General features: G+C 38.7%; 4 protein-coding genes across 4 annotated transcripts; 1 reads left to right on the plus strand and 3 right to left on the minus strand.

Annotated features, from left to right (window-relative positions):
- The first annotated feature begins 18,531 nt into the window (after positions 1 to 18,531).
- LOC101649789 (olfactory receptor 2D2) lies at positions 18,532 to 19,479 on the plus strand. Its single transcript, XM_004716435.1, has one exon. The coding sequence runs from the start codon at positions 18,532 to 18,534 to the stop codon at positions 19,477 to 19,479; it is 948 nt and encodes a 315-aa protein (XP_004716492.1).
- Positions 19,480 to 22,848: 3,369 nt separating this feature from the next.
- LOC101663685 (olfactory receptor 10A4) lies at positions 22,849 to 23,802 on the minus strand. Its single transcript, XM_004716403.2, has one exon. The coding sequence runs from the start codon at positions 23,800 to 23,802 to the stop codon at positions 22,849 to 22,851; it is 954 nt and encodes a 317-aa protein (XP_004716460.1).
- A 14,489-nt stretch (positions 23,803 to 38,291) lies between these two features.
- LOC101650103 (olfactory receptor 10A2-like) lies at positions 38,292 to 39,248 on the minus strand. Its single transcript, XM_004716436.1, has one exon. It carries the CDS (start codon positions 39,246 to 39,248, stop codon positions 38,292 to 38,294), a length of 957 nt encoding a protein of 318 aa, XP_004716493.1.
- A 24,488-nt stretch (positions 39,249 to 63,736) lies between these two features.
- Positions 63,737 to 65,368, minus strand: LOC101650413 (olfactory receptor 10A2). Its single transcript, XM_004716437.2, has 2 exons — positions 65,362 to 65,368; positions 63,737 to 64,704 (listed from the first exon to the last, which is right to left on the minus strand). The coding sequence occupies exons 1-2, from the start codon at positions 65,366 to 65,368 to the stop codon at positions 63,737 to 63,739; spliced, it is 975 nt and encodes a 324-aa protein (XP_004716494.2).
- Positions 65,369 to 72,089: the final 6,721 nt, after the last annotated feature.

Raw genomic sequence — 72,089 nt, forward strand, 5'->3', positions numbered from 1 at the left:
ATTAAAAAATCAAGGTATCCTTCTATGAAAACTGTGAAGGCTCCATATATATGCACTAATCACTTATTGACATGGCCAGGTTCCAAAGGCCTGATTGTTATACAAAAATCTGTATTATGTAAAAATAGAGGATGGTCACATCAAGTCACAATATAGAGAATGATTACATCATCAGACACTGCTGAATTACCTCAACTGCCACCACTGAGAATCATGGCCTGGTGTAGTTGAAAAATTACCTTAACCATCACAGCCAACATTACTGCCAAATGTACATTATCAATGTCCAAAATAGTTGGACATTAGAAACTTTACTATTGTTATAAATATGAAATTACAGGTAACAAGACTAGGTGAGCCAGGAGTCTCATTCACTGCCATTGAGTCAATGCTGATTCATAGTGACCTTCTGCAGGTTTCAAAGACTGAAAATGTTTAGAGGTGTAAGAAAGCCAAGAGTTGCTAGCAGTTTCAAACTGTCCATGGTTCTGATCGCAGCCTAATGCATAACCGATACACCGCCAAATGGGGAGAAGGTATAGACATATGATTAGGAAATGGCTGATTAGTGTAATGAAATTACTCCTACATAAAATTATGCTATTAAATGTTCATTCTCCGAACATACCCTCTGGCCATCTGAGACTGTAAAACTGTATGGGAGCAGACACTCTCACTTGTCTCCCGTGAAGTGGCCGGTGGATTTGGAATTAGCAGCCCAAGGCCTAACTTACAGTGCCACCAGGGCTCATGTGTAATGATAGCATACGTTTGAAAAACATGTGAAATAATTTTCAGGCATTAAATTTGTTTAATATCTGGAAATTGATTTTCAGTTTTCAAAAGTATGCTCTAGTTAAATGGTGGTGTAGTGGTTATGCTTGGGATGCTAACTAACCACACAGTAGTTGGAAACCACTAACATCTCTGTGGGAGAAAGAGCACATGAGGGACAATGCTAGTAGGGAAACAGAGAGCTAAATCACGTCACTGATTTCTACTCCTGGAAAGACTTAAGTCTTGGAAACTCACAGAAGCCTACTTGCTATGAATCATCATTGACTTCAGGACAGTGGGCTTGGTTTGGGAAACGTAACTTAACCTTGGAAAGGCAAACTTTGCTGGACAATAAAGCATGTACACTAAAGACAATACTATGAGGATAAAAAAGTAAAAAAAAATTGATACTAGGGTCCCACCTCATACGTATAAGATTTTATTCCCAACAAAATAGATTTAAACACATTTCTGTAATAAGTAGATACCAGCAGAAAAATTTTGTCAATATTACACTTGTCTTAGTTTTGGTTGGTAGTCTTAAAAAAGAAAAGACACACTGACATGGGAAAAATAATTTTGAGATCTTGGCTCACATAAAAGTTTTATAACCAATTCATTCTATGAAATCATCTTTATTGGCTACAGTCTTCCTTTAGAGACTGGTCTTCCTTAAGAGAGCATACTCTTTTCTGAAGCCTTTATTATAGAATCATTTATTATAGAATCATTTATTATAGAATCATTTATTATAGAATATTATCCAATCATCAAATTTGTGAAGAAATTTCTCTGACATTGGAGATGTGTTTTAGATCATTTTAATAGAAAAGCGAAGGTTTCAAAGTTGTATGTATCGTGTCCTCTCAAATAGGTGTAACTGGAACAGTGAGAAGGGACACAAGCACGGTATCAATGACCTTTTGGCAAAATATCTATTCCTCCAGCTGTCATTAGGTTTACCAAAACTAGGGAAATATTTATCCTAAAGAATCATTTCCTCTCTCATCGGACTTCTAATTATAGGAATAACTCACCTGTTTTAGGACTAGAGCCGCAAAGTGATGTCTCGCATTTTCTTTCCTCTTCTCTGGTTGTGTCCGTGCTATCTCAGCACTACTGATGCCTCTGGATCCTGTAGCTAATGATTGTTATTATTAAAAGAGTGAAAGTTATCTCCCACTGGTACCTTTCAAAGAGATTTTGCCAGTGCCTTGGGGATCAATGTTAATGCTTTCAAAATGTACCAAAGAAGCCTGGAGAAAAATGGTCTAAGATTTTTGGAGCTATTGACTCTGAATATTGGAGTTCTGGTTTTTCCATTACTGCAATTTTGGAAATTTAAAGTTATTTTTCCTGTAAAAGGCCACATAATGCCAATACAATTATATATAAAAAAGGGAAAATCACTTCACTCTTTTTACTTTTAGCCTTCATAATGGAACTGGAATCATACTAAGACTCTTGCTGAAAACAAATATAAAACATAAGTAGCAATGGCTTTCAGACATAACAGGAGCTCAGGAGCTAATCCTACATAAGAAGGAAACAAGGTGAGTTTCCTGGTCAAAGTGGTCGGAGCCTGAGCAGAAGACAGTAGCTTTGATGAGCTGAGGAAACAGAGATCAAGCAGTGGTACTGACAAAGCACGTGAAAATGGTGGAAGAGAACACCAGCTATCAGAGCTGCACAAAGAAGGGGCTCCAGGAATATACCAAGGTGGGTGAATATTAAACTGTGCGCACACACAGCAAACCTGCACAGCCCAACATAGAACAATGACTGGGGAGTTTCTGTAAGGTTGAGAAATTTTGGAATTCGAACAGGCCAGACAGGACAACCTTCAATGAACACCCTCTCACTAAGATGATATGCTAAAGAGGACAGGCCTTAAGTGTAAAGCTATGGTGCGTTAAAGATACGTATTGTAATTCTCAATGTAACTGCAAACATAGAAAACAAAGAATTGCAGGTAAAATAAAAAGTATAACATTGAACAATTTTCAAAATAATTGACTAATTCAAAAGAATGAAGAAAAACGAGAATATAAAAAGGATAAAAAGAACAGATAGAAAAATAGGGTGGGGGAAGCAGATGGTAGGTTCAACTCCTATAATACCTATAATTACATTAAAATAATCTGACCTGCTACACATTTTGCAATGTGGATGAAGCTGGAAGACATTATGCTGAGCAAAGTAAGTAAATCACAAAAACAAAACAAACGATGGTATGTTCTCATTTTTGTGAAATGACATGAACACAGTAAGTAATGTACAGTATTGGGGCTGTGGAGAAAGAGGGAAGTTCTCTTTCTAGATGGTGGTTGTCAGGTGCCACCGAGTGGGTTCCGACTCAGGGCAGCCCTACATCCCACAGAAACACTGCCCACTGCTGCACCATCTGCACAACTGTTCTGCCCATTGTTGGAACCCCAGTGTCAATCCATCTTGTCGAGGGGCTTCCTCCCTTTTATTGCCCCTCTTCATGATCAAACATGATGTCCTTTTCCAGGGACTGGTCTCTCTTGACAATAGGTCCATTTTTGCCTCTTAGTAGCATTCTGACGATGTCTCTTCCAAGACAGCTTTGTTTGGGGTTTTTTGGGGCACTCTACAGTATCTTTAATATTCTTCACAGCACCACAATTCAAAAGCACCAATTCGTTTGTCTTCCTTATTCAGTGTCCAACTTTTACATGCCTATGAAGTTATTGAAAATACCATGGCCGTCTGGGGTCTTGAAGGTAGACAAGCGGCCATCTAGCTCAGAAGCAGCAGGGCCCGCATGGAGGAGGTGCGCCAGCCTGTGTGATCGCGAGGTGCCAAAGGGATCAGGTATCAGGCATCAAAGAACAGAAAATTCATATCATTGAGAATGAGGGGAATGTGCCCATCTGTGGGCAACTGGACATCCCTTTATGGAAGGGTGATGGGGAGGAGACAAGCCAGTCAGGGTGCAGTGTAGCAACAATGAAACATGCAACTTTCCTCTAGTTCCTAAATGCTTCCTCCCTCCCACTATCATGATCCTAATTCTACCTTACAAATTCAGCTTGACCAGAGGATGTACACTGCTACAGACAGGAACAAGAAACAGGGAATCCAGGACAAATGATCCCTTCAGGATCAGTGGTGAGAGTGGTGATACCAGGAGGGTTGAGGGAGGGTGGGTTGGAAAGGGGGAACTGATTACAGGGATCTACATATAACCTCCTCCCTGGGGGACAGACAACAGACAAGTGGGTGAAGGGAGACGTCAGACAGTGTAAGATATGACAAAATAATAATTTATAAATTATCAAGGGTTCATGAGGGATGGGGGAGCGGGGAGGGGGGAGGGAAATGAGGAGCTGATGCCAGGGGCATAAGTGGAGAGCAAATGTTTTGAGAATGATGAGGGCAATGAATGTACAAATATACTTTACACAATTGATGTATGTATGGATTGTGATAAGGGTTGTATGATCCCCCAATAAAATTATTTAAAAGAAGAAGAAAGAAAGAAAATACCATGGCTTGGGTCAGGCACACCTTAGTCCTCAAAGTAACATCCTTGCTTTTCAATACTCTAAAGAGGTTTTGTGCAGCAGATTTACCCAATGTAATGCATCGTCTGTAATGCATTGACTGCTGATTGTGAATTCAAGCGAGACAAAAACTTTGACAGCAGCAATCTTTTCCCCATTTATCATGATGTTACCTGTTGATTCAGTTGTGAGGATTTGGGTTTTCTTTACATTGAGTTGTCATCCATACTGAAGGCTGCAATCCTTGATCTTCATTAGCAAGTGCTTCAAGTCCTCCTCACTTTCAGCAAGCAAGGTTGTGTCATATGCTTCTAGATGGTAGACACTTGTTATTCTTGGTGATGGGAAAGATAACACCAAATTTTGGTGAAGTAAGCACAGCTTGATGAAGGCAAATGATATTATTAAAATGTACTCAAGAAAAAAAACATTTTAGTAATTGCTGTGGCATATAACAGCAACAACCACCAAAAATATGAGTGCAGGTATATATATGTATATTTATATATACATGCATACATACACATATATGAATTTATGTGTATTATTATGTATGTGTAACTATATAGGTGTGTCTGTATAGTTATCATTCTATGTATATGCATGTGTGTACATATAGTTATATATAATAAAACACATATAGGAAACAGTTGTAGATACTTCTTAGTATAAACAAGCACTTCTAGAGACTGATTTCATGAAGGCTAAGTAGCCCTGGTGGCACAGTGGTAATGAGTTGGGATGCTAACCCCGGTGTCAACAGTTTGAAAGTGCCATCTGCATCATGGAAGAAAATGAGACTTTCTATTTTTGCAAAGAATTATAGTCTCAGAAACCCACAGGGGCAGTTCTACCTTGTCCTAGCTTCGCTATATGAGTTGGAATCAACTCAATATCAGTGAGTTTGGTTTTGGTTTTAGGATAATAGCCTTGTGGGACAACTCTGCCATTTGGCATAATATAATCCATAAATATATAAGATATATGTTCTATATCTTAGCTTGGTAAGTAGTTTCTGGGTACTTAAAAGCTTACGAGTTGTCATCTGAGATACAACTGTTGTTCTTTATTCATCTAAAGTAAAAGAGAAAGAAGGAAATCAAAGACCTAATAAAGAAATTAGTCTACAGGACCAGAAATGTACATGAAGTGTGACCTCATCTGTCCTAAGACAAGGAGAAGTAGTTGGTGGGCAGGTACCACTACTGACCATTCTGATCAGGATCACAATATAGAATGAGACAAAAATTCAGAGTGGGCCTCAAATTCTTGATTCCAGACTTACCAGACTGCTTCAGACTGTGTGTCCACTTGAGAATATTGTCCTGAGATACTCTTCAAAACGTGAATAGAAATTAGCCCTTTAAGGTCACCTTTTAGCTAACTAACAGGTTGGCTCACAAAATAAAGTTAATCACTCCTGAATGCTCCACTACAAAAAAATCTGCATGAGACCAAATGGTCAACTTTACTTTAAAAACAAAGATGAAAAAGTTAGAGAACAGGGAAACTAGATTAATGCAAACAAAACAACCAGAACAGAAATACTGAGAAGGTGACACATTACGAAGAATGTGTCCTAGATAGCGAAGTTATTTGTGTAGAAATTGTTGAATGGGAGCTTAGACTGCTGTATAAACCTCAATTAAAAGCACAATAAATTATTTTTAACAAGTAATGCCTTACATATTCTAGTTAAAAGACAAAGATAATCACAATGTAGAAATAAAACTTGACCTAATAGTTGTCTTTCTAACATGTTAGCTATATAGGCACAGTTTGTATACATAAACACAGTTGTGTAAGTAAACGAATAGAAAAAATAAATATCATAGAAGCTCTAGACATAATAAGCCTGGAATGCAAAGCTATCATTATATAAAGAGTATTATCAGAAACCAAAAGGGATATTTAATAATGGTTAAAATGTCCATCAAAAAACCCCAAACAATACTATATATGCATGCACTTAAAATGAAATTTCAAATCACATAAAGAGAAATTGATAGAACTAAAAAGATAAAAAGACAAATCCACAGATACTATTGGAAATTTCAGGGCCCCTCTTTTGGAAGAACAAATAGAAAGAAAACCAGTAAGTATATAGAAAGTTTGAACAATATTAACAACTAATTTGGCCTCATTGACATCTATAAAACACTCCACCCAACAAGCGCATATATATAAAATATATTCCCTTCGTACGCAAAGGGAACATTCACCAAAGATAGATCACATTCCAGGCAATAAACCTCAATACTACAGGACTGAAATTATATCAAATATATGCTCTTACCACAACAATAACAAAACCAATAATAAATTAACAAAAAGCCAATAACAAAAATACATTTGGAAAATCCTCAATTGTTTGGAAGTTAAATAAAAAACTTCTAAAAACCCATGGCCAGGGAAGAATTCTAAAATATTTTGAGCCAAATGATAGCAAAAATATCAATGTATCAGCAAGTATAATTATTAATATATCATCATCAACAACAACAGCAACAAAAACAAAAAGAAAAATTTCAAAAACGTTCAAAGAAATTACTTTTGGAACACTGACCTGATGCAGAGTGTAGAAGAAAAAGGAGAATTCAATTCATTTTATGACATTAGCATAAGACAAATACCATGAATATGCATGCAAACTCTATAAAATGCACCAGAGAGAGTGCAACAGTATTCCAAAAGAATAAAGCATCCCCTTAAAGGGAGTTTATTCCACAAATGTTCCCCTGGTGGGCTGATATAGAAGTCTGTTCATACGGTTCATACAATAATTTACATACATTGTTTTAGTTCAGAAAAATAAACAGCTCAAGGGATTAAAACAGATGAATAAGAATCAAACCCAAGTATAGAAATGAATGAATGATAAAGGAATGGCCTGAATAAAGGGGGAAAGAAATATTATTTTAAAACTGTGTTAGGACATTTGACTACCTTTTAAGACCAATACATTCTCACATCAATCCTTATTTCTCCCCTGCTTAGGTTAGGCTTTCTAAAGGAGTGCACCCATTGAAGACTATTAGAAAAACAAAACAAACGAACAAAAAACCTCACGGCCATTGAGTCAATGCTGACTCAAAGTGACCCGGTCTCCAAGATCGTAACTGTTGACAGAAGTAGAAAGTCCAGTCCTTCTCCAGTGGAGCTGCTGATGGTTTTGAACTGCCAACCCTGAGGATGAATCTCAGCCTAACACATAATCAGTGCATCACCAAGGCTTCATATAGATGAAAATTTGTATGGAGAGATTTATAAGGATTTCAAGGAAATGGCTCACACAGTTGTGGGAGCTGTCAAGTCCCATATCCTTGGGTTAAATATCATGCTGGAGACTTCTGATTCCCCTGGATGCCAGGGCTGAGCAAGCCCAAATCAGCAGCTCTTCTCAAGGGAAGGCCCACATCAGGACCTTGGACGCTACAGACTGGCCAGCAGCGAGGGAGAGGACTTGCACTGGTTCCAACTCCCTCTTTGGCTGCGTCTGCAAGGCCCAGCACTCTGCAAATGCCCTGTTCCTTACATTCTTGTTTCCTGCCTTGTCTGTTTCACAAGGGATTGCCATCTAGAGAACACTGAGCTAGAAGATGACAGATTTATAGATCTACTTTGTCCTTAATAGAACTCTGTCTAGTTAAATGAATGTTTCAGTAATTGTTACTGGATATTTTATAGGGATTGGTTCAGAATTATGTTTTATTGGTAAGTCAGACTTCTGTACATTATATTATATCGCAAAGGAACAATCAGTTCGAGTCTGCTAAACTGCTGAGAATCATAGTTTAGGCAAGTTGACACTTAATATTATCACACCCTTCAAAAAATTCAGATGGGCTAATATTTCAATGTAAAATAGACGAAAGGAAAATTTATTTACCTCCTTTATTTCTCAGTTTCCTAGTTTGCAAAATGACATTACCACAATATGATGGAATGTGCAGGAAGACTAGGTTGGGAACTTGATGTAATGTAGTTTGCACAATGTCTGACAATTCCAGTTAAAAACAAAACAAAACATCAGTTGCTATAATGATATTATGGTGCTGATGCTCTGATATATTAAAAAAGTAGATCTATATTTTCCTAGAAAGATATATGAAACTCTCTTGAGTTAAAAACAACATTTTTGATGTGTGTGTGTAGAAAGTGATATCTATGATTTCATTAAATAATATCCTTACTCCATTGATACATTTTCAATAAACAAGAGAGACTATATTTAAGGTAGAGACTATATTCAGATAGAGACTATATTCAGATAGAGACTTATCTCTCTAAATCTCAAGGGTAGTACTGTGCTTTTGCATGCACATGTGAGTATGCACTGTGTGTGTAAACTGGGGGAAATGTGGTTGATTTCAAAACAGAAAAGGAGAGTAATAATTAAGGCAACCAAGTTCAGCAGGGCTTTGAACAGGTTCTTTACAGTTCACTTATGACCAATGAAGCAAAACTAGTAGCGACCCGAGTTTGTAAAATATGGGCATATCTACATGAGGAACATAGCAGGGATATTTCAGAGGGAAACTTAATCTTCCGGAGAGAAAACAAGAGCAGTGTGTGCTGCATAGTAACCAAATGATCAGAGTTGGGAGCAGCAGTACCCCATTCGAAGGTGGTACCTGACTGCACCACTTTGAGTGTGACACTACAGTTCTGGCAATAATCCAACCTCATGCATCAGGCTCCTGAACGGGCTCACTATCCCTCTTCCGAGTCTTTAGTTCCAGGCCTTCGATGTGCAGCTTTCCCATTCTGGTTACCATTCCAGCATATCCATATTTAGAAATTGGGTTCTGTTTCAGTTTCACTATATTGGCCATGGTGACCAGTTCACCCAAGTTTGAAGCCCTGGAGTTTAGTAAAATTAAATATAGTATAATTTATATTACAAAGAAGGCCAGGATTTCATTTAATCTGGTAAACTTTTCTAATCAGTAGTAGGATCTCCTTTTCCGATATGAAGAGAAAGCAAGGGAGAATAATAATAACAATGGGGAGATAGAATAAAGCCAGTATATGTTAGAAGAAAACAGGAAGGAGAAGCTGAACAGAGAAGACAGATATAGAGAGGTAGAGAGAACGCAAAGGAAGAAGGATACAGGGAATCTGCAGGCCTGGTTGTTTCTCTAAAATGAAAGAACAGGCAATGGACCTTTTATCCTTCTAAGACTCCCCTAATATTATAATATGGCCTTTTTAGTTCTTGTTTCACACACATGCCTACATGGGGACTCTTCCTTCTTATATATACACCATTATAAGCATTTTCACATACCAATTTATTTCCAAAGTCACAAACCTAGTGCCTCATGCAAACATGCACTCACATGGTCATATAGCCATACACAATTATTTTATATACTCATGTATGCACACTCATAGCCAACAGATCTTTCTCAATAACAAAGTGTCACAGAGTAAAGTCTGAGTCAATCAGATGCCGACGAAGCTGGGTCACATTGCCTGACTTGTATTGAAAGAATTGATTGAGTATGGGGTTCAGTAAACTGGCACCAATATGGGGAGTTATAGCCCCCTATGGCTAAAAGGGTAGCAATAATTTTTTTCTATCAACTTTCCTCTGTCCATCCGAGGCCACCAAGTATTGACCTTGCCAAGTGGCAAGGTCAGCGTTCCTAGAATATATACTCTTGGAATGCTCAATATTTCTAGTTTTCTATCAGATCTTTCCCGGTCCAACTAGTGCAAATGAAAAAACAAAACAATGAAGACAAAGTACAGGCAACTAGAGGACAGGAGAATTAGACTGAGTTGTTGTCAACAGCAAGAGGAAATAAGGCAAAAAGCTGGAGAAGAACTTTGAGCCTGAGGTTCTGGAAGGGATGTTTGGAATAGAATTACTTTTTGTGAAAAAATATAAAAATATGTGTTAGAGAGTAAATGAAAAAGTCCATCTTTCCTAGCATTCCATCCCCTCTGATGCCGGGTTAAACATAGTATCTGAGAATCCTTCAGACTCAGGCTCCTTAGAAGCCTTTCCACTCTCACCTGAGGGCCGACACAAGGCAAATACAGGACTGTGGGGTCACTGGCAAAGGAGCCCAGGATAGAGTGCTGGACAGGACGATTTCTGTAGCCTGCAGATCTGCAGTTGGAGGACAGCATGAGTTGTGGGCTGGCTTCTGAGTAATGACTCTCAAAGGCATTGCTAGAGGCATTTTATCCATCCAATTCCATCCCAAGACTTTCTGCTTTACTTTGTATTACTAAAGGTTCAAACTCCAATTCTCCTAGGTCTAAATTCTGAGCAGAGGTTTTTCCTTCGAGAAAATATTTAAAGGTGAGGTCCTGAGAGTGATGTAAACAAGGACTTCCCTAGAGCTTAAAGAGCCCTTGACTTCATTACTCTTCCATCCTCAGAGACATTTTAGGGGATTTTGACGTATTTGAAATCAGAGACTAAAATCTCCAAACCTTATTCATTCCTCTTCAAATCCCACTCTAATATCATTCAAAATGCCATCAGCATATATATTCTCAGGGATTCACAAGTTTTCTAATTTATGATTTTGTTTACCTGGTAGTTCAAGAGGAATGCAAAGAGAAGACAGTGGTTCATCTGTATGCAAGCTTTCTAATTGAATAATACAAGTCTGTGTCAAGAATTATACTTTCTATTTTGGCATATGATTGCCATGAGATTACCTTAAGTGGCAGAGTTTAAGTTGGTTGTCCAAACATCAATGACAGGAGTTGTTCTGAATATGTGGCTAGATAAGTGTTTCATTATGAAGGAGGCCTGGTGGTGTAGTGGATTACTATACTAATGGCAAGGTAGGTAGTCCAAGGTCACCAGCCACTCCTCATGAGAAAGATGCGACTTTCTGCTCTTGTAAGGATTTATAGAAACTCCCCCAAAGGGGACATTTTACTCTGTCCTACAGGTTTGCTATGAGTCAGAATTGACTCAGTGGTGGTAAATTTGTGATCCTTTTTACTTGACAAAAAAGCAACACTTTTCTTTTATGGTGACAATTCAGTCAAATGTTATTTTATTGAAAGAAACTTTAGTCTCTTAAACTATTAAAATATTTGGCTTCATGAAAATGACACTCTTCCTATCATTCTCTAAAATTAATTGGAAAATTCCAAACAGGGATTTTTATACACCACTCTGATCAGGATCACAACAGAAGGTAATAGACAAAGTGAAAGAAAAATGTAGAATAAAGTTTAAATCATAATAGAGACCATATTTACTGGTCTGATAGAGATAGGTGTCCCTGCCCCCTTCTCTCTAAGACTAGGGTCCTTATACATCCTTCAGATTTAGAACTATCCTACTTGTGGAGATCATGTCACACCAAACAATGAATGAGACTATAAAGCCAACAACTAACAGCCATGAGGAAGGTGCTCCCCAGAATCTCAATCATGCAAGACCAAAATGGCAGCCTTTGATCATAAACAAAGTTCAGAAGGCAGGAAGGGACAGAAAGCTGGAGGAATAAAAATGCGGAGTCCAGGGAAAAGTGGGAAGAGTGACGGCACATTGAGGGGATGGTAGCAAATGTCACAAAACACAAAATGTGAAAAACCAAACCAAACCAAAATGTGTGTGAATTGTTGGGTGGGAATTGAATTTGCTTTGTTAATGTTCTATGAATATTCAATAAAACAAAACAAATTTTATATACACATGATGTAACCTTAGTAAATGAAGGTCAAACAATGCAAGAGCAAACTGATAGAAAATTGAATTTTATCAGATGATTATATAGCCAGGTGTCGTTCTAAGAACTGCTCTGAAGTTCTACAATAATATCACATCATCCATCACATTAATTAAGTGTCAATAATTTAGGGGTTTTTTTTGACTCTTGAAATGATGTTTTATTTTAATGTAACAATCATGTCCCATAAAAAAAAATGTATCTTATTTTAATTACCAGGGCAGATAGTCAAACTTTTAAATGAGAGGAATTATTTTTATTTCTTCCCTTCAAATAAAATATTTTGTGATAAGAGTTGTATGAGCCCCTAATAAAATGATTTAAAAAAAAAGAAATTCATGACTAACTTTTCTCAGTTTAAAAAAGAAAAAAAATATTTAAAGGGGACTCTTACAGCTTTTATCACAATCCATACATTGATCCATTGTGTCAAGCACATTTGCACATATGCCACCATCATTATTTTCAAAGCATTCTCTTCTCACTTGAGCACCTGATATCTGCTCCACATTTCTTCCCCATCCCTCCCTCCCCCACTCCCCCTCCATTACACACCCTTGATAATTTATAGATTATTTTTCCATATCTTACATCATCCTCTGTCACCCCTCACCCACTTTTCTTTTATTCGTCCCCATGGGAGGGGGTTATATATTGATCCTGTGATTGGTTCTGAAACTTCCTAATTTAATTTCTGATATGGGTGAGTACCTACTCCTTTTGCAATAGGGAGTTATTCATCCTCCAATTGTTTGCCCTTGTCTTCTCAATTGTCCTTTTGTTGATTTCCAGCCTTAGTGGTTGGAGAGAGAAGTTTGTATTACCTCTATTAGCTTGAATTTATAATGATTCGACTTGTGTCCCAGAATGCAGTCTATCTTCGAGTATGTGCCATGTGAGCATGAAAAGAATGTAATTTTTTTTGTTTTTGCATTTGGGTGGAGAGCTCTGAAATATCTATCAGGTCAAGTTGTTTAATTGGCTCAGGCCTGGGCAGCATTTTCTTCTCTTATACATAGACTAACTATGAGTTGAACCAGCTAGATGACACCTAGCAACAACACAAACCCTGATGATAATAACCAGAGGAATTACTTATTGAACTCTTAATATGTGTACATAGTATTCTAAGAATGTTTCTGTAGTTATTATTTTCCTGGGCACATTACAGGTACATTCTACAGATGATATGATTATTTTTTAAAATCACAGACAATATACCTCGGGTGTAACCTAGCATTTTTCATCCAGAAACCAGATGCTTAACCACAACCATGCAATACTCCCCTGAAATAAGACATGTGTTGAAAACTGGTGATGGATCCTGTAAACAAGAATTTAAATGGTAACTAAAAGTGATTTTCTGTCCTCCTTAAATCCACGAGGGAATAATCTGAGAGGAAACTGCTAATGACTCAGAAATCCTCAGGAGCACTGAACTAGAGGTCGACCCAGGTGTCTCCTCACTCACTCCATTTGAGAGGAACGATTGTTGTTCAAGGGACCTGAGGTCCATGATAAACCTTTTGTATAGAGCATAAAGGCAAGGGAGACGTGCACGTTCCCATTCCTGCTTGAATTTGGAGATTTTACTGAGCTCTCTACCTTTCTAAGAAGAGACTCTTGTCTGCACCTTGCCCCTGCTGCTGCAAATGCACCAGTAACATTTTCCTAACAGTGAGACACTCTACTGGCTTTGGGATTCTAATTTAGTTTTTTTTTCTAGCCGATGAGAACATATTTGTGAGATTATGAAGGGAGGAAAATAAGCCAGACCTGAGATACATTGTGCGTTAATTGGTTTCAATTTCTTCATAGATTTTAAATTTCAATTCCAACTAATTTTTTCCCAAGCAATCTAATTCTTAGTGTTAAATTTTATGTTAATGGTTCTCACCAAGGTTGTGTCCACGGTGGATCATCTATTCATGAAATCATGATTACAACCCTGAATTTCTTGTGAAGAAGAATCCTCGTTCTCTACTGATAGAGACATGGGCAGGACCTCCAGAAACTCCTTTCACTGGGATTCCTAATGTTGTAATGAGGCTGGATTTGGAAGACAGTAAGTGAATGTGGAGGATGGGATACGTGATTCTGAAGATAAAGAATCTTAAAAACGGAAGAGCAATGATTGCTTTCCCTGGGTTCTTATAGGTTTCCTCAGTCTCCTATTCCTAAAAGAAGTGCCAGATTAAACAGGGTTTCAGTGATCCTGCTGTGTAGTATCATGTGCTGTTTTAGAGAAATTAATGCACAAGTTGGTGTAAAACTTGGGGAAAAGGAGTATGGTGAGAAACAGTTGACAGAAAGCATGATTTTCTTACCTAAGATTCCTGACTTGGGCCAGATTTCCAGTCACCTGAGCACGATCTTCTTCTCCACATGTGCCTGGGGGAAAAGCATGCTTTTAAAAATCAAAGCAGGGAGGCTCTGGTGTCCAGCATTCTGATGCTGTAATCTCTGCATCAGCGGGAACCTCTGTCACCCGACCACGCACACTGATCTCTGCCTCACAGTCATCAGTCTCTTAGGCTTTGGCTCAGGTAAAAACAGCTGAAGAAATATGTGGTGATTACTCGTTACATGACAGGAATTTTCTTATCTTCTGTGAATAAATATGATTCAGGTGTAATCCTTGTCATTGAACATCTTGCATTCACAGAGGAATACAAATAATTGAATTTAATCTCTTAGTGCTAAGATAGAGGCAAGGGCCTGGGTGGTGTAAGTGCACATGTCTATCTATTACAGACCATCCATTTGTAAATGTGTTTGTGTGTCTGTGTCTACGTGTGTTGGGAACGGAAGTGAGGAATGAAGCAAATGTGTGGATCACTAAGGAAATTGTTCTCAGTGAGTATTTTTCCTAACTTTGAAAACCTTTGAGATATTTGAAAACCGATGCTTACGAGCGGAATGAAGAAGAGATAGGAATACTATCCATGTTCTATAGGTGTCCTTTAATTACTTTACTCCCTGGTCATAGGCATTACTTTGACCTTTGAGACAAATGTTTGGTTTTATGCTATTAACGGTTATGAAAATGAGAAACATTGTGAGGCTACCAGTAATTCCCCCTTGATTTCTGGATGTGTGATTGATGCAAATTTCTAGTCTGGGAAGGGTAAAAACTTTGGTGGAAAGAAGAGCAAGACTAAAATTGAGCTGAAACAGAACATGGAAACTCTAAGATTCAATCATATAGCACCTTACATTAAATTGATAAGAATTCAGGAAGTCCTCATTTAAAATTGCTGGTGTCAACAAAATATATTGTTTCATCGTCTATTTTGACAGTAATTTCCCTTTAGAAACAACTCTGTGTTCCACGGATTTAAGTAATTGTTAGATCATACAGACTCATTTATCAAATTAATGTGGGCTTCAAATCTGATGCTCTAGTACCCACATTAGGGTCGGAGGCTAGACCATGACCATGGCTTGCATTCCATTGTCTAGGGTTCTTTGGCTCCAAGGACTGACTCTTCATTGTGAATCTCCAGCAGGTTTCCAAATGGGTTTTAAAAATGGATTGTACCAAGTGGCACGTAGTATTTGCTCAACAAAAATGGTTGATGGAGTATTCCCAGTGCTGTGAGTACCCAAGGAGAATAACACTCTATGTAATAGGTGTGTCTCGAAATAGATCGCCTATGTCAAGTAAGAAGCAGTGAGGTACAAACAGCAGTGTGTCCCATTAACTTGAGAGGAATAAGATAGCTGGAAAGACAGTCTGAGGTCAAATAAAGGATCCATTCCATCTGTAGTCAGCATGATGCCTTAAAAGGGTACCTGGCAGAGATGCTGTTTTTATTCAGGTATTTTTTTTGTTCATTTATTGAACGTTTCTTTTTTTACAAGGTAGAAATGTCTTAATGGTTTTAGGAACTGTTTTAGTTATTGGCAGTATCTCTCAAAAATAAAGGTATGCTTAACCTTATATATAAACCTTGGATAAAGTCTGTACTTAGCAATCTAACCATTTGAATTTATTCTATACATATTATTGGCACAGGGGAACATCAGTGTAGGTATAAGAACGTTCATAAAACAGCTGTTTGTGGTAGTACACATTGAATCCAATCATAATGTACAGGAGTAGTTAACTGGATTTTGTTTATGTATGGTATGCAATGCCACATAACTAATATCAAGACTTAGGTAGAGCTATATGTACTGACTAGGGAAGGTTTTCAAGTTTTCTTGATTATTTGTTGAAAAAACACCCAGGTCACTAAGATATATGTAAACTTTATAAGTCCATCTACCCCCCCCCCCACCCCACATATGCACTTAAATGACTAAATAACACTCGGAAATATGGAAACCAAGTTATGATCTGTGGGAGGGTATGAGCTTGAGGGTATGTGAAGGGAAACTTTAACTGTATCACATATATTTTTATGTTACTTGAACTTAAAAAAAGACATCTAAATATCTGTCTCATTTTTGCACATAGTTATTTTACTAGTTTTAACAACTTTATTTAATTAGAATTCACAGACCATATAATTCATCCACTTAAATATTTTAATTCAATGGCTTTTAGTGTATTTACAAAGTTGTGCAATCCTCATCACCACGATACATTTTAGAACATTAAAAAAGAAATCCTATACTTAGCTGTCACCTCTATCCTTTGAGACCTAGCCAACACTGATGTACTTTATGCTACTATACATTTTCTTATTTTGGGCATTTCGTAAAAATGGAATCGTAATTATGTTTTATCTTGTATCAGTACATCATTTATTTTTATGGCTGAGTAATATTCCATTCAATCACATTTTACTGATATATTCATCAGGGTGCACATTTGGGGTGTTTCTACTTTCTGGCTTTTATGAATAATGCTGCTATGAATATTTGTGTACAAGCTTTGTGTGTGTAGAAATATGTTTTCCAGTCTCTTGGTAACACCTTGCAGTGCACTTGCTGGGCCACTCTATGTTTAACTTTCTGAGGAATTGTCAGATAGTACTCTCAAAATGTCTGAGAATTTAAAATTTTATACATCATCACCAAAGCTTGCCATCACCTGTCTTTCAGAATACAGCCATCCTAGTGAGTGAAGTATCTCTTTGCAGTTTTGATTTGCATTAAAACTCGATGGGCCAGGTGTACTCTGTCCTAAAGGGTCATGATGAGTCAGCTTAGATGGCAACGGCTTTGGTTTAGTTTGGTTTAATGACATGGAATATCTTTTTATGTGCCTATTGACCATTTGCTTATCTTCCTCAGAAAATACCCAATTCTAAATTGGCTCATTTGTTTGTTCTAAGAGTTCTTCATGCCTTCTAGATACTGATCTTTTATTAGATCCATAACTTGAGAAATTTCTCCCAGTCTGTGCTTATTTTGTTTTTGTTTTGCTTTCTAAATGGTATGCATTGAGGTAGAAGAGGTTTTAATTTTGACACTGTCCAACATTTGTTTTATTGTGAAAAATATATGTGCCCATTTACTTGAAATATGAATGATTAAACATTTAAAATTCAAATAGTCTATTTTATTCAATGCAGGGGATACAAGAAAATAAAATAGAAATGTGGAAGAAAGATGAGGAATATAAAGTCCCTTTTGGATATTTTGAAAGAGTTTCTTACTATGAAAAATATTTAGAAGTTTATGACACTGGAAATTGAATCAACACTCACCTGCTTAAGTTGATGTGAAGATAATCAATGCTACTGTCCCCTTAACTTGATGCGAGGATAATGCTAGTGTATCCGTTTATGATTGTGTAATTTCATAAGAGAATGTTTTTTATTTTACAAGATTCTCTGATGAAAACAAAGCAGAACCACAGTTTGCAAGGGATTTAATCTCTGGAAGTAGTGGAAGATGGTAGACTGGAAGTGGAGGCATAGAGCTGGGTTTGGATTGAGTAAGAACCTAGCCGAGTGGTGGTTTAAATGAAAATTCTATTTTGTTGCTGCATTTCTTGGTTAGAAGCTCATTTGCAATCGAAATGAGCAGAGAGCTGGAGCTGAAGATAGAGTTGCCAAAGGGATTACCGTGTATACTTGTGTATAAGCTGAGTTTTTCAGCACATTTTTAATGGAGTTTTTGTGGGAAAATTAGGTGCCTTTGCTGATATTTGGGTAGGCTTATACTCGAGTATATACGGTATAGTGTAGGAGTTTGTGATATGGTTTTTCTTTTGAATCAACATCAACAGTCATCCCCTTAGCCTTATGTAAGAATGATCTACACCTCCTCACCCCAGATAAATACAGTCTATTGCTATGTTTCCAGAAAGGAGAAATGTAAAATAAAGAAATGGATGCATTTGCTGTACTCTTCTCTTCGCAGATTACACCAATGCATCAACTTATAAAGAACTAACTTTCGCAACACTGAAAATATTCCAATGAAAGGAACATAAATGGGATTCTGGAAATGCTTGACAGTGGTTAGGGGAAGATCCTAAACCTTCTAACTCTGAATTACATATTTTGTTGGTCATTTACATCATTGAGTGGCATGCAGTGGGAAAAAAAACACCAGCTATGAGACAGATCAACGAGACACAGGTGACAGAATTCATCCTCCAGGGACTCTCTGATGACCCCCACACCCAGAAACTGCTCTTTGTCTTATTTCTGTTTGTCTACCTGGTCACTGTGCTTGGAAATCTGCTTCTCATGTCCCTTGTTTGGCTCGACTCCCGTCTTCACACGCCCATGTATTTTTTTCTCTGCAACTTGTCTCTGGCAGACCTCTGTTTCTCCACCATCACTGTCCCTCAGGCCCTCGTTCACCTGCTGTCCAGGAAGAAGACCATTTCATTCCAACGTTGTGCAGCTCAGCTTCTACTCTTCCTCATTTTGGGTGGGACACAATGTGCCCTTCTGGCAGTGATGTCCTACGATCGATACGTGGCCATCTGCAATCCTTTGCATTACTCCAACATCATGACCTGGAGGGTGTGTGTCCAGCTAGCCACAGGGTCATGGACCAGCGGCCTTCTTGTGTCTATTGTGGACACCACCTTCACACTGCGGTTACCCTACCGAGGCAGCAACACCATTGCTCATTTCTTTTGTGAGGCCCCTGCCCTGTTGGTCCTCGCCTCCACCGACACCCACACTTCAGAGATGGCCATTTTTCTGATGGGGGTCGTGATTCTCCTCATACCTGTTTCCTTAATTTTGGTCTCCTATGGCAACATTATAGTGACTGTGATTAGGATGAGGTCAGCTGCTGGGAGGCTGAAGGCTTTCTCTACCTGTGGCTCCCACCTCATGGTTGTCATCCTGTTTTATGGGTCAGCAATTATCACGTACATGACCCCAAAGTCTTCCAAAGAGCAGGGAAAACTAGTGTCTGTGTTCTATTTAGTGGTAACTCCAATGCTTAACCCCCTCATCTACAGCCTGAGGAACAAGGATGTGAAGGGGGCTCTGAGAAAAGTAGCCACAAGGAATTTCCTGTGCAAACTTGGGTTCAACCTCTGAGAGTGAATGAAGAGATCCTGCTGCTGCCTATTTGTCTAAGGCTTGATGAGTGAGCAGTTGTCTTCCTTTTGAGTCTGTGGTGAAATTCTCATTTTTGCATCTAGTCCTGCATCCACCCTCCATTTTTCATTCCAGACTTCCATTGTATGGGAGGACAATGACTTGTGGAGCAAGAAGAAGGGATGTTTGCTTTGCTCCTGCTTGGCTTTTGGCATCAAAGGATTAGAACATCTCTATCTGGACAAGACTCATAGTCTATCAACCCTGGAAACCAGATAATCGACCTTTTCACTTTTGTTGTATAGTTTCATGTATCTAATTCCGTTCCCCCTCCAGCCCCTCTGTTGCCTGGAGTTTCTGGAACTCTGCATCATCAAGGCTCCCAAAGGAACACGCATTGTTGGGTTAGGTGCTGTTGGGTTGATTCGGACGCACAGCGACCCACTGGGACAGAGCAGAAGGGCTCATGGGGTTTCAAAGGCTGCACTCTTTAAGGAAGTGGATAGCCAGGGTGAGGGGTGGTGTTTCCTGTGAAGGTTCTGAATGGCTTTGAACCACCATCCTTTTGGTTAGCAGCTGAATCCTTGACTTGTGCCACCAGTGCCCCATTAACCAGCAATCACTTACTGTGGACTAGATAGGATTTGTGTGTATGTGTGTGCTTGATGTGGGTACCGTAGAACCTGATTATAATGAAGTAGACTTTGCCTGTCTCTTGCCGATCGTACTTGCTACGTGCTGTTGTCGCCGAGCTTTTCTTCCTCAGAATGAACTAAGAAGTTCCTCCCGAGTGGCCAGTCGCAATAACAGAGATAGTCAGACACATACAAGGCTGAGCGGTAGTTTATTCAGCAGAGATACGCTTCAAGAGTGCGAAGCAGGTCCCCCCACAATTTGAAGAAGACCTTGTCTGAGGACAAGGACCGATTTTATGGAGGACTGCTTACAGAGTTCCACTGGCTAGTTTACGTCGCTGACGTATTACTAGGAGCCTTGGTGGCGCAGTGGTTCGAGCACTTAGCTGCTAATCACAACATTGGTTATTGGGGCACAGCAGCCACTCTCTCCGAGCAAGAGGCGGCAGTCTTTGTATTCTGAGAAAACGCGCGAGCTTGCAAATCTCTGAGGGCCATTCTACTCTGGCATGCAGGGCTGCTGTGAGTTCGAAGGGACTGGAGGAGAGGGGGTGGTATTTATCAATCCTCGGGTCCTTTTTCTTTTCTTGCTGATTTATTTTTTTCTCACAAATGGTTCATGAGGAAATGGGAGCGTTATATATAATCCAGAAGACAGGGGGAGAAAGAGAAGCAGACAACGCTGGACACATTTTAGAAGTAAAGGTCTAAAAAGAAGCCTTTTATGTCTGATCACCTCCATTTTTCAAATGAAGTAGAATTTGTTGTTGTTGTTTGGAAGTGGGAAAGGAGTGGCACAGGTGAGAATGACAGACGTTTGGGACTTTACCTGACAAGAACAGGAGATGACCTAGTATATTTGTTTTCTGTTGTAAAAATTACCACAAACCTTCGCACTTCCCCCAACATAGATTTATTATCTTAGCGTTCTAGATATCAGAAATCCACAATCACTTCACTTGCTACAATCAAGGTCTCGACAGACCTGCACGCCATCTGGAGGCTCTAGATCTGTGGTTCTCAACCTTCCTAATGCCATGACCCTTTCATACAGCTCCTCATGTTGTGGGGACCCCCACCCATAACATTATTTTCATTGCTACTTCATAACTGTAAGTTTGCTACTGTTATGAATCGGGCGACCCCAGTGGAAGGGCTATTCAGCCGCCAAAGGGGTCGCGAACCATAGGTAGGGAACTGCTGCTCTAGAGGGAATTATTCATTATTTTGTTTTTCCAACTTCTAAGTTCATGGTTTAACGTCCATCTTCCAAGTCAGTAATGTTGCCCCTTCTCTTTTCCTGTCTTATCTCTGCTTCCATCTTTACACTTTTTCTCTGTCATTAGACTTCTTGGACCTTCTTTTTATAAGGGCCTGTGTGAAAGTGCTGGCAGAAGGTCCTTATCTGAAGCACACCTGCAAAGTACTTTCCCTTGCCAAGCAGCATACTCCTAGGTCGTGGAGCTCAGCAGTGGAGCCGAGGAGCTGTGGAGCTCAGAGGTCTTTGGTGGTGGGTACTCTTCAGCCTACACACCCATGCTCAGTAAACTCAAAGTGGAGGAACGATTCAAGCTGTCTAAATTTTATAATGGTGCCAATCTACTTAATTGTATGACTGTCATTATGCAAACAGAACCCTACGAGTTGGTTACCTTTTCATTGATCAATTCCTATGGTGACTACTTTTAGAGGGGATTGTCATCTGGGACCTTTACTACTTCAGAGGAAAGGGGCACTTTGTGAAGGAGATTAAACTTGTTCTGACAGGTTCATGCCAAACTCTGGGAAAAGTCCTAAAAAGAGACTATTGTGTTGGTTTTTTGATGTGCAACCTTGAAAAAGAAGAGGTTTCATTTAATCAAAATGGAATTACAGAAAAAAATATAGACAATAAAGAATGCTGGGATTATTTACAGCAGCTTCTCATAATCTGCCCACTTATGAGAATGGGATGTTCTGTAGACTATTTCTGTCAAGGAACTCTTATATCCCAAGTAAATAGTTTGAGATGAAGGCAATCATCAGCATAGAGTTTTCTTTCTCCATATAAGGCACAAACTAATATGGTAGCAAACAAAGAAGCCATCAGTTGCTGGCCCTTTAATCATGTGGTACTTGATGAATCACTGGAGTTTTTAAATGTCTTTTATGATCTCTCTTTCTTACTGGAATATAAACAGCATAAGGCATGGAATTTGCTTTTTTCACTAATGTATTCAGGGCCCAGGACAGTGCCAGACACATGCTGGTTGCTGAATAAATTATTTGTTGAAAATAAAAGATATAATGAATGAAAATAAAATACTAAAAAATCATTACTTTAATTACCTTGTGTACAAAGAGATACCGGAAATTTGCTGTTAGAATATTTGGACAAACAGAGCCATACAAAGCATATTAAAAAATAAATGGTGTGGAGAAGTTCAAGAGAGTTTAAAATGAATTTCAAACGGCAGGTGATAGGTAAGGTATGTATCGCCCTTCAGATATCTTCCCAATCAGTGAAAACTAACAGCATCCTTGGATTTTCTGTTCTTACAATCCCAAAGAATATTGGCCCACTATTATTCTTTCTTGGTTCACTTTTGTCCTTTAATTCAGAAACAAATTCCAACAGAAAGTCTCAAACTCAGCATGTATACTGTGGCTCTTGGGAAGTGTACAGATCAAAAATCCATTTTGGAATTCCGTTTCCTTTCCTTTTGTCCTTGCATTCTGCTGCTTCCATTTCAACCTAAGTTGGTCTTAGTTTCTGAAAGCCCAGAGTCCTGTGAATGACCCGTTTCAATGCAGCCTTGACTTCACTGTTCCTTAAGCTGTAGATGATGGGGTTCAACATGGGAGTCACCACAGTGTAGGAGAGCGAGAGCATTTTCTTGCTCTCGGGAGAGGCGCTTGACCGTGGACGGAAGTACGTGAGGATGGCAGTGCTGTAGAAGAGGGAGACAACCAAGAGGTGGGAGGAACATGTGGAGAAGGCTTTGCGTTTCCCCTCCGCTGAGGGCATCCTGAATATCGTAGAGAGGATACGGACATAGGACCCCAGGATCAGTAAGAAAGGGAAGAGGATAAATAAGACAGTAGCTGTCAGAGCCTCCAGTTCAAACAGAGAGGTATCAGCACAGACCAAGGCAATGACAGGGGGGCTATCACAGAAGAAGTGGTTCACCCTGTTGGGGCCACAAAATGGGAAGCTGAAAATCCATGTCGTCTGTACAGTGGCCACTGGAAAACCTGAGAACCAGGAAGCAGCTGCCAGCTGGAAACAGGCCCTGTGGTCCATGATGAGTGGGTACCGTAAAGGGTCACAGATGGCCACATAGCGGTCATATGCCATTGTGGCCAGGAGGCAGCACTCAGCAGCCCCAAAGAAGAAGAAGAAATACATTTGAGTGGCACAGCCTAGAAAAGAGATGGTTGTGTCCTGCATGACCAGGGTCCCCAGCATCTTGGGCACAATGACCAAATTGAAACCTATCTCCAGGAAGGACAAGTTTCTGAGGAAGAAGTACATGGGACTTTTAAGAGCAGAGTCAGCTGTAGTGACCAAGATAATGAGGACATTTCCCATTAAGGTAATCAGGTAAATGGCCAAAAAAAGGAGAAAGAGTAAAGCCTGGAGCTCAGAGGACAGGGTTGAGAAGCTCACAAGAACAAACTCACTGACAATTGTCCAATTTCCCCACATTCTTTGGCCCAAGATTTCATTAAGCATTCAAAGCCCAGGGGAATGGGGGCGGTGTCTGTATATTTTCTAGACTCCTCTCATGTCCTGGTTCCAGGTTTGCAGTGGTCTCAATGTTGGACTACTAGCCCTAAGGCAGTGAGTTGAACGGACCCCCTTTCTATGGGCTCCTGCAAAGATTCTAGCCTCAGACACCTGATGGAGCAGTCTCCCCTGCCCTAGAGGTTCATGATGAGTGGGAATGGGTGAGGGCAGTGGGTTTGGTTGTTTTGTATTATGTCCTTTGAAAGGGAGCATCCCGTGGACTTCTTCTCCACCTTTCTTGTTCTAATTGTTGATGATCGAGCCATTGTGTCCTCCAAAATACAAAAACAAAAAGATGAAACAAAAACAGATCACTGGGTTCACAATCTGAGGGAACAATGCGAAGATTTTTTTTAGACTGAACTGAGACATACCATATCGGGCTAGTCTGACCTTTTTTCTGCTTTATCAAAAATGGACACAACTACAGCTACACATTTGTACACCTATAGCTTCTTTCTCTTCAACAATTAATGGTGCTTATAAAAAAAAGACAACCCAAGAAACAAAAGCAAAACAAAACAGATTCAGGCATTTCTTAATAGAGAGATCTTGAATCATAATTAAAGGTGATTTCTGTCCCTCTGCCCCCCTTGCTGGCAAAACAAATAATGGGAAGGAGAAAAATCAAAGAAGGGGACCAAAATGAAATATTTTGAAGAAGAGACTTGAATATACCTCAATTCCGAAAAGCTCACACCCAGGAAGACGTCAGTATGATAAAGGAATCTCCTTTTGTAAACTGAGAAAATTGTAAGCTAAAGAGAAAGAAACGAAACACAATACAGAAACTTCAGTTATTTTGAACCCAGAGTCAGAGTTCTCCATGTGGCTGAATTAGGCAAAGATAACGCAGACTCAAGATAGTGTCAGATCCATGGAGAGAATCGAGATGTGTTAAGCGTAAATGAATGTCCTTTGGTTGACTTTTGTAGTGCACACTTTTACTCTTGACTATGAGATGTCTGAAGCCCACTGAAAGATGCAGGTGTTACTAATAAGATTCAATCCTGTGAAAAAGAAACAGAAAATTCTATCATTGCACAAATGACTAAGCTTCAAAATGGTAGCCCAGATTTTTTGACTGATGACTACAATCAAAGGAAGACTCAATCTGGAGCTCTTTGCATGGTAGCTAACACAGTGGAAACAAAGGTTGTTACTATTACTACTCTTACCCTACACGTACTGTCCTCCTAAAAATCACTTATTGTCTAACTTGTAGTCCAAAGTCATGGTAGTCCTTGATGTTCAATTCCTAAGATAAAATAATTATTTATTTAATAAAACAAGTATGGATTATCTACTATGTACTAAGGTCAGTTTTAGATACTGGAGTTGATACATAAGTAAATAAAAGATAAAAATCTACAGTGTTATAAAACCAACCTCTTAGCAAGTAAATGAGACAACAAATAAAGCATGGAAGTAGAAGGCATAAGAATTTAGGTAATGATAAGTAATGTAGAAGAACAAAGCAGTGGGGAAGAAGATGCCAGGGAAAGCCTTACTGAGAAGGTGGTATTTGAGGAAAATCCCAAGTAGGTTCAAGAGGAAAAGAAGTGGACAAATTCTATTTGTAAAAATTTTTTGACTCGTAGAAAGGGGGAACCGGTGACAAGGATCTACAAATCACTTCCTTTCTGGGGGACGGACAACAGAAAAGTGGGTGAAGGGAGACATCGGACAGTGTAAGATATGACAAAATAATGATAATTTATAAATTATCAAGACATTCATAAGGGTGGGGACGGTGGGGAGGGAGGGGAAAAATGAGAACCTGATACCAAGGGCTCAAGTAGAAAGCAAATGTTTTGAGAATGATGATGGCAACAAATGTCAAGTGTGGTTGACACAATGGATGGATGGATGGTTTGTGGTAAGAGTTGTACAAGCCCCCAATAAAATGATTTTTTAAAAAAGACAAGAAAAAAATTTTTTTGGACTCATATTAGTTTTTTGAAAAAAAATAGGCATCACTTTCATGAAATCTTTTTGAAACTTCATCTCATGTCATGGTAATTATTAACATGAGCTATTCTATGTGATATATATGCATTGTTTTATTTAATTCATATAGCACTGAGCAGATCTAGGTATTCTTATTAGGCCTATCTTAAAATTGGGGAATCTGAGACAAAGAAATGGAATAATTTTTCTTTGTTAGACAGCTAGCAATTGCTGGTATCAGGCTTTGCATTTGAGGCAGTTTGACTTTAATCCATGGATTTGAACATCAGGCAAACACTTCCACCCATTCTCACAATATGAATAAATTTGAGGCTACCAGGGAGGGCAAGTAGGAATATTTAGGATAGGATAGGTAGTAAGAGCACAAAAAGCAAGACAATTTCTAAAGATAGGGACTATTAGAGTTATTTTACCACTTTCATAATCTTTATCGTAGACTACTTATCATGAACTTATATTTACATCTCATAATCTTGGTGCTGTGGTGACTCAGTAATTAATATGCTTGGTGCAAACCCAAGGGTCAGTAGTAGGTACCCTACACTGCTTCAAGGTGGAAAGACATGGGATTCTTGTTTTGTAAATATTGATAGCCTTGCAAACCCTGTGGGGGCAGTTCTGCTCTGCCCATCGAGGTTCACTAGGAGTTAGAATTAGCTCCATGGGAACATTGTTTTCTCTTGGTCTCTTATTCTAGTTTAAATAGTGAACTCCTTGAGAGCCCCATTAAAACTTATAGTCTCAGAAGCCCACAGGGGAAGTTCTCACCTGTCTATAGGGCCACCGTAGTCAGAATCAACTCAATAGCACCGAGGATTTATGTAGTTTGAAGAACTATTGGATCTCTAGTTGAACTTACAATGTTATATATATATACACATACACACACACACACACGCATATATATGTTAGGGTTCCTCAAGATAAGTTTATTTCATTTAAACATTTTGTTATATTATATCCAACCTAAGAAGATATTTTACAAGCTTTATTTTAACAGCTTTCGATAATTCAATGTACCATTATGTCCATTCTTCTCAAATATTTCATTGTAATGTTTTCTAGAACAGAACTATGAGCTTGGGGACATGCCAGTTAGGCTAGCTCCCCAAATGAGTTTGACATCAACTTTTTAATCTATATTCCTTCAGAAAATTTGTTCTACAAATACAAGGCCATCTAAAATTTTTCTCAGAGACTTTAAATCATCTGATATGTGGGTTGGGTATAATTAAATACCACTGTATATACTGACACTTGGAATGTATGCCTGTTGTTAATATAACAACACATATCTCTTGAATGAGCTCATCAAATACCTGAGTGAAATGAAGATGAACAATATTGATGCTAATTCTTTAATCCAAAGTCCAATACCATAAAAGTTAACACCAATCTTTCATGAACAATTTCACAATATACAAATGGACAATATATTACCAACCTCATTTTATGAAGCAAGTTTAACCCTGATACCTACCAGGCAAAGACATCACCAGAAATGGAAATTAAAGATCAATATCCCTGAAGAATATAGACACCAACATTTTCAACAGAGTTCTAACCAACAGAATTCAACCAAGTATCACAAAAATAATACATCATGATGAAGAGGAATTCTACCAAATATTCAAGGATGGTTTCATAGTAGAAAAACAATCAACCACCATAAAACAAAATCCACCAAAAAGCAAGATAAAGGTTAAGAACCGTATGAATACATCAATCAATGCAGAAAAGGCATGCGATAACATTTAACACCTATTCTTGATAGGAAGCCGTAGCAAAAAGGGAATAGAAGGGAAATTCCTAAACATAATAAAGGCCACACATGCGAAACTAATGGATAGCTTCTCACTTAGTGGAGAGAAATTGAAAACATTCCCTCTTTTGATGGGAATCAGACAGGGTTACCATTCTTATTAAAAATAAGAGATAAGATAAAGGGCTAATTTAAAATTTCTATGGCAAACTACAACACTTTGATAAGAAAAATACAAATAACCCAATCAAGAAATGGGCACAAGGCAACTTCCTAAAGATGACATCTCGTGGCCAAAAGTCGTATAAAGAACTGTTTGCATTGACGAGCTGTAGGAAAAATACAAATGAAACCAATGAGGTACCACCACCTCACACCAACACTCTTAGCAAATTCAAAGACGCAGAAGATAACAAACGCTGGAGGGAATTGGAGAGAATGGAATGCTCAGGCATTTCTGGTGGGATTGCAGACTTACACCACCACTATGGAAATCAGTATGGCACTTGCTAAACAAACACAAAAATACCTTATGATCCGGTAATCTTTTTGTTTGGTATACACCCGAACAAGATAAAGACTAAAACACCAACAGATAGATGCACACCTAAGTTTAATGCAACAATGTCTAAAACAGTAAAAAAGATGGATACAATAATAGAAAACAAAATGGATTAGAGAGTTGTGGATAAACAACTCTGGTACATTCATGTAAAGGAATAGTATGTATCCTTATAAAACAATGTTAAACACCTCAAGACAGATAAAACTTTAAAGAACATTATGCTTGGCAAAGTTCAGTGGATTTCATAAAGATCAATATTCTATGACACCAATATTATAAAGGACAAAACCAGTTTTCACACTAAAGGATCAGACTTTAAAGACAATGATGATGAGGTCGAGAAAGTAAGAGGGAGGAAGGGTGGGAAGAACAAAAACAAGCAAGGACCACATATAACAAGGGGGGGCATGCTTCATGGGACACCGTCCCCGATTTGAGGAGCTGAACTGTGCAACCTCATAAAATCTGTTTTTCTTTGCATCTGTTGTAGTCCACAAGCAAAAGGGAATATATAAATACATCAAAATAATTAATGTTAAAATGGAGAGAGCGCGAGAGAGACATAGGCTTGACACCCTGGGGGCTCCTGCCCATGAGATCTCAACACTGGTCTGAGAGACCATCAAAGAAGAAAAAGTGAACGGAAATAGACTTGGGCTCTTTTGTGAGAAAACAAGTTTGTTTGTTTATTTGTTTTAAACCTAATACCAAATTCCTTGTAAAGAGTATTTTCTGGCCACCCATATCCTTCAACTGGGTATAATTAATTACTCAATCCCTTGTGGTCTTAGTAGCTTTTTAGAACACCCAGTGGTTTTGAATCATAATTATATTTGTCCTTTTGTGCAGATTGTGAGCTCTTTGATGATACAAATGAAATTGTATTAATTATGGTTTCCTCATTATATTGCCTGATGCCTAACAAGGCACAATAAACAATAAATAGATGCTATGTTCAATTATGAATTAGCATTTATTTAAACAAAAAGAGTTTAGTGGACTAACTAATATGTTTAAAAGGTAATGAGATTCATTATCTTGAAAATTCCTAGTGAATTTATGATGGTTAAAATGATCACTATTTCTTGTTTGTCAAACTTCCTTTGAATACAATTCTAAATTATGACCTGGTAAGAAATATAGGAATATATTAAGAATGATAAAGTATTACACAAGTGTGAATTATTAATTTTGTTATTGTTATTATTACTATTATTATCATACTCTTCACTTATCAACATGGCTGGGTCCCAAAGGCAGTGGCTATGTGAAATTGGTTTATGTGAGAGTCTGGGGCTGTTTCCAGCCAGTCACTCAAGGCATGTTGGGTACCCACCGCATGCTGGGGATCCCAGAGCTATGGATAGCCTCTCTTTCCATTGCACCATACACTCCATAATGGGTGGTGGTGGTGGTGAGATGTTGCACGGGGTCCTCTTTCTCCTTCCTCCTACCGTTGGCCAGACAGACTCTGGTTGCCCCCTATGAGCTCCAGTCTCCCCACATGACTTCTTTTCCTTTCCTGTCCCCTTGTCACCTTCACCACACTGGCCTCTTTAGCACCTTTAAGCCTCTGCCTGCCTGCAGCCCTGTGTTCTGCTGTGGCCCCACACCCACGCCCGTGGCCACATAGAGATGTTGCGAACAAAGAAGGAGTCTCATGTCTGGCCACAGTCCTTCAAGGGGCCTCGGAGTCTCTGGGGACACCGGTATATCATCTGGTGGCCTGTGGATGGCACTCATGGAGTGGCTCATTGGAAGCACTACCCGAGAGAATTTTTCACAGTTGTGATCAATGCAAACTGCCGAATAACAAAAGAGTGAGGCTTAGCTGTGTTGATGTTGCTAGAGTTTCAAGATGACCCATAATCATGATATTGTATAGATTTAAATGATATTGTATAGATTAAAAAAAAAACAACCCAATGAAGAGTAGCTGAGATCTATGGCTGTAGAACCCAGAGAAAAAGTACAACAAAACATAGTTGAAGAATTTCATAGGGTCACACCCAACCCAGCTCCTTAGACACTGGTCAACAGGTAACAAAAGGAACAAAGAAAAAGGCTTTTAGGTTAAAAAAAAATCAGAAGTTATTTAGAGGAATCTCTGAAAATTCTATTAATAAAGCTGAGGAAACTGGCATATGCCTAACGCATTAGTCACGAGGTGTTGAACGGATCACTGAAGACAAATGGGTGCATAAGCAAATGTGGCGAAGAAAGCTGATGGTGCCCGGCTATCAAAAAGTATAGCATCTGGGGTCTTAAAGGCTTGAAGGTAATCAAGCGGCCATCAAGCTCAGAAGCAACAAAGCCCACATGGAAGAAGCACACCAGCCTATGCAACCACGAGGTGTCGAAGGGATCAGGTGTAAGGCATCATCAGAACAAAAAATCTTACCATAGTGAATGATGGGGGGAGTGCGGAGTGGAGATCCAAAGCCCATTAATAGGCCACTGGAGATCCCCTTGCAGAGGGGTCTCGGGGAGGAGATGAGCCAGCCAGGGTGCGATGTAACAATGATGAGAAATACAACTTTCCTCTAGTTCCTAAATGTTTCCTCCCCGCTCCCACTACCATGACTCGAATTCTATCTTGCAAGACTGGCTAGACCAGAGGAGATACACTGGTACAGATAGGAACTGAAAATACAGGGAATCCAGGACGGATGAGCCCTATAGGACCAGTGGTGTGAGTGGCAAAAAAGGGAGGGTAAAGGGAGAATGGGTAGGAAAGAGGGAACCGATTACATGGAACTGTGTGTGACCTCCTCCCTGGGGGACAGACAACCGAAAAGTGGATGAAGGGAGATGTCGGACAGGGCAAGATATGACAAAATACCCATTTATAAACTATCAAGGGCTCATGCGGGAGGGGGGAGCGGGGAGGGAGGGGAAAAATGAGGACCTAATGTCGGGGGTTTAAATGGAGAGAAAATGTTTTAAAAAACGATGTACAAATGCGCTTTACACAATTGATGTGTGTATGGATTGGGATGACAGTTGTATGAGCCCCTAATAAAATGTTAAAAAAAAAAAAGCTGAGAAATCACTATATTAAAAACAAATGGATCTTACAGATAATACCAACATTTAAATTCAATAAGATTGAGCAAAGAGCAGGGTTACTCCAAGCCCCATTTGCCTGGCTTTGTACCTTTCTCCTGCCTGCTAACATGCCCCCTCTCCTTTCATCTTCAGACTCTTGGGCGACAAGAAACGCGGCATGAAAATAGGATTCAGGACTTTGTACCCGCAGTCTTCCTGTCCTTCCAACTCCTTATTTCCCTTCATTCCTCTTAGTCTCCATTTCCTTCATTTGAGCTATACCTCTTTCTCTTTTCCATCTGCCATCTTGCTCTTCTGTTTCTGATTTTCTATTGCTTCCCCCGACTAAGTAGAGGAGGGGTGGTAGAGGGGAAGTTGCTGGAGAGATTTTGAAGAATTGAACTACTTGTAGCCGCATTAGTGCAGTCACAGCAGCAGATTTGTAACTCAGCTGCTGTTTTACTGCTGGTCTTGCACAGCACGAAGTGTGCTTGTTACCGCAGCCATTACAGAGAAGGCGGGAGAAAATCAGACGTGGACAGGAAGGTGACAGAGAATCTTAGTTCAGGTCGCATGCTTGCCTACATTACTGTCTGGAGTGCCCCTTGTAGGACATATTAAATTAAACAAAATCAAACTCACTGCCATCGAGTCAGGGCTGACTCACAGTGACCCCCTTTGGGTTTCTGAGGTTGTTAACTGTTTACGGGAGTAGAAGGCCCAGTCTTTCTCCTGTGGAACTGCTGGTGGTTTTGAACTGCCGACCACATGGACCCAAGGCATAATCACTACACTATCAGGGCTCCTCCTGATTACATAACATACTTCAAAAAGAACTCTGTAAAACTACCAAATAACAATAGTTTGAGGCCACATAATTATAAAGACAAAGGTGCAGTTTTGAGTTAAAGTTCTGTTACTATTTATTATTTTTGCTGGGAGATTGTGACCATTTTTGAGTTGTGGTTTCTTCAACTGTTAAGTCAGGACAATAGTAAACCCCTACTCCCCTTACAGAATGGTGGTAAGAATGAAGTGAAGTACAATGTGGGCACACACTTCTGACTTTCTATAGCAAGACACTCACTCTCCTTCCCCAAGTACCACCATGTGTTCAGCTCTAGGAAACTCACTGTGCTTTACTTGAGACTTCAGAGCTCCTTATTTGTTGCTCAGAAAGGTGTCCGGGAAGATACCTATTTTGGCGGTGAGCCATTATCCTCTTTTTAATAAATTTCAAATCGGTGACCTTTCCTCTCACCCTGTACTTACCTCCATTAAGTGACACTTGTCTGTGTTGCATTCCAGACTAATTCTTGCCTGTGTTTGTCGCGCTAGAGATGCCGAGGCTACATTTGACTGAGTAAATGCAGAGGGAGCCTATAGATCTCCAGCTGTGCGAGTTTTTCCATGGACCCTTCCACAAGTGGCTGGGTCAGTCTTTCCAAAGACACTCTTGGCTGTGCTCCTCTTGATCCACGCTGCTGTGGGACTCTAGCTTGTGTGTAGGTCACATTCTGAAGCTTTCCTTCAGGGTTACATGAAGACCCAGGCAAATCTCGGCCGTGGCTGGACTGGTCCCTTTAAAGAAGCCCCAAGCTGTGCAGTGGCAGTCACAGAGGGAGAAGTTCTAGGATAGACCTTTGTCAATCACTCTAGAGAATTCCAGCCTGTCTCAGGACTATTTCAGTCCCTGCTGTTTACTGTGGGGATCTCGTTCCCCTAATGCACCTGCTTTTTGAGGTGAATTCATGGAGTCACTGTGAATTCGGAAGAGATCCCAGGAGTGAGATTCTTCGAAGCAATACTTTGAGGAAGGTCTTTACTGCGGCTATTCACCCAGGTTTGTAGCTGAGAAAAATAATACCTAGATGTGTCAATCTTCTTCTACGTCCCCTCACTTTGATTCCCACTGGCCTGGTTTTCAGGAATGTCTCTGGCCTGTTCCCGATGTTTTCAAACATGGTGGGGAGAGCCCATTCAGCACCCTCTGAACCAAAAGGAGACCAATCACATAAAGATTTATAAACACGAGGTCAGAGATGTTCTTAATGGGGATGACGACTGACTCCAGAATGGGATGAGGAGGAGAAGAAAGTCCATTGATTATCTCAAAATCCTGCTTCTGGGATGCAAACTGAAATTGAGGGAGTAAGGTACAATTCATACTTCACAATGAAATTCCACTTAGATAATCAGAGGTTCTTCTAAAGGCTCGGATGGATCTCTGAACTTCATTTTTTACAGAGCTTATGAAAAGCTAATGTATGCCGTATTTCTTACTGAAAGCAGTAACCTTCGTTGACTTCATTCTTGCTTGCTTAGGACTGAGCAGGGTACCCATCATGTATAATTGATCCACAAAGCAATTGAATGAATCCACTCACAAGACACATTAAAAATACTGATCTACCTTCTAAGCTCACCATGCCACTATAGAGTCTGCCAATTTCCATTCCGATGCATGAGGACAGTGCATTCATTTTCTACTTTGCTCTAGGGAAATGCCCTGTTCCCACCGAAAGTGGTCATAGTGAGGTGAGTCAGGAGATACAAAAGAATCGCTGTCTATCGTTGTAGCCCATTTCTTTACCCAGCGTCTATCAAAATCTCTGCCAGCTCCTACGTCACCTTTGGGATAAAAACCCAAGCCAGTGTGAGAGTAGCAACAGGACTTACCCCATAAACCCCACATCCTCTACCCCATCTTGTTCTGATTACGAGGAGGAGCAATTGTAATTATTATATGCTCCAGTGGCTATAAACTAATTCTTAGATCTATTTTGAATGCTAATTAATTATTTAATTCAATGAATATTTGATGAAAGCCTAATATGTATCACGTTCTGTGGATTCAGTAAAACGTGTAATAGACTGCCACTCTCATAATAGCATTCAATTTAGAGAGGAAGACAAACATCAAAGAACCATGTAAAAAAACATTAAACTACAATTGTGATGAATGTATGACTACAATAACAGGATGTGTCTGTAAATACAGAGTTTCCCTTTTCTCTTTCCCTGCATATAAACTTATGAGAATGACACTTGGATAATAAATCAATAAATGTTGTTATGAACAGCAACCCCCAAAACTTTAGCATTCCTTTTGGACATCTAAGATAGAAGCCTTCTAGAGGTTAACTAATCAGCTTGAGTTATATTTTTCAGTCCTAGAAATCTCATAGGAGCTCAATATGAAAGTGGGAAATGAAAAAACAGAACTACCCTTCACTGAAGTTTGAATTCATGATAAACTAACAAACAGACAAAAAAAAAAACCACTGCAGAAGAGTTTATTCTGACTCATAGAGATCCTATAGGATAAAGTAGAACTACTGCATAGGGCTTCTGAGGCTGTACATCTTTATGGAATTCCTTAGAGTGGTTAGGAACTGTCTACCCTTTGGTGGCAGCCAAATGCTTAACCAAGAGGAAGAGAAGAAGCTATTTATATTTTTCAGGAGCCCTGGTGGCCTAGTGGGCTATACATTGGGCTGCTAACTGTAAGGTCAGCAGTTAGAAATCACCAGCCGCTTCTTGGTATACAAATGAGGCTCTCTACTCTTGTAAACAGTTACATAAGAAGTTTTTATCTTGGAAACCCACAGGAACAGTTCTACTCTGCCCTATAAGGGTGAAGTAGGGTCATGTGCTGTGCTGTTAACTGCAAGATCAGTAGTTCAAAACCACCAGTTACTTCTTAGGAGAAATATGAGACTTTTTTCTCTTGTAAAGAGTTGCTGTCTAAGACGCCACATGAGTAGTTCTACCCCATCATACAGGGTCACCATGTGTCAGAATTGACTCAATGACATTGAAGTCATTTGTTATATTGGTTCATTAGATTTAACTAAAACCAAGAGTCTAGAGTTCAGTCTTTATGTTGTATGTGAGTTCTTAACAAAAGCATGATTGTCACCATTACATATGAATTGTGTCACTGCCCTAACACTGCTTTGTGCTCTACCTATTCACCCCTCTTTCCTCTTAACTCCGTGGGAGCCACCATCTCTATCATTGTAACCCCATATTAATATTTTATGTAGAGTTTTGCAGAAAATGAAGTCTTCAGAAATATATGTATGCCATATTATGACAGAAAAAAATTGTATAGCTTTCATTTTGTGTGCCAAGTACATTGGAGAAGATACATATGTAAAATAGTTGTTAAATATGAATGATGAGGTTTTCTCCTCCCATAATGAGTTACAGTCTGGGAAACCCACAGTGGCATTTGTACCCTATCCTGTAGGGTTGCTATGAGTCAGTATCTACTCCATTACAGTGAATTTGCTTTTTGGGTTTTTGGTTGTTAAACTGGGGTCTTTAGGTAATGAAAACCATTGATCCAGTTCCTTGCTAACCAAAAGGCTGGGGTTGAGATGTAGTCAATTCATATGGCCCTCATAGCCACAGTTCCTTATGTGACGTATTATAATTCTGGTCTCTGTGTCTGTGGCTGTGTTCCCATTTTGGAGGGAATCCTCTGTTACAGCATCAGGGTGGTTGTACATCCTGACCTTGAGGGTGTATTTGGACTAGAGGGAATGACTTATGACACCATCCTTCATTTTCCTTGGGGGTAAGATCGGGTAAAAGAGAAATCACACCTTCCTCAAAACCATTCCTTAGTACATGAGAGCCATCTGAGACACAGAAAGAAATTGTAGGACCTTGGAAGAACATTCCCAGGATCTCTGCCGGAAGAGGTGGAGGCCACCGAGACCAGATGCACCATAGACTGTGGCCTAGGGACTCAGAGGATCAGTGCCAAGACTACGGGTACCTTTTCCTCATCAGCCTGGACTATGGGACTGTGAGTCAGAGGAAGAGGCAGGTTAGCTTCCTGGCCCACAGAGGCAGAAGCCAAGGCACCATGTGGCTGTGAGACAGAGGACCAAAGAGAGGCTTGGCTGCTAGCCGAGGAGGGGATGCTATGGACCAGTGACTGTATCCTACCACATGACTGAGGGGCTGAAGACCAGAGAGGGATTTGATTGCCGGCTGAAGAGCGGTGTTGTGGGCCAATGGGTGTATGTTTACTGTTTACCTATTCTGACTTGTTCCTTCATACATTCCTTTAATTTTGATTATTGTCTGTAAGCTCTGTGTGGCCACTGTAATGAATCTATAACCTGGCATAGAAGTAGAGTATCATGGGAGGAATGGTTGGTGTCAGAATAGAGAATGAAGGATGGAGTGCAGAGGCATGTCTGACTCCTGCCTTGTCACAAGAGGGAAGCCAGAGGAGGTCAAATATGGCCCCTATGCTGCTTATTATAAGAGTCCACCCAGAGGTCCCCTCAGAAAAAAAGGCCTGGTAAACCTACTTCCAAAAAAGCAACCACTGAAACTCTGTAGAGCACAGTTCTGCTTTGATGCCCATGGGATTGCTGTGAGTCAGAGTCAACTCACTGGTATCTAGGGCTTGTTAAAGTTGGAATGGGGATGTGAAGGAGAAGGCACTTTATGCAGCTTGGTGTATCAAATGGACCTTGAAAGATGCAATGGATTTGGTTAAACTAAAGAGGGAAAATAACTGTTAGGAAAAGAAAATAGCATACCATCAACTGCTAATCATCTAAACTATGAACTCAAAAAGTGAATGAAATGCATAGCTCCTATTTTATTCACTTGTTCCTTCCTCTCCCTTCCAAATGCATTGCATTAAAATTTAATTAAGGTATTGTTGTTAACTAGTACATTTTAAAAATACAAATATTTGATGACAAACATTTTTGACATAGCTGTGGGGGCATGTGGAGCCCTGGTGGTGCAGTCACAGAGCTTGGCTGCTCACCTGAAGTCAGCATGTGGACCCCACCAGCTGCTCCATGGGAGGGAGATGCGGCAGCCTGCTTCCACAGAAACGTAGTCTTGGTTACCCTAGGGGCAGTTCTTTGCTGCCCTATAGAGTTGCTATGGGTCACAATCAACTCCATGGCTTTTGTGTAAGTGTGTGTGTGTGTGTGTGTGTGTGTGTGTTTGCATGTGCATGTGTGTGTGTGTAGACAAACACCCTCCCATCTGCTTGTGGGAATACAAAAGTCTATAATCATGTTTGAAAAGGGTTGCGAATATAGCAAAATTTCATATGGAGTTATTCTCTATCCAAGAAATCAAGTTGCTAGTTTTCTTTCAGTTACATTGGCAGAAATATAAAAATTTATGTCCATAATTCTATTCTGTATAGCATGATACTTAAGAGCAACAATTGGTTAAATAAATTATGTTATTCTCACAAAACTGAGTATGAAGAAGTTCTAATAAAGCATGAACACTATTTAGGTTATTAGAGAAGACCTATATTAGCATCAGGTGGGATCTTGTTAAGCTTTAGAGTAGGGAGCACATGAGTATAATTTATAAAAATTACTTGAACAAGGTAGGAGCACCTAAACATGAGCTACAGAGCCCACGGAAGTTCACCTTCCCTTCCTGGGGATTGTGGATGCAGAAAGGATAGTATTACTGGGGTTATGCAGATGTATGAATGAGGATTGAAGATCCATGTTTGATATCCACATGAAATACGAACAAACTCAAAAGAACCAACACTGCCTCATGGGCACGAGAACCGAAATAAGACAGTGAGTAGACTGTGCATTGGTAGGGAGTATAAAACTTTCTATCTGCTGAGTGGATCCGATTTGCTTAAAAGAAGTGAAAGTGGCAGGATGCTTTTTAATGAAATATTCTGTCTTTCATTGTGTGTTCCCCCTCGTTCGAATTGTAAGCAATTTCCTATAGTCCACACTGTATGTCATGCAGCGGAAGTGCTCCTCTGAAGTGCCGTTGCTACAGACGGTTCTACTGCTAATCACAGCAATACAAAACAACAACAAAACAACACTGACTGTAAATCTAGGATGCGCAAGGAAAAGAGTTTGGGAGGTGGTAACGGAAGTTCTAAACTACGTCTGTGCTTCTTGCCCTCACTGAGCTTTTTACTAGTTGTGTCAGCAGCTGGATTTCTTTCTAATGGAAATGCGAAGAGAGCCAGAGGAGAATCTCATAAACTGATTTTCCCATAATCAGTAGACCTTAACCTTACACATTTTATGTCCACGGCATGTAGCTTCTGAAACTTAAGGCCTTGTGAAAGGTCCGGCCAAGAGCATTCTTCACTTCAGTATTTCTCAAGCTATAAATGATGGGGTTCAACATGGGGGTCACAACTGTATAGGACAGCGACAGCAGCTTTTTGCTCTCAGGAGAATTATTAGACTTAGGCCTAAAGTAGGTGAGACTTAAGGATACATAGAAAAGGGAGACAACAAGAAGATGGGAGGAGCAGGTAGAGAAGGCTTTCTGCTTCCCTTTAGCGGAGGGGATCCTGAGGATGGCAGCAGCAATGCGCGTGTACGAGCAGAGGATCAGCATGCAGGGTGTCATGACAAACAGAACAGTTCCAACGATGGCATAGATCTCAAACTTGGCTGTGTCGGCGCAGACCAGCCTCAGCACAGGTGGGCTGTCACAGAAGAAGTGGTTCACCTTGTTACCACAGAACGGAAAGCTGAAGAGCCACATGATTTGCACAATACCTACTGGGAAGCCGGGGAACCAGGAGGCGGCAGCCAGTTTGGCACAGGTCCTTTGGTTCATGATGACGGGGTAGTGCAGGGGGTTGCAGATAGCTACATAGCGGTCATATGCCATGGTGGCCAGGAGGGAGCATTCATCCACTCCGAAGAAGAAGAAGAAGTACATTTGAACAGAACAGGCAAGGAAGGAGATGGTTGTGTCCTGGGCAAGCAGGGTTGCCAGCATTTTGGGTACAATGACTAAGTTGAATCCGATTTCTAAGAAGGACAAATTCCTGAGGAAGAAGTACATGGGACTGTGCAGCATAGGGTCAGCCAAAGTAACTAAAATGATGAGGCTGTTTCCCATAAGAGTGATGAGGTAAATGATCAGGAACGTCATGAAGAGTAAAGACTGTATTTCAGTAGGTAGTGAAGAGAAGCTCATGAGGATAAACTCACTTACCTTTGTCCTATTTCCTTGAGCCATCAGTGTAGGCGTACACGCTCAGCTGTGAACATGGAGAGAGATTTTATATTGGAAGAGTCTGATTCTGGATTTTTTGTTCACATTGCATCTCAGAGTCAAGGAAAGAAAACAGTCAGAATCAAATTCTGAAGTGAAAAGACCTTGTATTTTCTAAGAATAAAGACACCAGGAAGAGTGGTTAACATCTAATCTTTGAGATGTGCCCACTGTAGCTTATGAATAAATGAAAGAGTGGAAGGACCACTGAAGGGCACATTCTAGAAGAAAATGATATTCTTGGAAATACCTACAATTTTAGACACACAGACTTCATTAGTCTTTGTTTCACTAAATAACACATGCAAGTGAATTTATAAAACAATTAAAATATAATTATACATAAATGCAGAGTCATGGATTTAAAATACACACTACTATGCCAGAAATGACCAATTGAGATGCATGGTGTCATATCAGTTGTCAAAAAGAATATTTCAAGATTTGTCCTGAAGTGCAGTGTTGTCAGTGATAGAATAATATCCATATGCCTACAAAGGAGACTAGTTAATAAGAGTATTACTCAAATTTATGAACCAACTGTGTTATCTGGGTTCTCTAGAGAAATATATATAGTTTTATATCAAGAAACTGGCTCACAGGGTTGTAGAATTGGGTAAGTCTAGTTCGGTTCAAATCCTTGGGTCAGATGTTAAGCTGTGACGTTCCCTGACTTGAGCATCTATTGAGTATCTGATGAACCAAGAAGCAGGAAAACTGCAGGCTGGTGGAGGCAGAGGCATATGAATGCAAGGTCAGGAAGTGCATTGGTGAATGTAGAGTTGAAGGAATCCAAGTTCAGCAGGCAATATGGCAGGCTGCTGAAAGCTCCTAGGGTTAGCAGACAAAACACTAGGTTCATTACCCCACTTTTCACAATACCCAAAAAGTGGAGTGAATTGATAAATGAATGATAAATAAAATATAACCATACCATGAGATTAGTGAGTCATGGAGAGATATGAAGTTCAGTTGAATGTTAAAGTATGGTCAAAACCTGAAAACATGGTGACTTAAAGAAATCAGTCCCCAAAGCATGGATCCTATGTGCTTTTAGTTATATGCTAAGCAATATATATACAGAGAGAGGAGTCCTGGTACTCTTGGGCTAAATGTTGGGGCTGTTAATCTCAAGTTCGGCCGTTCAAAACAACCAGAGACTCTGTGGGAGAAAGATCACATTGCTTACTCCTGTAAAAATGTACAGCTTCAGAAACCCCACAGACAGTTCTACTCTATCCTAGAGGATGGGTATGAAATGGAATGGATTAGATAGCAAAGTGGGGGGTTTTGTGTGTATGTGTTTGTTTTTGATCTATGGGTCCCAGGAGTAGAAATCAGGGAGAAAAAGTAGGAGTTTATGTTTAAAGGATATTGATGGTATGTTAATGGAACAGAGTCATTTATAAAAGGATAGTGATAATGGTGCCACAACAAGAAATAAGTTATCAATGTCATTGAATTACACATGTAAAAAATATTGAATTGATGAATGTTTTATTGTATTTTCACCACAATAAAACACAAGCAATAAAAAAGAGAGGAAGTAAACAATTAAACTTTTTAAACACTACATCATGTTATTTTAGTCACATGTTCATATTTTTTAAACTTAAAACAAACAAATGTGCATACAGATTTAACTAAAATAAAAGAGTCCTTCTGTGCAGAAAACATGAATGAATCTATTAAAAACACATGAATAGCAATGGAAAAAAATCCAACCAACAAGCAAAAACTAGAACTAGTGTGTTAGTTGAGCCATCTGTCTATAAAAATTAATTGAATTTTTTAATATACTAGCAACCAATATGGGAACACAACATTAAAACTGCATTACTATTTACAATCACTTACCAAAAGAAATACTTAGATGTAAATATAACAAAACAAGTATAGGACTTGTAAGCTGAGAACTACACAAAACTGATGAAATGAATCAAAGATCTAAATAAGTGGATTAAAAGATTCACCACACTAAAGATGTTAATTCTTCCCAGATGTATAAATTTAAGCTATTCTTATTAAAATCATAGCAATGTTTTGCATATCTAGGTAAGATTATTTAAAAGTTTGTATTTTTTAAAAGCTAAAATAGCAAAAGAAAAACAATAAAAAAAGAATTTTTGTGCGGTTAGCCGCCTTCCTGTTGCTACTGACTCATTGCAATCCCATATGTAGAGAACAGCTCTTCTTTCCACAAGGCTTTCAAGACTACACCCTTTCAGGAGCAGAGTGCCAGACGTGTTTTCTAGGGTGCCTCTGTGTGAGTTCGAATCATTAAACTTTTGGCTAGTACCACAGCACTCAATCATTTACTAAATTGAAATAATTTGTCAATATGACAAATTTGACATTATATATCTAGCTACCTATAGTAATTTGCATCTAATATGTTGGTCAATTGTACAGGACAGAGAACACAGATATAAGCCCATAAAGTTATATGCTCAACTGATATTTTTACCAAGGTATCAAAGCAATTCAACAAAGGAAAAAAACCAAAAACCAGACTCATTGCCACTCAATGAATTCTAAGTCATAATGACCCTACAAGACAGGGTAGAACTGCCCCCATGGGTTTCCTAGACTAATTGTTTACAGGAGTAGAAAGCCTTGTCTTTCTCCTCCACACAGGAAAGATAGTCTTTTCAACAACTAGTGCTGGAGCCACTGACAGTCCATAGGCAAAAGAAATGCACCTCACCTAACTCTCACCCCTTATGCAAAAATGAACTAAAAATGGACCATGGAGCTAAAAATCAAATGTAAAGCTTTTATCAAAAAAAAAAAAAAAGAAAGAAAATCTTTGGGATCTAACACTAGGTAGAAGAGCTTTTAGACTTGACATCAAAAGTAATCCAGAAGAAAGTGGATGGTCCTGGTTATCAAACGATATATTGTCTGGGGTCTTAAAAGCTCGAAGTTAAACAAGTGGCCATCTAGCAGAGAAGCAACAAGCCCAAATGAAAGAAGCACACCAGCTTGTAGGATCATGAAGTGTTGTCTGGAGGGTAACAGGCATCAGAAGACCACAAACAAACAAACAAACAAACCCATATTGTTGAGAATGAGTGAGGTTGGAGCAGAGACTCAAAACTCATCTGTAGACAATGGAAATATCCAATCACAGATGGTTCACAAGGACGGGATGAGTCAACCAGTGTGCAGTAAAGCACTGATGAATCACACAACATTCCTCTGTTTTTTTTGAAGTTTCCTCACCTCCCACTATCATGATCCCAGTCTTTTCACTGTGGTGTAGGCTGGAGCATGTATACAGGTACAGGTAAGATATAAGAAGAGCTCAGGGCACAGGGAATCCAGGAACAGGAATCGGAGCAGAGATACCAGAAGAGTAGGGGGAAGGTGAGGAGAGGAAGGGAGGAAGGGAGAACTGGTTGCAATGATTGACACATAACTCCTCTTCCCCCTTCAGGGGAGACAAATAACAGAAACTGTGGGGGAAGGGAGACAGTGGTCTGCATAAGATATGAAAATAATGATAATTTGTAATTTATCAAGGTGTCACGAGGGTGGTGGGGGGAGGGGAAAAAGAGGAGCTGATACCAAGGGCTCAATAAAAAGGTAAATGTCTAGAAAATAATTATGGCAACATATGTACAAATATGCTTGATACAATTGATGTATGGAGTATTGTAAGAGCAATAAGAGCCCCTAATAAAATGATCTTTAAATAAAAAAGAAAAGTGCAATCTAAATTTGATAAATTAGGCCAAGTCAAAATAAAAATTACATATCTAACCAAAGAGTATACAAAGAATTATGAAAATTCACCAGTAAAACAAACTAAAAATCAAAATATATAAGGGATTTTCCTGAAGAAGTTATGTAGATGGAAAGGAACATGAAAATGTTCACCATCATTTGTAAGTAGTGAGAGGCATGTTGAAACCACAATGATAGCTGTACAAACCTATAAGAATGGGGGGAAAATCAGTGACATCATAAGGATTCAGCATGTATTGCAAGGCAGCATTTATAGAAAAAAAGATGAATTGTTTTTACTATATAAGATGTAAACATTTTAATTAAAAGCTGAGAAGAGAATTAAAGATAAATTAAACATTGGAATATTTCTTTAAGTGTCAAGAGATTCTTAAAGATTCTCCAAGAAAAAAATTAGGCAAATATATAATCTTTGATTCACAAAACCAGAAATCAAAATAGCTAAAAAATCTATGACAATATATATGAAATATATAAAAGTTCAAAGTTACGAAAAATCAAATATAAAAATTTTTAAAGAAGATTATTTTCTCCTTTGCTTTTTAAAATATCATACTTATTTTGAACAAAAGTAAGAGCACATAAACATTTAAACACTGTAGGTTAAAATAATTGGATTTTACAGCATTTATCCAAAGTAAAGAAGCAATTTCATTTTTATAATTTTAGATGTAGATTAATATGCAAACTTTACTTACTGGAATTTCCTTGGTAGTTTTAGCCAAATATAATAGAGTAATTGAAAGAAATAAACAAGCAATAACAAACCAAACAAACAAATTATATAAAAATAATAGCTAATTAAATAATTTTCGCTCAACCTGCACTATGGAATGTTATGTATTCATTTAAAATTATGTTATTGAAAAATACTAAATGGCATGAGGAATTATTCAGTATACTCTTCTCAGTCAGTAAAGTAGCCTAAAATATTATGCTCAATGTAGAAACATTAATTTAAAAAAATATTTATTTTAATAAATATAATAAAGTATGCTATATATAGTGTTATGGTAGCTGAATGGCTCACTTATGAAGCATTAATTTAATTATTACTAGTTTAATGGTACAATGACTAATATTTAGATATATTCTTTGTGTTTTTTATGTCTTACATTACCCACAGTAAAATGTATTACTTTAAAAATGAAGACTTGGGGAATCCAGGACAGAGGACCCCTTTAGGACCAGTGGTAAGAGTGGCGATACCTGGAGGGTAGAGGAAAGGTGGGGTGAAAAGGGGGAACCAATTACAAGGATCTACATATAACCTTGAGTTAGTTAATTGTGCCAGCCTGGCCGATAATCACATGTGGGGCTAATTGAAAGGCAGAGGGATAAATGGGTGGTGAAGCCTCACCTTTCTAGTTCTCGGGTCTCTTGCTTTGTGATGGTCGCACGAGGGTGCAGCTGCCTTAGCAGTTCCCTGCTTCAGCTTGCAAGATTTACTTCCTACAAGACATCCCCAAGGAGAAGCTACATGGACCTATCCCGATGCAGCCCTGGGTGCTGGAGCAGCCACGTGGAGACCCCTGCTAGTGCTGAGATGCTTATTCGTTCACTGACTCAGCTTTCCTCCTGCAGTCGGCATCATTGCCTCTGTTTTGTGAGGTGGAGGACTTTGTGGACTGGTGTTGGGTTAATAGGTTAATGTTGGACTTGTGGGCTTGGGCAGCATTGGGTTGGGATGTTTTCGTGATGCACACTTTCTTTACATAAAACTCTCTCTTATACATGAGTCGCTGTGGATTTGTTTCTCCAAAGTACCTAGACTAATACAACCTCTTCTCTGGGGGATGCACAACAGAAAAGTGGGTGAAGGGAAATGTCGGACAGTGTAAGATATGACAAAATAATAATTTATAGATTATCAAGGGTTCATGAGGGAGGCGGTAGCGGGGAGGGAGTGGGAAAATGAGGAGCTGATAATAAGGGCTCAAGTAGAAAGCAAATGTTTTGAGAATGATGATGGAAACAAATGTACAAATGTGCTTGACACGATGTATGGAGGTATGGATTGTGATAAGAATTGTATGAGCCCCCAATAAAATGATTTATAAAAAATGAAGACTTAATTATTTTTAAGGATAAAATACTTTTAACCTAAAATAGCCCGTGAAAAAGAAAGGAAAAATGAAAAACTAGAGGAAATATATGCTGTAATAGCAAAAAAAATAAAGATGTGTTTGTCTACTTCATGTGCATAAGGAGACATCTAAATAATTTGGAAGAGATACAACTACCTCAGAAGAAAATTAGAGTACAAAATAAAATCATGGCTAGTAAGCATATAAACAGTATTCTGCTAGTAATAAAATAAATAAAAGTTAAGATAACACAGGAAAGAAATTGGAAAAATTGTATAAAAATCCTTCAGGATACATATACTTTGGTTCAAGCATTTGTTCAAATAGAAGATATAGAGACAATGATTGAATATGTAAATTTGTTCAGTGCCCATACTTACAGTGATAAATTGGAAACAATCAGTATAGATAGATGAATGACCCATTTATAAGCATGAATTTAAGAAACATCATATAGTTATTTAAGTCAGTTTTGAAGAATATTTAATATTGCAGTGCAATACCCATCATATGATATTAAGTGAAAAAAATCAAACACTACATATATATGATACAATTCTAATTTTGTAAATATATGAATCCATTCAAAAACTGAGCATATGTGAAATTTTAGCAGTGAATTATTTTCAAGTAGTAAAAGAAAGAGACTTATTTTATTTTTTGTACTTCTGAATTTTGTACAATGAGTTATACTTGTTAATATCATAGCAAAAAAGCACTGATAAAGATGAAAATAATGACCATCAATAATAATGATGATGAAGTTGGCAACATTTACTGAGTATGTAATAGAATTAGGCCTTGTGCTTTACATGCATTCTCTCATTTTGTTCTCACACTGTATGATTTAAATGCCATTATTATCCTCATCATATTTAAGACAAGTATATGGAAATTAGAGCAAATAGGTTCTTTTGTAACTGCGAACCTTTGTAATTATTTACATGGAGAGTAAATGGCAGAACCTGTACTCAAAATTATAGTAAAAAATGGAATAATAAAAGCAACATTTCCTCCCCAACCAGGTACACAATGTGAACCTAACATCTCATCTTTGGTCCCTCCACCTCCCCTCTTCTTCAATGCTGAGTTTTTTATCATTTATTGGGAAAGTCAGTTCTATTCTGTGTCTTTGCACTTCACATCCCCTCAGCTTACAAGTGTCCTCTCTTCCACCTGGCTGACCTCTTTCTTCTCATTCTCATAACTCATATCTGATTGTGAAGTCACATTTCCAGAGAAGATTAGTCTCTCTTTTATCCTATATGTTAAAAAAATATTGAGATACTTTCATCACTTATTTACATTTAAACTACCCCAGCCAATCTCTAACCTGTCAGAGCAGGAATTGCCTTACTCATCTTTTATAGGAAGAAGCACAATGCTTGCCTAAAATGAGCTATTCATTTGTGTTTTGAGATAGCTGCATATATGCATGAGTTTCATAAAGTTCATTCTTTGTGGAATTTCCATCCATCATCTGAGTACTTACTTTTCTAAGAAGTTGCTCTCTTGATAGTCACACTTTCACTAGAAGCTCCATTTCAGTACAAATGTAGATAGAATGTGTGGTGCTGGTGGAGAAGGATGGGGAAGAGACAGAAGGAGTGATAAAGGAATCAGCTGGAAACTACTGAGGGGCAGGGGGAAGAAGGCATCATGAGTACAATGTGACAGTACCTATAGATGCTTGAGGCCCATGGACTCCTTGCCATCCCCATAGAAACTCCACAGGGATATATCCTTGCTAACCATATGACTGACTATCCACAGCAACAAGAATCTATTCTAGGCCTTCTGTGCCAATAGAATGTGTCAAAAACAAAAACCAAAGCACAACAAAAAACAGTGTGTTCCTGATAGCCTCTGCCCCATGCTTTTCATTGAGGCAAGTCTTCCCTAAGTAACTTTGTTGAAAATGAAGACCTGAAGGGAGGTGTGTGTGTGTGTGTGCATTCAAGATTCCAGCACCTGGAATTTCACTTCCTAGGAAGTTTTGGACAACAGAATTGGAATAATTTAAAAAAACCACCTAAACCTAGGTAACTGAATACTCTCAATCTTTTTGCAGCAACACGTTCACTCATGCTATCAGAATAAGTTTCATTCTGTTGTACATAGGATCACGGTGAGTTGGAACTGACTTGACTGCACCTAACAACAACAAAATAATTGGGTTGCTACAAAAAAAAGTGAGAAATTGAAGACTAGGGAAGAGAAGAACTAAGGAGATCTTCCCAGTGTGGGAATGATGTGCCCCCGCCTTGTTGAGTTGAACACCTTAACCAGGAGAGGGGATCCCTCACCTGTGGTGGCAAGTCTTACCTGGGCTAAAAGGGAGATCTGCCTTGTTCCGTTCTTCTTGGCACCTTATTTTCTTGTGTGCACATTCTTGAATAATGGAAGAACTCTGGAGTCTTCGTCACAAGAGCCAGAAGTCTCATTCTTGGTTTTAAATAAACCACGAATGGCTGGAGGTGCATTCACGTCACTGCTGTCTTCTCTGTGTTGGACATGATTATCTTGGTAGGCCATGTTCCCAATCCTGACTTTGGAAGGTTTATTCCCAGCTGTGCCTCTTGGTCCTCAGGGCCTAAGTGCTGGCACTTGCATTTTCTCCCAGGTATACAGAGGCTCATCTTAGCTCCTTTTCCTTCCCTTCCTCATGGGAACTTGACCTTTCTTGAATCTCCTGTTTCTAAAAAATGTCATGTACCCACAAGATAAAGTTCAAAAGGAAAACCAAGCTCTAGACTAGAACAACCAAATTGTGCACACACACACAAAAATCCCCACAAAGGTTTCTAATCCCATCATTGGACCACTCTGGATTACCACATTTTTAGCAATATAACAACTTCTTGTTCCAATTTCCATGTTTAACAATTGTGTGTGTATTTAAACAGTTAAATTATGACAAAATGTGTTGATTTACATTAATAAAAGTCACCAAAATAAATAAGCATCCATTATATATTTAGTATTTACTAAATGTTGTGTACCCTTCTACTCATTCACTTCAACTCAGTGCACTGCCACTGAGTCAATTCTGACCCATAGACTTCTATAGGAAAAGGCAGAACTGCCTTTGAGACTGTAATTTTTAATGTTAGGTGAAAGCTTCATCTTTCCTCTGATAACAGCTGGTGGTTTTGAATTGCAACTTTGACTGTTAGCAGCGCAACACGTAACCCACTATGCCACCATGACTCCTGTTCTATTCATTAGGATGTAGAAATAAAAAGTTAGGTGCATATGGTTTTTGATAGAAATAATTTACACTGCTTGAATTTTTTCACTTTAAAATTATGTCTTGAAATAATTTTATATTTACAAAACAATTACAGTGTGGTGAGGGAAGTTCCAGTATAGGTACACTTCACCCAGGTTCTCTTGATTTAAACATCTCATATAATCATGGTTCATTTGTCTGACTGAAAAGGTAACATTTGTGTAATACTAGTCTTTATTCAAGTTTTATCACTGTGTTAGGCAGGGTTCTCTAGAGAAACAAAACCTGGACACTTATGATTTTACAGGCAGATACATACAACATAAGAGATAAACAGCTAATTAACCCACATAGCAGTACAAGTGGCCCAGTTCAACTCACTTCTGTGAGACAGTTAATACACTGGCAGTCCTTCAACTCGTGAGAGCTGCTGGGTGCAAGTCAAGGAAGCAAACAGCTGAGTCTTCTGTAGAGTAATACAGGCAGTCTGGCCACAGGCAGCAAACAGCAGGGCAGGTCACGTACAGTCAGCCAGATGACAGGGTCCTACAGTCCCCAGCTCAAGTGATGCATACACCAGCAATGTGGTGAAGCAGGTCTTGAAGGAACCTCAAACTGTAACGACACAGCCCACGGGTTGGGTGTCCCACAGTAGTGTAGCTTGCAAGTTGAGGCAGAGAACTAGCTAAGGTAGCCGCACACCGGTCAGATCATCAGAGAGCAAGAGACAGAAAGGTGAGGCTCACCAAGCCATTTATCTCTTTGCCCTTCAATTCAACTGCAACCTTATTAATCCCACATGTGTTTATTGGCCAGGTTGGCACAATAAACCTACCTATCACAATCACTTTCCCCAGAAATATCTTTTTCTGTGTACAGCATTTAATCTAAGACTGGGTTTTCTGCATTCATTTTTTCTTACAGCCATAGTTTTTGACAATGTGTCTCCATACTTATTATTACCTTAACCCTTTGGAATACTATTGCTCAGCCAATTTATAGAAAGTCCTCCAAGTAGGCACTGTATTTTTGTTGTAGTTGTTAGGTGCCTTCAAGTAGGTTTTGACCTATAGCAACCCCATGCACAACACAGCCAAACATCACTGGGTCTTGTGGCATCATCCTCACAATTGTTTCTATGATTGAGCCCATTGCTGCAGCCACTGTGTCAATCCCTCTCCTTGAAGGCCTTCCCCTTTTCTCTAACTCTCTGTTTTACTGAGCATGCATGGTGTCCTTTTCTAGGGACTAGTCTCCCTGACAACATATCCAAAATACATAAGATGAAGTCTTGCCATCCTTACCTCTAAGGTGCACCTGACTGTACTTCTTCCAAGATAAATATGTATGTCCTTTCGGCAGTCTATGGTATTTTCAATATTCTTTACAAGCACCACAATTCAAATGCATGGGTTCTTTATTCAAATGCAGTCTTCCTTATTCAATGTCTAAATTGCACATGCATATGAGGCAATTGAAAAGACCCTGGCTTGGGTCAGACACACCTCAATGTAACCTCCATGCTTTCCAGTACTCTAAAGAAGTCTGTGCAGCATGGTTACTCAATGCCATGCATCATTTGATCTCTGAACTGCTGCTTCCATGAACACTGATTGTGGAACTAAGTGAAACAAAATCCTTAACGTCAATCTTTTCTCCATTTATCCTGATGTTACCTATTTGTCCAGTTTTGAGAAGTTTGATCTTCTTTACATTGAGTAGAAATCCATATGAGAGGCTGCAATCTGTGATCTTCACCAGCAAGTATTTAAAGTCCTCCTAACTCTCAACAAGCAAGGTTGTGTCATCTGCATATCTCAGGTTGTTAATAAGCCTTCTTCCAATCTTGCCACATTCTTCTTCATATAATCCAACTTCTCTGATTAAAGGCTCAGCATACAGATTGCTTAAATATGGTTAAAGGATACAACTTTGACACACACCTTTCCTGATTTTAAAACATGCATCATTCCCTCGTTTTGTTACCACAACTGACCCGATCTATGTATAGGTTCCTCATGAGCAAAATAAGTGTTCTGGAATTCCCATTCCTCTCAAGACTATATATATGGTTTGTTATGATCTACACTATTGAATGACTTCAATATGCTTAGTCAATGAAACACAAGTAAACATCTTTCTGGTATTCTCTGTTTTCAGCCAAGATCCATCAGATATTAGCAATGATATCCCTTGTCCCACATTCTCTTCTGAATCTGGCCCCAAACTCTGGCAGTTCCCTGTTAATGTGCTCCTGCAGTCATTGTTAGATAATCTTTTGAAAAATTTTACTTGCATGTGATATCAGCAATATTGTTCTAAAATTTGTGTATTCTGTTGGGTCACCTTTCTTTGGAATGGGAACAAATATGAACCTCTTGCAGTCAGCTGTCTTCCCAATTTCCTGGCATAGATGAGTAAATGTGTCCAGTGCTTCATCAGCTTGTTGAAACATTTCCATTGATATTCCATCAATTCCTAGAGTCTTATTTTAGACTAATGCTTTAGTCTAAATTCTTCCTTTCAGCATCATTGATTATTGCTTATATGCTATCTCTTGATGGCTGAATGTCAACTAGTGATTTGTGGTACAGTGACTGTGTATTTCCATTTTCTATTGATGCTTCCAGCATCATTTACCTATAGAATCTTTCAATGTAGAAACTACAGGATTGATTTTTTTTCCTTGAATTTTGTCAGTTTAAGATATGCTGAGTGTGTTCTTCCTTTTTGATTTTCTAACTTTAGGTCTTTGCACCATCTGACTTTGTCCTCTCAAGCTGCTCTTTGAAATTTTCTCTTCAGCATTTTGACTTCACCATTTCTTCCATATGCCTTAGCTACTCATGATTAAGAGCTAGTTTCAGAGTCTCTTCTGACATCCATTTTGATCTTTTCTTTCTTGTCATTTTATTGACTTTTGCTTTCTTCACGAATGAGCTTGATGCTCTCCCATAGTTCATTATGTCTTCTTTCATTAGTTTTCAGTGCAGCAAATATATTCTTAAGGTGTTCACCAAATTCAGATGAGATAGACTCAAGGTCATATTTTGGCTCTCATAACCTTGTTTTAATTTTCTTCAGCTTTAACTTAAATTTACATATGAGCAATTGATGGCCTGTCTATTCCACAGTCAGCTCCTAGCCTGAATTCAGCTGCTCGTATTGAATTTTTATATTGTCTGTTTGCACAGATGTGTTCAATTTGGTTTCTGTGTGTTCCACATAGAAAAGTTTAGGTGTGTGGTTGCCATTTGTGTTGTTGAAAAAAGGTATTTTCTACGAAGAAGCAGTTAGTCTTGCAAAATTCTATTATGTGACTTCCAGTTTCGTTTCTATTACCAAGACCATATTTCCCATCTACTGTTCCTTCCTCTGTTTTTACCTTTTGCATTCAATCACCAATAATTGTCAATGAATTTTGATTGCATGTTTGGTCAGTTTCAGACTTCAGAAGTTGGTAGAATTCTTCAATTTCTTCATCACTAGTTTTGTGGTTGGTGCCAAAAATCCTGTCACAGACAGCATCATACTCCAAGATAGATCTTGAAGTGTCCTTTTTGACAATGAATGCAACACCATTCCTTTTTGTGTGTGTCATTCCCAGAATAGTAAACCGTATGATTTTGTGATTTAAAATGCCCACTATCTGTCCGTTCAGCTCACTAACCCCTGGGATATTGATCTTTTTTGCATTTCATTTAATTTTTGAGGACGTCAATTTTCCTAGATTCACACTTCATACATTCCAAGTTCAAATTATTCGATTTTTCTTTCTTTTAACCTATAGTTGTGCCCCATCAGCAAATGAACATCCCAAAGGCTCCATCCCACAGTCTGCTCCTGTCACCATGGTTCGCTCTACTTTGGGAAAACCCGCCCATCAGTCACATTTTGAGTGCCTCCCTGCCCAAGGGGCTTATCCGCTGGCACTGTCTTCAACCATGTTCTTCTTCCATTCAGTAGGCCTTCAGCGTCTGACAGGATTTTGATGCTCTGCATTAAGGTTCACAGCAGCTACTTCCTTTTAAGTGGGCAGCCAATTCCTTCTTTGTATTCGATTCTTAGTCTGGAAGTTCTGGCAAAGCCTGTTCATGTGGCATGACCCTGATGACATTTTAAACACCAGTGACATAGCTTCTAGCATTACAGCAACACACAAGCCACCACAGTGTGACAAACTGACCAATAAGTGGTGGTTTTCATGATTGTACTGAGCTTATTGATTTGTGTGAATAATATGGCAAAGGCCAAGTATCCTCCTAATATCAAATGAGGCTTTGCATGATATCAGTGATCTATCAGTGGTTATGTTATCCTTGATCATTTTGTTGAGGTGGCATCTTTATTATAAAGTTATTCTTTTTCTTTTTCTATTCTGTATTTATTAGAAGTAAGTCCAAGCTATGCTCAAGCAAGAAGAGTTAATCTCTACCTCAAGGAGGAGAAAGTCTGGATTTTACTCATATGTAAACATTTTTTTAATAAAAAAAATTTGAAACAAAATTTCCACTCGTTTCTCATCCATCCATTCCAAATGTCACGAGAAAATGGCTGTTTTATTTTCTCATTTATAAAATGTGAGATACCTGGTGTGTGAATGAAATGAGATAAAGAGTAGTCAACATGCCTCACCTTGGCCAATGTCACAGAATGTAAGGTTCCATCAGAAATTACTATTTGATCTGGGACTTGAAGGTGCTTGTCAAGGAAGCATGGGAACATTAATAGGAGTGATGACCATTACCTCAATCCTGCCACCAACACAATTTCTGTAATCATGCTAAATTTTTGTCAGACTGATTTCTTATCCTTTAATGTACCAAACTCTTACTGATTTAAGATATTTTCAAAAAATATTTTATGTAGAGAGCAACATTTACTAGTGGTTACCTGGGGCTTAGTCACTTTGAAGACTAAGGTACATATGACCCAAACCATGGTATTTTCAATTGCTTCATACGTAGGTGAAAGTTGAACATTGAATATGGAAGACTGAATAAGAATCAAGACATGTGAATTATGGTGCTATTAATTGCTTCATATGTATGTGAAAGTTGAGCATTGAATAATGAAGATTGAATAAGATTCAAAACATCTGAATTATGGTGCTATTGAGGAATATTGAAAGTACCCTGGACTGACAAAATAATAAGCAAATTGGCTTTGGAAGAAGTACAGCCAAAATGTTGCTTAAAAGTGAGTATAGTGAGACTTCGTGTTGGACATGTTATCTGGAGTGATCAGTCCCTCCTTGGTCAAGTGGAAAGGCAGCAAAAAAAAAAAAAAGAGAGGAAGATCATCAAGGAGATGATTGACACAGTGTCTACACCAGTAGATTCAAATATAATAGTTATGAGGTTGGCACAGTACCGGGTGGTGTTTCCTTCTGTTGTGCATAGGGTCACTACGATGGCCCCTAAAATCAACAACAGAGGTAGGAGGGCAAGGGAGAAGGGGTCTTAACAGTGATAGACAGAAAATCACATTGATTCAGAGTAGGGCTGCACAGCTAGTTATTGTAATTGCAAGTGGTTGCTGTCAATATGTTTTACACCTGTGAAAAGGAAGATTTGTATGAGAGAAACACTTACAACTTTGTTTATATTTTCTCCTACTATTCACTAATCAATCTTCTGAAGCCATATTAAAAGTTATCAAACCTCCCAAGGAGGTCTTCTCATTCCCCAAATATAATTTAGAACTCCATCCTTTTATTCTTTCACAGAATAATATATTCTTTTCTTTAATAACAATTATATACATCTATAATTACATATTTATTTGTTCAATTAAAAAAGTCTCTCATCCCCATCAGACTAGAAACTCCTTGAGGTCAGGAGACTGTTTTGTTCATTAAAGCACATCCAGTACTTTGGAGTTGTAAGTTTGGGTAGTGAGTCTGGAAGCAATGCGAGCCCTAAAAGGCTCCTAGGAGAATACAGCCCAACCCGCCCACTCCCACCCACCAAAAAAAAGTTTTTTTCCCTTGGTGTCTTGGTCTTAAACCCTGGTTCTGGGTGCAGAGTCAGAGATTTATATTGGATAGACAGCATCGGTTTCTTAGTGGTGTTCCTATGTATTTTCAGTTATTATATTACACAAATTTATTAATTTATCATCATAGTTTTAAATATAAGAAGAATTGAGACCCAAAAATTACAGGATAAGACAATTTAAAAAAAGATAAGAAAGATTTGAAAAAGAATTTGGTACTAAGAGACTGCCAAGGGGAGCTGTATATGGACCCAGGGTGGCTAGTGAGTTATGAATTGGGATGCCAATGTATCAGGTCAGGGGTTTGAACCCACCAGTCAGCCTGCAGCCTCTGGAAACCCAAAGGGACAGTTCTTCTCTATCTTATAGAGTCCCTCTGCGTTAGAATCGATTGGATGCCAGCAGAGTTTTCTTTTCGGTATGGCAGGCTGTGTACTATTTGGAGACTAACAGTTGGGTACTGCAAAGTCAGAACACAGCTTGAGAAGAGTGGACAATAAAACAGAACTTAGAACAGGCACATGCATAGAAGATGTGAGGGCAATTAAGTGTGTCAAAAGTATGAGCTATAGCAATTTCCATAAATATTTTGAATATCTAAATTTTTATTCTCAAACTATGCAGCAAACATTTCAGAGTACATTATAATATATAGAAGTGGATGGGTAATTCATGTTCAATGTTTCAAAAGTGAGGTTGGTATTTTAATTTGAATAAAGGTGTTTGAACTCTGACAGATCCATTTTGGGTTTCAGATCATTTGAATTTCTATTTATTGTGCCAAACTGACTACCAGTCAGTTTATTCTGACTCTTAGTAACCCTATAGGACAGAGTGGAACTTCTGTGGGTTTCTGAGGCTCGACACTTTTATGGGAGCAGAAAGTCTCCTCTTTCTCATGCAGAGCAACTGGGGAGCTCAGATTGTTGACCTTGTCTTTAGCAGTCAAACGCACAATCCATTTTGCCACCTGGGCTCCTTATTTATTGTACAGTAACTTCTATGTCAGCCCCTTTTAAAGATAACAAGTTGCAGCTGCCTGCTACTCCGTTCCTAATAGAGCTGATTCTTGGGGAAAATTCAGATTTACCCAGAGTCAGGTCTAATATTTGAGGCACCAAAATGTGTGCTGGGCAGTGTAATAATTCAGGAATAAGGAACTGGCCAATGACAGAGACATCAGATGTGGGAATTAGATCATAGGATAAATAAGGAGAATTTTGTCATGGAAGTGTTAATAGGATTAAGATGCCAACTCAATTCTTCAATAACAGCATTTCTCCAACCGTAGAATTATAAGATAGTGAAGCACTTTGAATAGCACTGTCTCTTTTTATTCCATTCCTGTCTATTTACTTCTCTGTCACAGTCAGGGGCCAGGAGCTCATAGACAGCAGAAAGCAGTGTAGTTGTACATTAGTATTCAGCATACAAATATTCACTGATAGGAGAAAAGGAAATGATCAATATAAGGTGGGGTAAGCATTAGGAATAATAATAAGAAAAATTTTGTCGCAAGATTTTGAGAATGAGTTTGTCTCAGAGCATGTGCTCGACATATACTTTGACATCCAAGCAAAGATGTCTTGGAAGCTGTTGAAAATATGGAACAAATATTTGGGTGAGAGGTCAGGGCTAGAGAATACAATTTGGGGATTAATCATTCATGTAACCATTTATGGAGTACCTACTCTGTGCCAGGCAAATGCCTGAGCTTCAGGAATATAAACATGAATGATGAACTGTCCCTATGGTTCCCTCCATGCATGTAGAAAGACAATCACAGAAAAATTGGGCAGCTAATAATGAAAGCAGGAGGGGGGAGGGCACACTAGAGGGTACACTGATTGTGAAGACGTATACACAACACTTTCTAAAAGCGACTATGGAAGTGTATGTGGATTTCATATCAATAAAACTATCAGAATACAACAATAATGATAAAAATGAAATCAATGTCTTAAATGTTGTAACAGTTATATAACAGTCTGTATACTACACATACACAAAGGAAGAGAAAATATTAGAGTTAAATGATAACTTGGAGTTATTACTGGAAACTCCTTGGGATGAGGAGGAAGAGGCGATAGGCAGGAATTCTAAGAAGAGCTGAGTAAAGATAAAACAGACGAACATTTCTGACCTTATATGAAGACTTAACCTGTTCCAAGGAGCTTTCCGTAGAAAAATAAAAGTAACTTTATAAGCACTTTCAATGATACCAAAAAAGTAGTTCACCATACACCCTACACAACATACATGTATGCGCATTGCAATGCATTTTCTCCTATGATTTATTAGATCTATTATTTATTTTCTTCTTATATCATCCTGGTTCCTGCTTTCATATTGTTGAGAAGTTGGAAAAGAACTTACGATTTTGGGTTTAGATACATCTGTATTCAAATCTAAGGTCTAACACTGACAAAATTGTGACTTTACCTGTCTATGTATTATCAAATATATGAAGACAAAATGATAGTTTAGTTTAAAAATATCTCAATTTGCCTGTCAGGATATTAGTTCCTTAATTTTTTGCTTGCTACAATAGGTAGCAAACATCTGTTGAGAATTCTGCATAACTGACATTTTACTCCAAACTGCAAGCATAAGTGGAGGTGGTGGGAGACTATCTGATTGCTCTACATAGCGCTTCTGCTGCTACAGAACTGGTTCTAGACTCTGACCAAGGCTTTCATTATTCTCACTGAATCGTTGCATCACTTTCATGAAGGGTGACCAGCCCATTTGTAGAGAAAACTAAGGCACAGAAATTTAGTTATTTGTATGAGCCGTCATACCTGGTTAGTAGATATAAGGTTTGAATCTACGAGTAGGTCATTCAGGCTCCAAATTGTTCAGAGGATTTTTTTTTTAATTCTTAAAAAAAACAACTAACAACTCAAAAAGGATAATGTGTAGATAAACAATATAGTCCACTAATATTTACTACAGTTAAATGAGTAAGGAAAAGGAAATAGAATGGAGATAGGTGAGAGCTGAATTTTAAAGGGGCTTTGGTTACATCCTAGTTAGTTTTACACTGAAGAGAAGGGGAAGTCATAAATATTTTAACCATGATAATGACAGATCATTACATTGGTGTTTTAATAAGAATGCAGGAGAGTACGTGGAGGATGGATTGAACAGAATGAAGTATGGATGTATGTCTGGGCTCTGATTAGAAGCAGGGAGACCAATGAGAAAGCAATGCAATAACAATGATTCTGATGAGAAGCATGCGTAATATATCAGGAAGGACCTGTTAAAACCCTAGGAACAGATAGGGTCTCGAAAAAAAAATACACGAGAGAAGGTGTGCCAATGACTAAACTTAGAAAAGACTTAGAAAATTACACAAAGAACCTGCCTTCGGACATTTAGGAGGAATAGCAAAGGAACCCACAGTTATGGAAGGCAAGATAATCAAACATTTCAGGAGGAGTTGTCTATTTATACAAGTATCAAAGAAAACTTGAAAAGTATTTCCTCAAGAATCCCTTTCAGACCAGTTTTCCAAAGTGGGTAATACTGTCCCGTTGGGAAAGTTAGAATGATTCAGCTGGGCTGATTTTTGACTAAAGTACCAAGTTTTTAATTACCAGGTAGGTACTGAGTTAATTTTTTGCTAAAAGGGGCCCAAAAGTTTGGGAATCGATGCTTTAGACCAAGATCTGTTCCAAGCCTGGGACCACTGGACTGTAACTCATCCCACAAAATGCCCTAATCCCTCCATATTGCCATCTACTGGACAAAGTCTCTCAGAGCTGGAAGGGACCCTGGAGACCTGAGTGTAAAACTCCAGCAGCCTCTCTACTAAGGGAACGGAAGTGTTCTCTCCTGATGCAGCTACACTTACCATCACTGGCTCAATCCTCAGCCTCCTGCTCCCTTAGGGTTTCAAAGGAACCCGTGTGTTTAAAAAAAAAATCATTTTGTTGGGGGCTCTTACAGCTTTTATAACATCCCATACATCAATTGTATCAAGCATATTTGTACATATGTTGCCATCATCATTTTTTAAACATTTTACTTTGTATTTGAGCCCTTGGTATCACCTCCTCTTTTTTGCCCCCCTCTCCCTCTTGTGACCCCTTGATACATTATAAATTATTGTTTTATTATACTGTATATTTATTACACATTTATATTTATTATACAATATAAATTATTATACTGACCACTGTCTCCACCCACGTTTTTGTTGTTCATCCCCCTGGGGGGAGGGCAGGGGTTATGCATTGATCATTGCGATTGGCTCCCCCTTCCTCCCTCCCACCCCTCACTTTCTCCTTACCCTTCTGGTGTATTAATGAGCAGTTACAGGTTGTAACTTCATTAAAAAGTTGCTAATGAAGCACACTGCTGTTCAGGGACCATAGTTAACAGTGGTCCCAGTGGCCCAACCTGGGACCTGTTGGGAAAGCCTAAACGAATATACAAGATCAGACTTAGGCAGGCTACTGAATTCAGGCTGCTCAACCACAGCTCCTAATAAATTCATGAACTCAGGCTGCTGAACTGTAACTCCAACAAAAAGCTGGCACACAGTCCAGCTTTGAAACTCATGTTTCTACTGGCCTGCTAACATGCAGGATGGCTAAGGTCAAGAAAATCAGTCAGCCTGTTGCTGTGATACTTTTTGATGGAGAGCTTTAATTTCAGATATTATGTCATGTTTTTCCATTGTCCAGAATTTGGGCCTCAACTACCCAATTTGTGAAACTTTTGGACTGTTCATATACTTTATGGGTGCGTCTTTCTGCTACGTATTCTCCACATATGTGTCAGATCTGATCACTACTAAATGTTGAAAACTCTAATTGATCTATATGGTTCAGAGTAATATTCAAACCAGGGATTTCTCCTGATTTATTCCAATTCAATGCCATGTTGAGAATTTATCTTTCCACTCCAGATAAGCTGAATCAGAGTCTACATTTTAATAAAATCTGTAAGAATCATCAGGGTAATTTGTTACACTGAAGAATCCAATTCAGTGTATCTGGGATGGAAAGGCAAGTTCTTCAGCAGGAGGTCAAACCGAATGAACTGGTTTGAAGTTCTTGTTCAAACACCTCAAGCATAGGAAACCTTAAATGACTTCCAACAACCTTCTCAAGCTAATCACCCTCAACTGACTTCCAACAACCTTCTCAAGCTAATTGCCCTCATTTTCCATCCTTATGACACATTTCACCACCGCAGTTATCATCATTCACACCACCCCAATTGATAACGCATATCATCATGGTTAGCATTTCCATAGAAGTAACATGACAACACTGATCTTTCATGACTAAAATTCCCAGCATTTGTAAATGAGGGGTGGACTTCCAATGTCACACTTTCAAGGAGCAGTGATTTTGTTACATCAAATTGGATGGCAACGCATTGCGATCATTATGCACTGATGCTACTGCTGTGCTAAAGCACCCGTACACACCACAGCGGTTCCAACTCCCAGAAAGCAAGTCAGAGGAACGAAAATGAAAGGCGTATGCACGCACAGTTTATTCATCAAAAGTAAAAAGTGAAAATGCTGTTAATTGACCAAGCGGCTCATTTTATGACCCAAGAAGTAAAGCCTTTTACAACAACGAGTGAATTGCATCATGTTAGATTACAACAGGCAAAGAAATGCGTCCGGGGGGCATAAACTTGTTTACCATCAGCTCTTTTGATGAGACCTGATCCTTGAAGAATTCATGATATTGAGAGTAACATCACAGCCACGTAAGACTCACACAGGCGCGTGGACAACCTCCTCACCTTCCTGCCCTAGGTCTTCCGGGGGTACCCGCCCCGCGGGAACCCTCCCAACTCCCTCGCTTCCGTTTTCCAGGCCGGCTCTGGGCCGCGGACCTCCAGCCCCCACGTTCCAGTGGTGGCGCCGCGCCATCTCTACGACCCTTCCCCTAGGCCACCCTTTGGTCCAGCCAGTCCTCCCGCCTCAGTCTCCCCTCCCAACGCATCCGGGAAGGGCACATAACCCGGCATCTCTGGGACACCCTGGGAGAAGTGGGCGTTACGCCCGGAAGTGACGCAACTCGACGTGCGCACGTACGGAACTCTGCTTCCGACTGGTGCAAAGATTCATCCAGAAGTTGAAGTTTCTTGTAATTTCCACCTGCTGGAAGAACTTGCAAAAGGACAAAAAGGAGTAGGCGATGGCGCGGTTAGCTGGAGCCTTTAAGAGAAGATACCAACACTTCGGGGGTGGACAGGCATGGTTATTGTGCCACCAAGGATAAGTTATAAAAGCATTATTGTACAGCCTGCGGGTAGAATGTGGACCAACATACCCAGAAGCCCCTTCATCAATTACATTTTCAACAAACATGATTATATATGAAATACGGAAGTCCAATGGAATTGTGGGTGTACCGCAAAAACCCAAAATGCAGTGGCAAAATTCTCCTGCCATTAAAGTTACACTGAGACATCTAACGCTATCTAAAGAAAATATGATGCTTCTATAGCCACCAGAGGACAAACGCGATTATTTTAATACATCTCAATTTTAAATCAACAACCTTCTAATGAAGATAATGTCTTGATTAAGTAAAAGTTCATACGGACGTGGAAATTTAAAATATATGTGCTTAATACACTACACACATTGTTAATTCAAGTAATAGGAAAGTTGCAGCACAATGTTTTGTTTTCGTCAGTTTGCTGTCTAACTAAAAAAGTAATTTCAAAAAGGAAAAACCATGAAGTTGGGAAGCTCTGCTTATCTTGCTTAATGGAAGAGCTGCCGTTGAAATCATCTAAAGTAGCACATTTTTTAAGCAGTAGGAATGCTAACTCCTTAAAAAAAACCAACCAAACTCAGAGGCATGCATTTATTACAACTCATAGCAACCTTATAAGACAGAGTAGAACTGTCCCTGTGGGTTTGTGAGACTGTTTGGGCTTAAGTAGTATACTATTGAAGCAGATGGATGCAATTATGAGTAGTATAAAAATGTGCTCAGGATTAATATATTTGTGTGTGTGGTAAAATATGTATTGCATACGTTTTTTGTTTCATTTTAAAATTCTATACTTTTTGGCTCCCACTTAATTCTAACCTCAATTTGAGAACAACTATTTCTTATGACATCGTCCTTTTCCATGTTTTCCCTCAGGAAGAGATCACTGAAGATATGAGTACTATAGCAAAGGGTGGTGAAGAAACCAGATGGTGCCCTGCTGTCAGAAAGAAGAGCATCTGGGACTTAAACGTTTGTTTTCAAACAAGCAACCATCTAAGTAAGGCATCAACTAAGTTCACACGGAAGAAGCACACCAGCCTGTGTGATCCAAGGATTGTCAATAATAAAATCCAAATCAGAAGGAGGGAATGATTTCAGAGTTTAAATTATGAATACCGAGTTTGCAAAAGGCTATAGATGATAATGGACATTCCAAATCCATTTATGGGGTTCCAACATGCGTGATGACTCTGGTGAATCCCCTCTGACCATAGTCCAGGGGTTTGAATAGCCTTGCTATCAGGCAGAGCACATTGTAAAGTGGATTACTGCAGATGTAGTTAGGTTAAAATGAAACACCTATTATCTGATCTTCCTTTTGACCCAATATAAAGCTGTTTTTAATTTTTTTAACTTTCTTTTAGTTTGGGGCTTTTCTCTGCTTTGTTGTTGTTTGTTGCTCCTTGTTTGTGTTTTGTATGACTCTCTGTATATGAAATCCAAAATAGATCAATCTATATAGACAGTAACTGGATTAATAACTACCTAGTGACATGGCAAGGGAGGTCAGGGGTTAATGGGGAACTAACAAAATGAGTACAAGAAAAAAATGTTTTGAAATTGACTGTGGTGGTGACTGTACAAATCTCCTCAATATGATTGAACTATTAAACTGTATGATATCCAAATCATATGCCAATAGAATAATGAGATATTTTGCTTCTTCAACCAGTTTTAAATGTATAATTCAGTAGCACTAATACATTCATTATGCAATTATTACCATTATATAGTTAAAACAGGAACAAAAATTATCCCCCAATATAAACCCAGTAAGCTCTTAAGAAATAACTCCTCCAGACTCTGGTAATCATTGATAAGCCTTTGTCTTAGAATTTTCTGTTCTATATATTTCATATAAGTGAAATAATATAGTATTGAAATATTTGTGAGTGTATAAGTATTGTATCACTTAGCATGATGTTCTGAAGGACCATCCACATTATAGCAGGTATAAGAACTTATTTCTTGTTGTGGCTGAATAGCACTCCATTGTTTGTGTGTGCCACATTTTGTCTACTTATTCATCTCTTGATGGGCACTTGGGTTGTTTCTACCATTTGAATATTGTAAATAGTGCTGCAATGAATACTGGTATATAATATCTATTTGAGCCTCTCCTTTCAATCCTTTGGGACATATACCTAGCAGTGTAATTGCTGGTCAGATGGTAATTTTATGCTTACTTTTTTGAGAACCCATCAAACTATTTTCTACAGCTACTGCACCAATCCTGTCAGCCATCGATGAAGATGTGAATTTCTCAACATCTTCTTTTATATGCATTGTTTCTGTTTTTCTGATAATAACTATCCATCAAAAACTCCAAACTCACTGTTATTAAGTCAATTCTGGCACATAACGACCCTCTAGGACTGAATAGTACTATAGGCTTCTGATTGTAACTATTTATGTAGAAAGCCTCATCTTTCTCCAGCAGAAGAACTGGTGGTTTTGAATAACTGACCGTGTAGTTAGAAGCCCAACTCATAACCCACTATTCCACCAGGGGTGCTGTAACCATCCTAGAGGGTGTGAAGCGATTTTTCATTGTGGTTTGATTTGCATTTCCCTAATAACTAGTGGAAAGGTCCCTAGGTGGCGCAAATAACATATTTATCAACCAACCTAACTATCAACAAGCTTAGGAACCAATACTGCTTTAAGGACTTGGGAAATGAACAGCAAGATTATTAGGAGAAGGGATTGCTAGTTTTCCTATTTGCTGAATGAAGTCAGTCTAGTGTAAGATAAAGTCTCCGGATGACTTTTGATGATTTTCACTGTTTTTGTGAAATATGTAAAACAGCTTATAGCACGAACTTGGGAACACACAAAGGGACAAACAGAAGCAGAAGCAAGGAAGAACAATCCCTAAAGTGGCTTGTTCCCAGGAGTGTCAGAATGCCATTGAAACAAATAAGTCAAAGAATCAAAATATTCAATGCAAAAAGTTTGGCGGATGGAAGTGACAGAACTAAATTAACTGCTGTTTTCTGAGTTTCTCAAATATCTCTTTATCAGATAAACGTCCTCCCAATGGAGATCTAAGAAGTGGCAGAGAGGAATCCCAAGTATGAAATTGAAGGTTCTCCATTTAACATCCTTTAGTCTGACCTCTTTATGTTACAGAATGCAGTTTCTGAGACTTATAGCCTTGCGGAAGGTCCGACTGAGAGCATTCTTGACCTCATTGTTCCTCAAGCTGTAGATGATGGGGTTCAGCATGGGTGTCAAGATAGTGTAGGATAATGAGAGCAGCTTTTTGCTCTCAGGAGAATTATTAGACTTAGGTCTAAAGTAAGTGAGGCTCGAAGATACATAGAAAAGGGAGACAACAAGAAGATGGGAGGAGCAGGTAGAGAAGGCTTTTCGCTTCCCTTTAGCGGAGGGGATCTTGAGGATGGCAGTCGTAATGCGCGTGTAGGAGCAGAGGATCAGCATGCAGGGTGTCATGACAACCAGAATGGTTCCGACGATAGCATAGATCTCAAACTTTGCTGTGTCAGCACAGACCAGCTTCAGCACCGGTGGACTGTCACAGAAGAAGTGGTTCACCTTGGTGTCACAGAATGGAAAACTGAAGAGCCACGTGGTCTGCACAGTAGCTACTGGGAAGCCAGGAAACCAGGAGGCAGCAGCCAGTTTGGCACAGGTTATTTGGTTCATGATGATTGGGTAGTGGAGGGGGTTGCAGATAGCTACATAGCGGTCATATGCCATGGTGGCCAGGAGGAAGCATTCAGCCACTCCGAAGAAGAAGAAGAAGTACATCTGAATAGCACAGCCAAGGAAGGAGATGGTTGTGTCCTGGGCAAGCAAAGTCCCAAGCATTTTGGGTACAATGACTAGGTTGAAGCAAATCTCCAAGAAGGACAAGTTTCTCAGGAAGAAGTACATGGGGGTTTGCAACATAGAATCAGCCAAGGTAACCAAAATGATGAGGCTGTTTCCCATCAGCGTAACAAGGTAAATGATCAGGAACGTCATGAAGAGTAATGACTGTATTTCAGTAGGTAGCGAAGAGAAGCTCATGAGGATAAACTCACTTGCCTTTGTCCTATTTCCTTGAGCCATCGGTGTAGGACTAAGGACTCAGTTTTGTACATAGAGCGTTATTTTGATCAGAAGAGTCAGATTCTGGCTTTGTTCAGATTTTGTCTCAGTATTTCTAGAGAAAGAGGTAAGTAAGTTCAGGGTCTAAATTGGAAGAGGGCGGGCTTTATGATTTTTAAAGAGTACAGACAAAAGAAGAATGACCAGAATATAGATTGACCTAGATCAACTTCTGGAGTTTATTTTCCCCTCTTTGAACATTAACATGTATAGAAAGGAAAAGTCAGAACCATGAGCTGTTCAATCCCTGAAAGAGCCCCCAAAGCACACATAATTCCCCCAAATAGCTAACATTTAATAAACAGCCTCTCTCACTGGCATTGAATCAATTCCAACTCATGGCAACCCTATAGGACAGGGTAGAGCTGCCCTTGTGAGTTTGTGAGACGAATTCTTTATGTGAATAGAAAGCACCATCCATTTCCATTGGAGCAGCTGAAGGTTTCAAACTGCCAACTTTACTATCTTAGCCCAATGAGTAATCACTGTACCACCAGGGCTCCTTAAACACAGCCTAGTGGTCATTAATTATTAAACAACACATGTGAATTCATAAAACTTAAGTATTTATGATTAAAATGCTGAAGAGTGCATCTATTGATTCTTCTAGTCTTTGTGAACCTTTCATGCCTGACTAGACATTAGGATGGCGAATAGGCTAACATGCATCTAAGGCTATGTATATATCAGATATTACACATCTATCAAGGCATAATTTTATCTGTATATATACTCATAGATATTAGACTGGGCTCAGGGAAATGAAGAAACTTGGTCAAAGATACACAGCAATTAAATGAAAAATCTGGAATCAAAGTTACATCTATCATCTATCAGAATCCAAAAGTAAACTTTACCTGAACTATCCTTTCTTCAACTAAGGGTTAATTCTATAATACATGGAGAACAGAAATGTCTACAAAATCACAATGTAGAAGAAATGTGGACCAATGCACCAATGACATTTACATCAAAATGTTCAAGAGCTTTCCTGAGCTCAGGTGGATCTCTATTTATAAAAATGTTTTTAGTTGTAAATGGATCATTGAGGGTTTCTCTGTTCTTTTTATCTTGGCAATCTTGAACTTGGGAGTTTTCACAGAGAATTGGTGAAATCAAGCTAGATACGGGGTTGACTGAGAGATTGGTATAAATGAAAAAAAGAATGAATGTGATTAAGGAACTATTTACATCTTAAAAACATAAACTCAAAAAAGTAAAATCATATATAGGAGCAGCCTTCCCCCCACCTCCACCGCATCCCTGAGGTAACACCTAATAAATGAAAATCAAAGATGTGGTTAGTCTTTCCTACATATACAAAATTCAAATGGTCTCCAATGCTGTGTGAAGGAGTTTGAAGTTTACTGAATAGATAAAGAAGAACTACTCAAAATTTTGATCAGGAGAGTCATATTGTCAGTTATGCCATATAGCATGATTACTTTGATGTCTAAGAGTGAGGGGGTGATGGGAGAGTAAGAGACAGATCAAGATTATTATGCTTAGATTTAAGAACAGTTGTGAGGCTACATCTGTTTTTTAAGAAACATGACCTTTAAGAAACATGACCCTCTTTCTACTTTGTTACAATATTTGCTAAAGCAAATTTAATTATGTCCATGCATGCCTATTTCCTGCCACATGCTCAACTTTAGTAGTGGGGTTAAGTGAGAGGAATCTTGAGGCAATGGAGTGGTCCTAGATGAAAAAGAAAACAAAGGCATACCCATTATCCGTCACTATTATTTAGTCTAAGCTACTATATTATCCACTTTGTGGCCAAATTAATTCTTACCTTTCTATATCTTTTCCATGGCTACAATTCCAAAACAATTTGAAAGGGTCTTGTATTTTTTTCAGTTGCCATGAAATTTATTCTGACACTTGACCTGCTTGTGTGCAGTATAGAACTGCACACAATAAATTTATCATCAATAAAGCACATGCAAACCTTTTGGAAATGAATCACTTGATCCTCTGGACAGATTAGAATTTCAATCTTTCATCTAGTAGTGAAGCACTTAACTGTTCATACCTCTCAGTGACAAAACTCTTCTACTGTCCCTCATTTTGTTTTGAAGTGTTGCTAAGTAGGAAAGGAGGGTTCGGAGTATAGATGAGCATAATACTTATACCCATGTGCAATAGCTTTGATTTCAACTCCTAGTTATTGTTAGGTGCCATCAAGTTGTTTCTGACTCTTGGCAACCCTTTACACAGCAGAACGAAACACTGCCAATCCTGTGCCATCCTTTCAAATGCTCTCATGTTTGACCCCATTGGTGTAGTGTCTATTCTTCTCGCTGAAGACCTTCCTCTTTACTACTGCCCCTCTACCAAGCATGCTATTCTTCTCCAGGGGCTGGTCTATCCTGACAACATGTCCAACGTACATGAGATGAAGTCTTGTCATCCTTGCCTCTAAGGATCATTCTGGTTGGGTTTTTTCCAGGGCAGATTTTTTTCCCCTGTTCGTTTTCCATGGTACTTTTAATATTCTTCAATAGTACCATAATTCAAATACATTGATTCTTCTTTGGTCTGCCTATTCAGTGTCCAACTTTCACATGCATATGAGGCAAATACCATGGCATGAGTTCAGCACACCTTGGTCCTCAAAGTAACATCCTTGATTTTCAGCACTTAAAGAAATCTTGTGCAGCAGATCTACCCCATGCAATGCATCATTTGATCTCTTGACTGCTGTGTCCATGAGAATTGATTATGGATCCAAGCAGCAAAAAATCCTTGACAACTTCAGCATTTTCTCCTTTAGCATGGTTTTCTCCTTTACCACGCTGTCTGGTACAGTTGTCAGGATTTTGGTCTTCTTTACATTGAGTTGTAATCCATACTGAAGGCTGCCATCCTTGTTCTCCATCAGCAAGTATTTTAAATCCTCAATTTCAGCAAGCAAATTGTGTCATCTGCATATTTCAGATTGTTAACAAGCCTTTCTCTGATCATGATTAGCATTATTCTTCATATAACCTAACTGCAATCATTATTTGCTTAACATACATATTGATAAGCATGTTGAGAGGATACAACCTTGAAGCAAATCTTTCTTGATTTTAAACCATGCTGTAGACTCTTTTTCTGTTCACACAACTGCCTCTTGATCCAAGTACAGGTTCTGAATGAGCATAATCAGGTGCTCTGGAATTCTCATTCTACTTGAGGCTATAGTGTGTTATGGTCCAAAATCTGAATGCTTTAGCATAATAAATAAATCACTAGTAAACACCTTTCTGGCATTCTCTGCTTTCAGCCAAGTTGTATATAACATCAGCAGCGACACACCTTGTTCCATGTTCTCTTTTGAATCTGATCTGAACCTCTAGGAGCTCACATCAATGTGCTGCTGCAACCATTGCTTTTACTTGATTGTGATATTAATGATATTGTTTTATAATATGGGAATTCTGTTGGGCCAACTTTTTTTGGAATGACTACAAATAAGAACCTCCCCCCGCCCCCAACCCCTCACTACCATGCCCCCAATTCTGTCTTACCAATCTGGCTAGACCAGAACATGTATACTGGTACAGATAAGAGCTCAAAACATATGGAATCCATAACAGATAAACCCCTCAGGACCAATAAGAGGAGCAGTGATGCGAGGAGGGTAAGGGTAGGAGGTGGGGGAGTGGAATCGCAATGATTGAGTATGGCCCCCATCTCAGGGGGACAGACAGCAGAAAAGTGGGTGAAATGAGACAGCATTCAGGCTAAGACATGAACAAAATAATAATTTATAAATTATCAAGGGACCATGTGGAAGGGAGGAAAGTGGGGGAGGGAGGAGGGAAAATGAGCAACTGATGTCAGGTGCTCAAGTAGAAAGAAAATGTTTTGAAAAAGATGGTGACAACATCTGTACAGATGTGTTTGACAAAATGGATATATGCAAGGAGTGTGAGCTGTAAAAGCCTCCAATAAAATAAAATGAAAACAAAAAAAATCTAGGTTGAATAAAAGAAACCAAAAATAAGGAGAGAGAGAAAAAAAAAAAATCTCTTCCAGTCAGTTGGCCAGGCAGCTGTGCTACAAATTTCCTGGCATAGATGAGTGAGTGCTTCCAGTGCTTCAGCAGCTTGTTGAAGCATTTCAATCGGTATTCCATCAATTCCTGAAGCTTTGTTTTTAGGCTAATGCTTTCAGTGCAGCCTGAACTTCTTCCTTCAGTACCATTGGTTCTTGATCATATGCTACCCCCTGCGATGGTTGAATGTCAATTAGTTCTTTTTGGTGCAGTGATTCTGTGTAGTCTTTCCATCTTATTTGGGTGCTTCCTGCATCCTTCTCTATTTTGCGCATGTAATCTTTCAATATTGCAACTTGAGGTTTGATTTTTTTTTTTTTTTAGTTCTCTCAGTTTCAGATATACTGAGCATGTTCTTCCGTTTTGGTTTTCTAACTCTAGGTCTTTGCATATTTCATTATAATATTTGACTTTATCTTCTGTAGCTTCCCTATAGACTTTTCTGTTCAGCTCTTTGACTACATCATTTCTTCCATGTGCTTCAGCTGCTCTGTGATTAAAAGCAAGCTTCAGAGTTTCTTCCGGCATCCACTTTGATCTTTTCTTTCTTTCCTGTCTTTTCAGTGACCGTTTGCTTTCTTCTTGTGTGATGTCCTTGATGTCTTCCCACAGCTCATCAGGTCTGCTGTCGACTTCCAACGCGTGAAATCTGTTCTTGAGATGTTCTCCAAAAAATAAAGGTTGTATTTTCCAAGTCATAGCAACCATATGTAGGATTTCCCACACTGTAAATCTTTATGGGAGTATATAGCCTCATCTTCCTACTTCTGAGCAGCTGGTGGATTTGAGCCACCACATTGTGGTTAATAATCCCAAGTGTATCTGTCTGGGCATCTTGGTCTCACTCCCCCTACCCCTCCCAATCTAAGAACAGTCTACTGTATCAACATATATCATAATAATTTCTTCCTTTTTTCTAAAATCAGTTTTATTGAACTGTCATTTCTTCTTACCTAGTCATATTACTAGGTGACACACATATAGGCGCTCCTTCTTCATCCAGCAAAACTATCATTAACAACTGATTGGAAATAAATTTTCCAGCATAACCACGGGATCCCAAAATTAAGATCTTCTGGAGTAACTGTAGTACAAAATCAATCCCCAAACCAAACTCACTGCCATTGAGTGAAGCCAAATGACAGTGACCCTATAGGACCGGGTAAAAATGCTCCTGTGTATTTTCAAGACTGTAGCTCTTTACAGGGGTAGAAAGCCCTCTCTTTCTCCTGAGGCGGGGCTGGTGGTTTTGCACTTGTAATGAGAGCCCAACTTGTAACCACTACAGCACCAGTGCAGTACAGTTAAGCAGAGTTACTGTAGTACAGTTAAGTAGAAAATAGATTCAAAGTAAGAATGGTGTAAATTAAATGAAGTTGTTAAAGGAACGATGCAAAGGAAAACATTCATGAATTAGCAGTTAGCATGGGCTTTATGAAATAAGGAATATAATGTTAAATGATATGAAAAATCAGTTTTAATTTAATTTTTATTGAAGCACAAGCTCATGCACATACAATAATCTGATTGTTTATGTATATATGAGTTGCTCATACATATATCAAAAATCCATAAAATTTTGAAACAGAATAAAGGAATCAATGATGCACCTTGTTATAAATGATTTAACTTTTATTATGATAATCTAGCCTCTGTCTTCAAATTAAATAAATGGAGTAAAGGCATAGGAGATATGGATACAATAATTTATATTCATGACCCATGAAGTATCCATCTACTCCTTCCTCCTCTGGGACTTACTGGACAATGGCTTTCCCACTGATAGGGCATGTAGCTGTCAGGAGGAGTCATAAATATTAGTTTGAAATGGAAAAGGCAGTTATGTGCCACAAATTATTGTTTTCACAGGATGCAGGATGAGGTAATGTATGTATCTGACCAATGTGTAACAGAGTCTGTAGGGACATATACATTCCACCAATTCTTTCTCCAGGGTACAGGAGTCTAGAGGAACACATGTACCCCAATAATCTGACTCTCCTGGACCTCCAGAGTCCAGAGGGACACATTCAGCTCAGACACACTGAGTGACTAAGTTGGGTTCCATTAGTGAAAAAGCATTTTATGAACAAAGAATTTAAAGTAAAAAATAATTTGGTCATGAAAGGTTATTAGGATATATTCATGATATCAAAGATGCCTTACTTCTAAAAAAATCTAGGTGGAAGAAACATCTAAATATCTTTAATTTGTACCCTTTAAAAGTACAATTAAAAATGGAATCAACAACTAAAAACATGATACATCTGTTCAGGTATGAATGTATGGAAAAAACAATGTGATTATCAAATTAAAAGTCTGTGAAAATCTGTGTTCGATACTGAAACAAATGAAATAAGACTATATTTGAGAAATGACACCTCCATGATTTTGATCATCATAAATAAATAAAATTATAAGAGAAACACAAAAGTCAAGAGGCACAAATAAATAAGTTCCTAGGACTTCTAGAATGTCAGATCAAAGCAGAGAGATAAAGAAATCTACTTTGAAAGTAGAAAACATGGCTGAGCTAAGGGAAGGTACTTGTTTCTGAACTGAAAGCCTTTGATAATGTCAAACAAAATAAACAGAAATATATTTACACAAACATGTCTTTATTTTTGTGTTATATTTTCCTTTCATTTGTAAACAAAAGTTATGCTAAGTAGCCACATAGGAAACAAAAATAAAAGAGCAAAACTGCACAAACCACAACCCCAAAACCTGCTAGGCTACCTACTAGGAAAACTTGTAATCTTGGGAGAGCAACAGATTTGTGATGGCCAACAACCTGACAAAACACAATGGATTCAATTTGTAAAATTTGGAGGAAAAAGTTAGCACTTTAATTTGTACCACAGTGGAACTAGTGAAAATATATTAGCTTGATTTTCAAATCAACTTAGAAAATAAAATACATAGAGGATGAAAGAAACATAATTGATGGAGTAAATCAATTAAAAATTATAAAACTAGCAATTAAGCTAAGAATTGGTCCTTTGCATAATAAAAATATGGAAATAATTCATTGGCTAATTTAATGAAGAAATGGATAAAATCAAAATATGCAGAATGCAGAATAAGAAATGGAAAACAACTCCTCATAAAGAATGGAATTTTAAAAATTGTAAGAGAATGTGAATGTTCATTTACCTTAATAAAAGTAAAATGATAGACTTATAATAATCACAAAGTTCAGCCACGGTTTAAAAAGATAAAAGTAAGAGTTGATGAAAGTAATTTTATGAAATGACTAAATCAAGAATACCATGAGTCAGGATAGTTTTATGTATTAATTGCTTCTAGACCTAA

The sequence above is a fragment of the Echinops telfairi genome, unplaced genomic scaffold (genome assembly GCF_000313985.2).
Source record: "Echinops telfairi isolate 266 unplaced genomic scaffold, ASM31398v2 ScPeMD7_60;HRSCAF=208, whole genome shotgun sequence".
Lineage (NCBI taxonomy): Eukaryota > Metazoa > Chordata > Mammalia > Afrosoricida > Tenrecidae > Echinops > Echinops telfairi.

Excerpts from the sequence above, each read along its gene's own strand:
- LOC101649789 (XM_004716435.1), top strand. The coding sequence starts at position 18,532 with ATGAGACAGATCAACGAGACACAGGTGACAGAATTCATCCTCCAGGGA.
- LOC101663685 (XM_004716403.2), bottom strand. The coding sequence starts at position 23,802 with ATGTGGGGAAATTGGACAATTGTCAGTGAGTTTGTTCTTGTGAGCTTC.
- LOC101650103 (XM_004716436.1), bottom strand. The coding sequence starts at position 39,248 with ATGGCTCAAGGAAATAGGACAAAGGTAAGTGAGTTTATCCTCATGAGC.